Source organism: Lagenorhynchus albirostris, chromosome 12 (genome assembly GCF_949774975.1).
Source record: "Lagenorhynchus albirostris chromosome 12, mLagAlb1.1, whole genome shotgun sequence".
Taxonomy (NCBI): Eukaryota; Metazoa; Chordata; class Mammalia; order Artiodactyla; family Delphinidae; genus Lagenorhynchus; species Lagenorhynchus albirostris.
Window position 1 is genome coordinate 75777643 of NC_083106.1, and position 72089 is coordinate 75849731.

The 72089-nt window shown below is 39.2% G+C and overlaps 1 protein-coding gene and 1 pseudogene across 1 annotated transcript; one reads left to right on the plus strand and one right to left on the minus strand.

Moving 5' to 3' along the window:
- The first annotated feature begins 29912 nt into the window (after positions 1-29912).
- HTR1B (5-hydroxytryptamine receptor 1B) lies at positions 29913-31112 on the plus strand. The gene has a single exon (XM_060168002.1). The coding sequence runs from the start codon at positions 29913-29915 to the stop codon at positions 31110-31112; it is 1200 nt and encodes a 399-aa protein (XP_060023985.1).
- A 16230-nt stretch (positions 31113-47342) lies between these two features.
- Positions 47343-57413, minus strand: LOC132530505 (p53 apoptosis effector related to PMP-22-like; annotated as a pseudogene).
- Between the last annotated feature and the right edge of the window lie 14676 nt (positions 57414-72089).

Sequence of the window (72089 nt, forward strand, 5' to 3'; positions counted from 1 at the left end):
GAACTTTCTATTGGATGTCAGGAACCTTTCTGATGGATCCAAGATTATCAGCTAAGGGTAAGAAAAAGAAATCATTATTTCTTTCAAACAGTGTTGCAAAAACAATTCTCTGCTGTGTTAACTACTGTACTTAGCTGATAAAAATCAATTAATTTTTAAAACTAATCCCTTTAGGAGCAAAAACATATTTCATAATAAAAAATAATTGGTCTCTGTGACACCACAGCCCTGTTTAAATGTTTAACTTGTTAACCAAGTTCATAGATAGACTGGGAATCTTATCTAAAGTGAGATATGTTTTGAGTCATTTGTTTGATTCAGTAAATCATTGCCATGAAGCAAGTGCATTTTCATTTTAACAACAGCTTTTTATTTCCCCAGACATATTAGTATCTTGATAAGCTTGTTCTGTACCAAATATTTAATATATATAGTAGCACAGCTGCTTTAGAGCTAACCTCTGTAAATAATAAATCCAAAACTATTAAATTTTGCTTACTCTACTTGTATGAAACACATCAACTGTTGAATGTATCAATTTAAGTTCAAAGAATTCTAGGATTAATTCTTAATTACTTTGTAATTATTTATTATTTTGTACAACTGAAACTAATGTTATATGTGAATTATGCCACAATGAAAAAAAATAGAATCAAACAATAAAAAAGCTTTGTCTTAAATGATAGAAAAGTAATACACAATATTCAAAATAAAATGCTGTTTCCAAGCCTCTTAACTGCATACTTCCTGACCTTTTAATAAAAAAGTGGATTGAAAGCACATCTGATGTAAATAAATTAAAATTTCATTTGCCGAGAACTTTGTATATTACATTAATAGGATTTACCCAAAACACTATGGTTAGTTTAATAAATATTAAAGAGAAAAACAAACAACAAACACACACAACGATTTAGACATTTACAAGATCATTTTATTGGGACCCTTGCATAATTCTTTACTTAATTTTGTTTATGGCCGTGTATTTTTCTCATTTTGACAGTGACGTATTTCACAATATTTTTAAAATCATAGTTTCTTTGGATCCCTGAGTATTAAAATTTGCTGGTGGACTAAGGAGATACTAAGTTAGATGTAACTCAAAATCCCATTGAAGACAAATTATCTTGTGGAATTACTTTTGAAGCTTTTATGTTTGAGGAAAAAGACATAGTTCAATCTGAAACATTTGTGTAGAAGAGTAAAAAGATGATTGGAGACTATGGAAGGATTCTTTTATTTATTTATTTATTTATTTATTTATTTTTGGCTGTGTTGGGTCTTCATTGCTGCACGCAGGCTTTCTCTAGTTGCAGGGAGAGGGGGCTACTCTTCGTTGCAGTGCTCAGGCTTCTCATTGCGATGGTTTCTCTTGTTGTAGAGCACAGGCTCTAGGCGGGCGGGCTTTAGTTGTGGTGCTTGGGCTTAGTAGTTGTGGCTCGCGGGCTCTAGAGTGCAGGCTCAGTAGTTGTGGCACACGGGCTTAGTTGCTCTGCGGGATCTTCCTGGACCAGGGCTCGAACCCGTGTCCTCTGTATTGGCAGGCAGATTCTTAACCATTGCGCCCCCAGGGAAGTCCCCTATGGAAGGATTCTATGTTGTGTTTCGTAGAGAAGAATGATATAATATGTGGTACAAAGAAGGCAGACTTAGTTGGCTAGATTTTGAGATAAAACAATTTTTTAAAGATTTAACACCAATAAAAAGTAGCTTGGAAGTGCAGATAAACTCATTTGTTAGCAGCAGTAGGAAAAAGCCCCCAAGAAGGAGAGAACACATGCTATAGAAGAATACAAATAGTATTAATATAAAAAGTCATTATCTAGTGATTTTTCAGGAGTAGGGAAGGATATACTGGGTTGTAGTTTTATATACAAAGAACCAGATATAAATTTGGAGTTAGGTTGATATTTCTGATTTTTATCAGAAAACAACACTTTATAATTTTAGTAATTCTGTGTTAGATATATAGTATATAATACAATATATAATATTATATACTGTATATAATGTTATATCTGTAATTCATGATTGTCTATAAAAAACTGATTTTACAAAATAATTTTGACATCTTCAAAGATTTTGGAGATATTGCCTTCAGGTATTAGGAAACTTAAAATAGTATACTCTGAAAATGATGCATATTTTTTCTTGATTTTGTGAAGTATATCAAAAACCCTAATAGTTGTCAGTTTGCGTACTTTATTGATGTGTCTTGAAATGTACCAGATGAAGACGTTAGCTTAAGAAAAGGGAACAAAATCTTTTATAGGACTGTAATTATGCTAGTAAGCTTTTTGCTAAATGTAACAGTTTAGCATAGAGGAGCATGAGAAAAAGTGCAATTAAATAGGTGTAACTACAGTCTAGATTTAAGAAGTCCTTGTTTTCAGTGTTTTTCACTTAAATTGCCAATTCCTGGGAACCATAACAACTGGGAGCTTTCCATTTTTAAACTAAATTCAAAGGAAGGTTAAATATTAGATCTAGCAGAGCCTCTCCTACCCAAGTCTCAAATATTCAATCTGTACATAAAAAAGGAAATAAAAAACAAATCATGAGAGTGACTTGCATCACAGTTACTGATTCTTCTTTCTGATTAGAAGACTTGTTATCTTCTTTAGTTAGAATTATTTTGTGCATCATCCTTTATACCAAATCTTAGTTCATCCAAAGAATTGATTAAAGCTTACTTTTTTTTTTTCTTTCTTTTTTTTTGCGATACGCGGGCCTCTCACTGTTGTGTCCTCTCCCGTTGCGGAGCACAGGCTCCGGACACGCAGGCTCAGCGGCCACGGCTCATGGGCCTGGCCGCTCCGCGGCATGTGGGATCCTCCTGGACCGGGGCGCGAACCCGTGTCCCCTGCATCGGCAGGCGGACTCTCAACCACTGCGCCACCAGGGAAGCCCCAGCTTACTTCTGAAAATCTAAAATTCCCATTACCTACAATACTCTTAGTCCTTTTACTTTAGATACAAAGGCCCTCCTCTCTTCCACAGATGAAGAGGAGCTGTAATATATTTATGTGGTAGATACAAAATCCTAGCTACATGAGTACACACTTGTGAAAGTTACACTGGCTTTACATTCTGAGTAGCTCATTTGGGGACTGCCAAGGGCAAGGGTTTGGTGTTGCAGGTCTGGGTGTGGTCCACCTCTTTCCTCAGGTACCTGATAGGTGTCTCTGCTCTGTTTGGAAGTCAACATTTTGAATAATTAAATACAGAGATGTGTCCAAAGATATATCTGTTGCCTGTAAGAGAAAAGAGTAAATTTGGTTGGCATCAAAATAAAAAAATATATATTTATAGTCATGACATTTATCTTTGCCTTTAACAGTCTGTTGGTATTAAAAGAAGTTAAATTTGCTCCAGCCTACTCCTAATTGAACCCCTAATAATTGATTCAAGTTAATTTCTATTTCAATAGGGCTGGATTTTTGCTGTTTTTGATTTGTAATTGAGTCACAAATACTATTGTTGTCATTCTTGCCTCGAGCAGTTTCTCTCAGTTAAAACACTCTCCATTCTTTTTGCACTTAAGTTTTCAAAGCACTCACTTCTTCTGTGAGGCCCCCGCTGAATACATGAGCCGCCATTGACTTCTCTTCCCTCCCAGGTTTTACGGTGCACACCATGACATTTGGCTTTGGGTCACATTTACGTATCTTCTTTTAGCTTCTGGTTGTCACTGACCATGCTTTCTCCCCTATGATTCTTGGCAACCCCTCAAAAATGCTCTATAAATACAGCTGGTTAAGTGATAGAAGTGCAAAGACAGATGGCTTCCCCTCATTTATGAGCACAATAACACGGGGAATCATTATCACCTCAATGTTCCATGAAGATCAAAGAATTAAGAGGAGAACATCCTCAGATTCACTACACAAAGAACCTACCCTTATAGCTCTAGAAAATAGAGGCACAGTATTCCACAGGTTTAATTAATTTTAGGTATAATTAATGTAAATATTTAAACCTTTGAAATAAATCAACATAAATATATTTTTAAATGACATCCAGTGCTAAAGTCATTGTTTCTTCTTTGATTCTTCTTTTCATGGCTTTAGCTCCCATTTTAAAATTATGTTTAGGACTTCCCTGGTGGCGCAGTGGTTAAGAATCCACCTGCCAATGCAGGGGACACAGATTTGAGCCCTGGTCCGGGAAGATCCCACGTGGCGCAGAGCAACTAAGCCCATGTGCCACAACTACTGAGCCTGAATTCTAGACCTGTGAGCCACAACTACTGAACCCGTGTGCCACAACTACTGAAGTCCGCGTACCTAAAGCCCGTGCTCCTCAACAAGAAAAGCCACTGCAATGAGAAGCCCGTGCACTGCAACAAAGAGTAGACCACGCTCGCTGCAGCCTGCACACAGCAATGCAGACCCAATGCAGCCAAAAAACAAATTTATTTAAGGGGCTTCCCTGGTGGCGCAGTGGTTGAGAGTCCGCCTGCCAATGCGGGGGACACGGGTTCGTGCCCTGGTCCGGGAGGATCCCACATGCCGCGGAGCAGCTGGGCCTGTGGGCCACGGCCGCTGGGCCTGTGCGTCCGGAGCCTGTGCTCTGCAATGGGAGAGGCCACAACAGTGAGAGGGCCCGCGTACCGCAAAAAAAAAAATTGTATTTAAAAAAAACCAAAACTATGTTTAGCATGTCATTTTTATTAAACCTGAAGTTATTGCTTTTTCCGTTTTGTTCAATGAATAGTCAAAAGAAAACATCGGAAAATTATAAAAATCTCACTATTTATGCAACACTTTTTTTTAGGTCTTGTTGTTTGATTAATTATTAGATAACTATTACCTCCTTCCTAAGAGTCCATACTTCCTACTGTATCAGAAATTCTGAGACTTGACACAAATTTATTTGCAGAGAAAAAAGTTGTGTTTATTTTGGGAACATGTGTGCATATATTTTTTTAGGATAGAATTTGATAGATGAATTGAACTTTGGACTTGGGGAGCAGAGACTTAAAACCTATTACCTACTACTTATAATTGAACAAACTTCCTTTTTTTTTTTTTAATCCTTAGTACATTTTTTGACTCTTTTGGGTTTTGTTTCCCCTGTTTTATTTAATAGAGCCGATTAGAATCACACTTTATTTTTATAGTAGGGATATCAATTTTGAACCTTTAACTTGGGAATCCTGGTGACCCAGAATAGGCTACAGACCTTGTCACTGCACAAAGACATAAAGTAGGCTATGATGCTCACTGTCAAAAACCCCGGGATTAAAAATCTCAAACCATGAGACAAAAGAAAACGAACACTCTCATTAGCGCAGAGGTGAGGAATCTGGGTGGGTAGACAGCTTACCCTGAAGTTAGAGATGTTGATATTTCTATTGATATGTTCTGTGATGGACCACTGGCTGATGTTTCATACAGAGGAAGACATTTGGTCTTATTTTTATGTGAATCAGCCCAAAGGAAACTTGTGTAATGTAAATGAGTTGGGGCTCAGTTCTGCACTATTTCCCCATTGTAGACTCTTCCTCCCAACACTCTCACTTATACCCATAGTTTCATATAGAATCCACAAGCAGAGGTCTCATTCATTTATATTTCTAGCTCAGATTTCTTCCCTTAGCATCCATCCATTACACTGGCCCAGCTACTTAATACATATCTTCTTGAATATCTCAAAGGCATTTCAAACTCAACATGTCAAAATCAACTTAGGATCTTACAGTCTTCCTGTAGCATCCTCTCACTCAGTAAATGCCACTGTCCAGTTGCATAAGTTGCATAAGAAACCCAAGGGCTACCTCTCTTTCAACCCAATATCCAAATTTTTCATCAAACTCAGTAATTTTTATCTTATAAATATCCTGTGAAGCCATATCCTTATCTCTATCTCATCCTCACCACCCTATCCCAAACTACTATCATCCACAAACCTAAAATTATTTGTAATATTCTGTGTGGCCTTCTGGCCTCCACTTTGTATCTCTCCAACCCTTCCACTACAGAGCACGCAGAGTGGTTTATTTTGTTAGGAAAAATCTGATCATAGTACCACCCACATTTAAAAATCATTTGTAACAGGATAATATTTTCATATTCTGCATTCTACCCCTTGGTCCTTGACCTTTTGGATCATTTGGGACATTATAACTTGATGTCTCTAGGCTGGGTACACAGGTGATGATGGCACGTGTGGGTTAATGATGAAGAAAAATAGAGCAGGACTCATTTCCCTGGATGCAGTTGATGAGAGAGGACCCCTAAGAAATAGATGCAACTCTCAGGATGGGTTGTAAGAAAGTGTTATATTGACTGAGGAACCTTAAATTGATACAATTTACCGTGAATTGATAGTGATTAAGTATTTTCCATCTGGGGGATCGAGATCAAGATGGTGGAGTAGGAGGGTGCGGAACTCACCCCTGCTCCAAACACATAAAAATGCATCTACATATGGAACAATCCTCACTAACTGGAAACTGGCAGAAAGACTCTAGTACAACAACAGAGATCCACAGGGCATCAAGTAGGAAGGGGAGAGGAGTATGTATTTACTATCCAGTGGAATGGGCTTGAAATAGAAATTAAGGTGAAATGTTGAAAACTACGGTAATAACATGTTTCTTTACAACTCGGTTTTGCGCCTGAATTCCTGTTTGCTCTACCTTTTGGTGGTTCCCCATTGTTAGGGGAAAAAGAGGAAATTCCTAAGCAGGGCCAATGAAGAGCCCTTTCTCGATCTGGCTTCCCTCCAGCTTCATCTTCCCCCAGCATCCCCATTACTTCTCTGCTCCAAACACATTGGACCTCTTTTAATCACCCGGGTCCAGCTTTCACCACCGAAGGACACATGCATTTGTCTTCTCTGCCCTAAATTAATCCTTATCCTTTTGGCACGTCTTTGCTAAAGCAACCATTCCCCAGGGGTGCCTCCCCTGTCTTCTTTAACAAGATCAAATCCCCTTATGATATTATATTATAACAGAGAATGGCTCTTATGTGATGATATCCCTCTCGTTGGCAGCAGTGGTTCCAGTGGTTGCATTCTACATTTTTGTTCACTTGAATTTTTAAATAATATCTATCTCCCACAAAGATTCAGAGCTCCATGGCTGCGTGGATCGTGTCTGTTTCCCTTCCACTTTTGCCTTCAGCTCAAGCATTGGCCTGGCACATAGGGGCTCCTCACCGAATGTCTGTTGACTGGATTAGTGAAAGGGGTCATAGGAACTTATGAAAAGAAAACCATAGTCTTAAGGGCATAATGAAAGCTCTTCCACTAGTGGGGAGAGTCAGATGCTGGACTGCAATGGATCAAGCATGTAAAGGGAGGATGAACGCGACCCTGGTATGTGAGTATGCGAGATACCTTTGTTCTTCAAAGGTAGCCCAGTCATTTATACCAGTTTTCCAGAAGATTCCAACTCTGTCCTCACCTTCATGATACCTTGGCTCTTGGATTTTGCTTTCCAACTGCTCTCAGACTCTTACCCTGCTCAGATCTGGGTGACAGACATTGCGCCTGGGCTCGGGCTCTGGCCCTGGGGGCTTCCCAGGTTAAGCTTTGAAGGCCCCCTGTGCTCTGGCTCTGCCTGGCTCTGGAGTCGCCTTCCCACTTCCATCCCACTGCTGCTGCCACTTCTTTCCTGAGAGAAGTTGGGACCACAGATGTCTGTGAAGTCTTACGGCAGTTTTTCCAGGGAGAAAGTTCTGAGCAGAGGAGCTAGGTGATCTTTCCTATCTAAGAGAAAAACAGGCTACTCCGTTGGGATAAACTGTAGGGTTAGCGAAGATAGAAAAAGGTACAAGGCTAAGAGTTCATTGTAATCATCTAGTTGAGAGAAGGTAGTGGCATGGCCCAGCGTGGTGGCAACAGAGGTGGAAAGTGATAAATTCTGCATGTATTTCCAAGGTAGCATCAACAGGATACACTGGTATATTGGATGAGAGGTATGAGAGAAAGAAAGGAGTCCGTGATGGCTCCAAGTTTCCTGGGCTTAAGCGTTTAAAAGGATGAGTTGCTATCAACTGAGTTGGGGGAGGCTAACGTTTGGGGGGGCGTCATGGGCTCGGTTTTGGACAAGCTGAGATTGAGATGCTCATTAGGCATTTAGGAGAAAACATTAAGTGAGGGTTGGATATAGGAATCTGGAGGTCACGGTTGAGGTCTGTGCTGCAGGTATGAAAAATTGGGAGTCCTCAGTGTATGGATGGTGTTTACAGATAGGAGACTAGCTGAAATCACCAAGAGAGTGAGTGCAGACAGGAAAGAGAGAATGCTCTGGAACCAAGTGAGCTGAGTGTTGCAAGGAGGGAGGGATCATCAGTATGAAGTGTTGGTAGGACGAGTGAGATGATCATTGAGAATCGGCTAAAGGGTTTTGGCGACTAGGAGGCACTGGTGACTTGACAAGAGCGGTTTGGGTGGAGTTGTAGAGGTGAAAGACTTTGTCAGATGTGTTACCCCTCCCCCCACCCCTCAGAGAAAAAGAGAGGGAACCAAAGCACTGGAATCAACAAGTAGCTATAAATAATTTTCTAGAAATTTGATATCAGGGAAAGCTGAGACATAAAGCAGTAGCTAGAGGAATCTATGGTCAAAAGAGGTTCTTTTGTTTGCTTTTAAATGAGAGGAATTGAAGAATATTAGTATGCTGCTGAGAATAATTTAGAAGGGGGAAATAGGCTTCCCTGGTGACGCTGTGGTTAAGAATCTGCCTGCCGGGCTTCCCTGGTGGCGCAGTGGTTGAGAGTCCGCCTGACGATGCAGGGGACACGGGTTCGTGCCCCGGTCCGAGAAGATCCCACATGCCGCGGAGCGGCTGGGCCTGTGAGCCATGGCCGCTGAGCCTGCGCGTCCGGAGCCTGTTGCTCCGCAACGGGAGAGGCCACAACGGTGAGAGGCCCGCGTACCGCAAAAAAAAAAAAAAGAATCTGCCTGCCAATGCTAGGGCCAAAGGTTCGATCCCTGGTCCGGGAAGACCCCACATGCCGCGGAGCAGCTAAGCCCGTGCTCCACAACTACTGAGCCTGTCCTCTAGAGCCTGTGAGCCACAACTACTGAGCCCGTGTGCTACAACTACTGAAGCCTGCGTGCCTAGAGCCTGTGCTCTGCAACAAGAGAAGCTACTGCAGTGAGAAGCCTGCACACCGCAACTAGAGAAAGCCCGCACGCAGCAATGAAGACCCAACGCAGCCAAAAATTAATAAATTTATATATAAAAAAAAGAAGTGGGGTGAAAGTTTAAGATTTAGTTCTGAGAGTTCACTCTGTTAATATATATAAATCACTTAACACATAAAATACTCCATAGATACTAGGTATTAGTGTTATTCTCTATTATTATCTTCCCTAAACCGTTATAGCATAGTTGTTTATGGTGTTGTGTTGAAACCATCTTTATGGATTCCTTTGTTTCTTATTTATTATAGCCAATTTATTTTTTATTCAGTATACTTAAGATTGCTTATTAAAAATGCTTTATCTGTTGCTTAACTTACTTTGCATTTTTTCATTTAGATCCATCCCTTCCACAAAATATAATAATTCCCCGTCCCCAGCCCAGTCATTTCATGGTATATACTATAGCTATACATCTGCAGGTGAATTCTTTCAGATTGTTAAATCTCATCATTTTTTTTTTTTCGATATGCGGGCCTCTCACTCTTGTGGCCTCTCCGGTTGCGGAGCACAGGCTCCGGACGCACAGGCTCCGGACACGCAGGCTCAGCGGCCATGGCTCACGGGCCCAGCCACTCCACGGCATGTGGGATCTTCCTGGACCGGGGGCACGAACCCATGTCCCCTGCATTGTCAGGCGGACTCTCAACCACTGCGCCACCAGGGAAGCCCTAAATCTCATCATTTTGATTAGCTGATGGTCACCTTGAAACTGTGTCAGCTGCAAGCCTGGGACCCACAGATTCTGATTGAAATGCTCTATATGAGCTGGGGTGACAGGGGGAGCAAAGAAAATATAGATCATTGGAACACTGTGCTAACACTATTTGTTATAGGGTAGAACTTTCTACATTGGGGCTTGTATAAAGCAGATTCATTTTGTACTACAGGAAAGGTGTGTCAATTATTATAGTATCCAATGTACTTTCTTATGAGGAAGCTTCATCTGAAAGAATTTCACAGTATGTACCTTAGAAAATGGAATGTATTATGAATCTAATTCTGTTTGTCAGATCTAAGAATGCAGCACAGTTGAGTGTTCTCAAAGTAATAAAAACCAGTGAAGAACTAGTATTTCCAGATTCTTCCCTGATTTAGTTATTCATTGTTGCATTACAGATTTCCTCAAAACTTAGCAGTGTAAAAGAATAACAAGTATTGATTATCCCACACAGTTTCTGTGGGTCAGAATCCAGGAGTGGCTTTGCTCAGTGCTTTTGGTTTTGATCCCTCATGAATTTACAGTGGTCTGAAGGCTTGACTGGGCCTGGAGGCCTTCGTTTCCAAGCTGGCTCACTCATATTCCTGTCAAGTGAGTACTAGTTATTGGCCAGAGGCCTCAGTTCCTTGCCATGAGAATTTATCTATAGGGTTGCATGAACGTCCTCATCACATGGCATGTGACAGGCTATAGAGTGAGTAGTCTAAGAGAACGAGCAATGACTCAGCCTCTGAAGTCACCCTCTGCCATTTCTATCTGTTAAACAGATCAGCCTGCTTAGTTAGGGAGGGGAGCATTAAATACCAGGACACAAAAATCTTGGAGGCTGGCTACCAAGTTGCTCCTCAGAGGGCTGTAAGGACCATGGCGATTCAAATCAGTTGAAGTTTAGTCATGGTTGAAGTTTCTATGCTCATGAATATTTTATCTGCCTCTATTTTTATTATTACAGTTAATGCCCAGAAATTGACATAGACTTACAATCATCAGTTTTTTTGAGTATGCGGACGGCATGCATATAGATGTTGGAAGTATCAAGCAAGGGTGGATGTATTATGATTATATGTCTTCCTTTTAAAGAAGAAATAACAAATAATGTAAGAGAGAACACTGCACACGGGTTTAAGTCTTTGCTCTGCAGACTGTTAGTTGTGTTGATTTAGGGCAAGCAGTCCTAATGTCTGAAACAGGAATGATGATAATGATAATAATAAAAATACCAATGCCATAGTAGTATTGTGAGAATTAAATGTATGTGTTGGGCTGGCCAAAAAGTTCATTCCAGTTTTCCAGAAGATGTTACGGAAAAACTGAATGAACTTTTTGGCCAACCCAATATATGTAAGAAAGCACTATAAAACCATAAGGCATGGGCTTCCCTGGTGGCGCAGTGGTTGAGAGTCCGCCTGCCGATGCAGGGGACATGGGTTCGTGCCCCGGTCTGAGAAGATCCCACATGCCGCGGAGCGGCTGGGCCCGTGAGCCATGGCCGCTGAGCCTGCACGTCCGGAGCCTGTGCTCCACAACGGGAGAGGCCACAACAGTGAGAGGCCCGTGTACCGCCAAAAAAAAAAAAAAAAAAAACATAAGGCATGGTGAATATTGCCAAATCAGAGTCTTTTTTGATAAGTGGTGCTTTATATCACATCTCCTTAGCCCAAGTCTGGTTTTAGCTGCACGGACAACAATGGCAGCTATTAACTATTACTACTACAACTACTGCTACTACAAATAATATATATTTTTTTTTACAAGTGAATGATACAGTCCTTTATTACCATAAAAATGGTAGCATTTCCCAAAGTTGACCATGATTAAAAGTAGTTCCATGGTTGAAAACACTACTCCACCATACAGATATTAGAACAGAGAGACAGCAAGGGGAAAATAAAGACACATACCGAAAGGGAGGTCAGGGGAAAAGTTAGTGAAAACAGGATGCTACAGATCGGTGGGAGATAACAATGGAATTGCTTTTAGAAGCGGCTGATGTGAGTAAATGAAGGGGTGCAGTAACCTGGCAGCCTCATATTCTACAAATAATACATTTTAAAAAAAGAAGAAAAAAAAAAGGAATGCATCAGATGAAGCAGAGGGTAGGAGTGAAACAATGAGAGGAGTCTACCCAGGACACAGGCAATAATGGGCTGCAGGATCTGCAGAGACTACAGAAACAGTAATAAGTCAGACAAAAAGTCAAAGTGTTTTTCAAGACTACTACGCACCAGCAGTTCTCAGTAACGTCGATGGTAAAATGCTCTTCCCTACAGAGCAGGTTGATCTTACCACCCCTTTCCGATTGCCGATGCTACTTTTCAAATCCAATCACAGTCTGTAAGCTGGATGTGTCGTGTTGGTAGTTTGAGCATTTAGATGTGGGTGGGTATGGGGTAGGCAGCTGTGTCAGGTCTCAGTTTCAATAAGCAGGACGTAAGAGACGTAAGTGACTTGGAGAAATAAATGATCACTCTTTACATCAAGCATGCTAGAGGTTCTTTGTGTACTCCCAAACAGAGCAGCTTTGAGAGAGAGAGAAGCAAATTCTTGGGGGCCACTAAGATCCTAAATATTCCTTTAAAGTTTTTAGATATTTCAGAATCCTTGTGGTAAATAATGTACGAGTCAGTGCATTTATATCCAAGAGTGTAATTGACTTGCCCAAAAAGCAGAGCTGTAGTTGATACGAGGGAATCTCAGAGCAATTGTCTGAGGTATGGAGTTTCACTGGGCATTATCAATTTCTCATGTGAGTAAAATTAGCTGTAGCATTATATACATTCTATTGTCTTCTCTATTTTAGCCTAATTCATTGCGGTTTTGAGAGGAATCAATAGCTCTACTCACTTCTTTCACATAGCATTCTTTCCTGGATATCTAGTAGTTTGAAAATGGACATTGATTCACAGTCTTTTCAATATTCACTCTTTGATACAAATGAAAGCATTGAAGTGTTTGGCCATTTGTTCTCAAATGTAATTAATCACTGACCGCAGCATAAGTCTCCCAGGAAAGTACGGTAGTACTAATTAGTATTTTTCTCCTCTGTGCCAAGAAAAAAAGAAAGAACGTATATGAACTGATTATATAAAATGTGTTTTCACAACTCTTCCTGTCAAAGAAGGCATGACTAAATCTGGTTGATTTTTCCCCCACTCTAGTCTATGTTGAAAATGTCATTGCCAATAAATTTAGGTGTATTTATTATAATGTATTTCAAGCTCACAAAGCAGTTAATGTGCTGGATCTTTTTCCAAACATCAGTGATTTTTTTTTTGCTTTGTTACATATATATATATATATATACACACACACACACACACACACACACACACACACACACACACACACACACACATATATTTTTTTGTATGGGCTAGGCCTAATCTTATAATAATTTATTTGCTGTTGTTGAAGTCCCTTATTTTCTTTAAGATACTTTTTTTTGTATTACTATACCAAATAGGTAATTGACTTATTAAATTTGTGGTTATATATGCCATCTAAGAGAATCAGCCTCATTACCAATCGAGATAACCTTTTGCTTAATAAAATATTTGAAAATAAAGAGACTATAAAATTCATTTTAATAGAAGAATAATTTCTTCACAATAGTAATTTTCATAGTTGTGTTGTGTTGGGTTTGGATGGGTGGGTGAGAAGGATAAGGCCTAAAGAGGTCCACAGAGTGAGAAGAGTTATTCTTATAGGTTATCAGAAAACAATTTAGAGGTATAAACTTTGGGATTATATCAGAATACATGCTAGGATGACAACTTATAACCTCAAAATTAAAGTAGAATTGGAATCTGTCCTTGGGATGCAGAGACAACTATGAAAAAACATTTCACCTGAGAATCTGAGACGTGAATGTTTTTTGAGATTATCAAGTCCTTTCATACTTGTTGAATGTTTGCTGTAGGGTCGCATTTGAAGGCCATCCCCCATACAGTGTAAACAGTTCTCCACTGTAGGCCACACTTTCTAGTGACAGGCTTAGGCATAAACTCATAGACTCAGTTTAGAGTGGCATTCTTTTAGGTCCGTTTAAAGGGAAAAACTTTTCTGTGTTTCTCCTTTCCTCTCACACTATGCTAACAGCGTTATTTCACTTCTGGTCACTGAATGTGTGGGTTTTTTCCTACACCAAGTATTTCTGTGACACCAGCTCAGTGTCCCACAAGTTCATCTCAGTTCGGACACTATCCACCTGGAGAGAGCGTGGGATCCCCCAGGGGAAGGGCTCAGTGCTACAAGACTACCTCCCTCCACTCAGATGCCAATCACAGGTTCGCGTTGTTACCCGTGCTTCTGAATGAAAAGCTGCGGAGGTTCCCACGACTCCCTCCTTGGATTTAATTTACTAGAGCAGCTCATAAAGCTCAGAAAAATATTTTACTTACTAGATAACTTGTAAAATTATCATTAAAATTTACTTACTTTATCAAGGAAATGTAATGTGCCTGAATCATCCTGAAACCATCCGCAACCCTCTGGTCCGTGGAAAAATTGTCCTCCACGAAACCCATCCCTGGTGCCAAAAAGTTGGGGACCTCTGCTCTAAAGCCTCCAGAAGGAATACAGTCCTGCCCACACCTGGATTTTACTCCATGAGATCCATTTTGGACTTCTGACCTCCAACATCACAAAAGTATAAGTTTGTAATGTTTAAAGCCACTAAGTGGCAGGAATTTAGCAGAGCAGTAATAAGAAACTAACATAAGTGCCCATTTTATAGGAAATACTCAACATGAGCAAAACTCTATCTTTCTTCTTACTAATCAGTTTAATTTCTGATTCAAAGCTCCTAATCAGTCTGATAAAGAAAAGATAATCTAGTTATTTTTGTAATGATAGATGAGAAATGTTAAATTTTAGAACACCTTCATAAAGATCTCTATACTAGCAATTATAAACTTTATGCCCCTGGCTCCGTTTTGGAATAGCTATTACTGTTTCATGATACAAATATTTACTGAATTTCCTACTGCGATCCCAGCATCCTACTTGGTTCTGAATCCATGTGGACATTCATGACCCCTATCCTTACACAGCCACAGAGCATTAGAATTTCTGCTCTATTTTGTTAGTAAATAGTAACATTTGACTATTAATGAAGTTTTGCTGATGTTTAAACTACTTTATAAAAACAGTAAATTGTCAAGAACCTGTTAACTGCTCCCTGGAGGAAAAGGCTTTCTATAAAAACGATCCAAGACTGGACAGATACAAAATATTTTTATTGCGATATGGCATTCAAACACAGATAAAATGTTGTTATGATTTTGAAGACAGTATTTAGAAAATTAGAAATTCATGATAAGCTGACATCTTATTCTTGAGACTCATTCACCTTTAATGTGAGATGTAAAACATTTTTCGCAAATTTGTAATCAATATGAACATGAAATTACAGTGAAATTTTGTAATGTTTAAATCAGTCCATTCTTTCTGGAAACATTCTAGGCCGCAAATTTTCTAGGTTGTAATATATCGGTGATAAGTTACAATTACTAAATATAATTTTTAAAAGTATCACAAAGCAATAGATGCATATATGTTTACAAATCAGGTACTTGCACATAATCTATACATAAGCTCTCTTTACTTTAAAAGGGTTTTAGTTATGTTTCACATGCAGATTTTACCTTGCGTAAATTTTATTTTTAAGAGATAGCGTGTAATTTCAATACCTGTTAAAATTGAACTAATTTGTTTCACTTGTGCATAATATGCATAGTATTAAATAAATTCTGAGGGTTAGGATGGTGTAGCAATATAATTTCTACATTGCTATAAGGTGCTTAATGAATATCTTCTAAAAATAAAATTAGTTTTAGTTTTGGAAATAATAGCAATTCGTACTTAATTTCAAATGCAAATAACAATTCAAAAGAGAGTAAGGAAGTGAAAATCATTTCTAATCCTTCTACCCAAAGAATATCAATGGTTAACATTTTGGTACATAACATTCCAAAGTTTTCAGTTAAGTATAGCTTTGATTTTTTTTTAAGTATATAATTTCTTGCATATCTAAGTCTGTCTTCATGTTCCTTTTTTTTATTATTATTGGAGTATAATTGCTTTACAATGTTGTGTTAGTTGCTGCTGTACAACAAAATGAATCAGCTGTTCGTATACATATATCCCCTTCCCTCTTGCACCTCCCTCTGCACCTCCCATCCCACCCATCTAGGTCATCACAGAGCACTGAGCTGAACTCCCTGTGCTATACCACAGTTCCCACTAGCTATCTATTTTACACATGGTAGTGTATTTATGTCAAGCTTAATTTCCCAATTCATCCCACCCTCCCCTCCCCCTCTGTGTCCACACATCCATTCTCTATGTCTGCATCTGTATTCCTGCCCTGCAAATAGTTTCCTCTGTACCATTTTTCTAGATCCCACATATATGTGTTAATATATGATATTTGTTTTGCTCTTTCTGACTTACTTCACTCTGTGTGAGACTCTAGGTCCATCCACATCTCTACAAATGACCCAATTTCATTTCTTTTTATGGCTGAGTAATATTTCATTGTATATATGTACCACATCTTCTTTATCCATTCATCTGTCAGTATAGCAATATTGAAAAGCAATTTGGCTGGATATAGAAATCTGTTTTTGCAAAATTTATTCTCTCAGAACTCTAGACATTTCATCATCACCGGAAGGTGATAAAGTACTGATGAAAGAAACATCCCCTACTGATCCCCTTGTTGAAGGTAATCTGTTTTATTTTTCTCTGCATCAGTTCTTTCAGGATGTAAAAAAATAGTATATCCTGGAAATCAAACAAATAAACATGATGGGCTATATTTATATGTATGTCTTTTCTCATTATTTGGCCTACAATTTCTAAGTGCTTTCAATAAGTAGACTTTTCAGTGAGTAAACATTTTCTTCAGTGCAGTAAAGTTTTCTTCATTTGTATCATTGATTGTTGCATGTCTTCTGGTTTCTTTCTCCAGAATCCCCATAGATCTCTCTCATCTTTCTTTCCTTTTCATCTCTTGCTTCTCTTTCTCTATATTCTAAGATATTCTTAATTCTGTGCTTTCTATTACTGATTCAGTATTCTGTGGCATTACTGCTTTTTCTTAATTCTAGAATGGACTTGTGTATTGATATTTTAAGGCTTTCTTGCATTCTTGTCTCATTTAAAAGTCTCTTGGAACTCTGGCTTCACATTAAACAGTCACTTCCATCAATCTCCCTTAGTTTCATGCTCTTACACATCTTTCTGGATGTATCTAGCAATTCTCAAATTTCCTTTTCCTTTTAAAAAATCCTTCTCTGTGCTATTTTGTTAGTTTTTAGATGGACAGTATTTTTTTCTCATCATAGTTTTAAAAATTGTATTCAATTTGGATTTTTCCCAGTTTACTCATGAAAGTTTAGATTACCAAAGTTAGACTCACAACGTTAATTCAAAAATTATACCCAACTTCTCTTGATTAGTAATATTCATTCTAGCTCTTGGCAGATAAACAATGAAATTTTTAATTTTTGTCAAACTTCTGAGTTGGACATAATATCACTTATAGGTTTTAAATATTTATAATTAGAAGATGTGCTATTAATACTTGAGAAGTATTTTGATTTTCTCACACAAAACAGACTATGTAAATACCAATTGTAATGAATATATAGGAAAGGCTGATAATCATCAGACCAGTATAGTCATGCAAGCTGTTAAACATATTGAATTTACTGTATTTTATCAAGTCTAAGAAGAACATTTTTTTCCATATTTGAGCATCTCTGAAATAGGTTGTATTGTATAATTACTGGGGAGAGTCATGATGTGGTTGTCACTCACTACTTGTTTTTACACATCTTGAAAAAGAGCTAGCAGAATACTGCGTTGGAGAAAAATAGCAGAGATAACAGTGCAATACTCTCATAGAAATGTTGTATTACTTATGCTCTGGGTGACACAGATGATGATGTGTGAGAAAATATGAAAATTGATGGCATGTTGAAAGTGATTCAGAAGACTGACATTCTTAATATAAATTCATGAGTATGCCTCAACCAATTAATTTCATTTTTTTATGTATGCAAAAAAGTGACATATAAGTTAAACATCTAAATTTCCACATGTCTAGAGATCTCTTTCAATGGGGTAACATAAAATTCTAAATAATAAGGAAGCCCTGTGAATTTAATTGGTGGCATTTTTCTTTTTTTTAGTGATACATAAAATAGTGGTTCTTTTTACCATTGATGACTTCTTAGATTGGATGAAATGTAGTATACTTCCACATTGGTTGGTAGTTCTCATCTAAGCCCACTTAGCGAGGTCTTCTTTCCTACCACAGCTACTCAGACCTCTCAGCTCAGATCTTTCCACAGTGCAGCAGTGGGCCCCCAAAACCCTGCTCTAGCATGATTGCCTTTTCTGACTAGTTGAAGCCATTTGCTCCTGTGAACGAACCTGAGACTTTTGACAAGGAACATTGAAATGTCTAACATATGTGATGTTTGAAAAGTAACTACTGGATGGGGATACAAAATCAGAGCTTTCCAAAAAGCGTGCTGGGAAAGGGTTTTAGCTGTATGAAGGAGTGATTCTTCAGCCTTCAGGTCTGTGTGGCAGCAGAGACCCTGAAACTTATTCAGCACTGAAACTAGGTACAAAAATAATAGCACATTGTTCTCCCCCAAATATTTCAAATGAAATGAAAATTCATTTAGGTATTCTGTTTTAAACTCAATAGCTTAAACTTAACCTAAGCTCAATGAAACATCCCTTCAAAAAGAAGTTTGCATAAGGGATTTGAGGTACTAGGGAATTCTTAATCTGTAAGTCCTTATTCAGTGAAACCAAAAATTTAATACACACATTTGCACACAAAGGCAAATGCTACAACAACAATAACAAAAACACCCCGCAAAAACATCCAGGAAAAAAATGTCCTTCCACTGGGACACAAAGAGACCGAGACGTGATGAAAGTATAGTCTAATGAGAATAGGAAATTGAGTATAGAGCACAAATTTGACAGGAAAGTAAAATTTTCCAGCAAGAGAAATCAACACTTTAATCTAGAATTTCCCATTCAAAATTGAGAAAAAGAACATTTCAGGGGGACTGATCCAATCAAATAATGTTTACTATGTAGGAAGTACTGATAAAAACAAATTGTTTAGCTGTTTCCATAACCCTGGTGTCAGAAATCAGCCTTTATAAATCCACAGAAGGAATCTGTATGTAAGTTGTATGAAAAGCTGATAAAACCCAGCTTTATCCTCAGACTTGATGAGGAGAGCAAAGTTAATTTGGGCATTAGCAAATCCATGAAGCAAATCACGGCTGTAAGTTACCTGGTATTAAAGAAAATATGACTTAGCTTTTCTCATGACTATTGTGTTTTCCCTAAGCACATGGAGTAACTGCATAAAAAAGGAATATGTGTCCCAGTTCATTATTTGGCAGCCAAATTGATTTTAAATTCATGTAAATTGAGATATGAAGAATAATAACAAAAAATATAAAGAAACCATTGCCTGATGGATGGCATGCCATAGAGCAGCTGCCTCTTATCACAGAAGAGATACCAGGAGCACAATCACGTTAGTATCTCTGTCAACAGCTAAACCTCACTAGCAAATATGGTCAAATTTAAAAATCTGACCTTTAGGTACACAGTAGTGTGCAATTGGCATGCAATGGCACATGCAAATAAGAGAAAATATTTAATTATTCTGTACAATTAAATAATTGCAAATCTGCAGACCCAAACCCTGTACTTACAATTGGATTCTCAGTTAAACATGGAAATACAATTTTAGGGAAAAAACACATGAAAAGGTTTTTATTATCATTATGCCCCTCTAATCAGTTTCTTTCTGTTCATTACTTCATGTACTCGAAGTATATTTCAGTCTGCGGAGAGGCTGCCATAAAACCATGCTCCATCCTATTTCCTTTCTGCTGACAAAGGCCATCTGAAGTCTGTAGAGGAGAGGTAGAGAAAGGCAACACTGACTCATTCATTGAACGTTTACTAGGAGTCTGATTAAGGCAAAGCCTTTACATTTTCTCTAAATTATTGTTGGCAAAGCTGGTGATGTAATTTTGTACTTTATAAGCAGTAGTAATGGAAACTTCACTTTGATATTAAATTAGAATATGAGATCCTAAGGACTGAATACTTTCTGCAATAAACTCTACATAAATCCTTTTAATTTATTTTACTTTATTAATGATATCTATCTACCTCTTCCTTCTAATAGTGTATATTATTGCATCATATGTCACGTGAACAGCCTTGTATATACATCTTCAGACAAAATCTAAAGAGTAGCTAAGAATAAATTCCTTAAAAAAATCTTTCCTCTTATTTATATTTATTTTAAAATATTAAATTTATTTCTTAATGGTTCATACTTACACATGGTTCAAAAATCATAATTACGCGAAACGTATTCATTAAGAAGTCTCGTGCTTACCCCTGATCCATTATCCTAAATCTTTCAGCCCTCTCGTAGGTAAAAACTTTAAAAAATTTTGGAAATAATTTCATAATTTTAAAAGAGTTGTAAAAATATTACATTGAATACCTACATCCCCTCACCCAGTTTCCCTTATGTTAACATCTAACATAATCATGGAACATTTACCAAAACTGAGAAATTATGTGACATGTCTCCTTTGTCTCCTACACTCTATGACACTTATTTTATTTTATTTTTAATTTATTTATTGAAGTACCGTTGATTTACAATGTGTTAATTTCTGCTGAACAGAAAAGTAATTCAGTTATACATATATGTATATACTTTTTCATATTCTTTTCCACTATGGTTTATCACAGGATATTAACTATAGTTCCCTGTGCTATACAGTAGGACCTTGTTGTTTATCCATTCTATATATAATAGTTTGCATCTGCTAATCCCAAACTCCCAGTCCATCCCTCCCCCACCCTTCTTCCCCCCTGGCAACCACAAGTCTGTTCTCTATGTCTGTATGTCTATTTCTGTTCCGTAGATAAGTTCGTTTGTGTCATGTTTTAGATTCCACATATAAGTGATATCACATGGTTTTTTTCTTTCTCTTTCTGACTTTCTTCACTTAGTATGATAATCTCTAAGTCCATCCATGTTGCTGCAAATGGCATTATTTCGTTCTTTTTTGTGACTGAGTAGTGGTACATTGCATGTATGTACATCTTTTTTATCCATTCGTCTGTCGGTGGACATTCAAGTTGTTTCCATGTCTTGGCTATTGTAAATAGTGCTGCTATGAACATTGGGGTGCATGTGTCTTTTCGAATTGTAGTTTTGTCTGGATATATGCCCAGGAGTGGGATTGCTGGATCATATGGCAACTCTATTTTTAGTTTTTTGAGGAACCTTTATACTGTTTTCATAGTGGTTGCGCCAATTTACATTCCCACCAACAATGTAAGGGGGTTTCCTTTTCTCCACACCCTCTTATGACAGTTTAAAAAAGTCCTTTCCTGCTAACTCTAATATCTGGATTGTGTATGGATTTACTTCTGCTGTCTTGATTTTCTAGTTATTATTACTTGTCACATTTTTATTACCTCTGTGCATGTATCATTTTTAAATTGCAATCAGATATTGTATATAAATGGACTCTAGAGGCCCCAAATGGTATGATTTTGTCCAGAGAGCATTCACCCTTTCCTACGTTAGGCAGAATGCATGTAGAACTGACTACATTGACCGGTTAGACATTAAGCTGTGTCCAGGCTGATTTGCAACTAGACTCAGGCCATCTGTGATGTATCCTCTTCTCTGGGCTTTGCCATCCTGGCCTTTTGATTGAGAGCCTGGAAGGTCTCTGTCTCTCTGCATCTTCAGTCTATGTTTAATGTAGGCCTCCTTCTCCCTAGAGAGAGTTTTTCTTCTAAGCACTCCAAAACTGGGGGATTTCAATTTGCCTGTTAGAATTTTCCTACCCACTTCCTTGGTCTCCTGTTTTGCTGCAACACATAGCAAATGTCCACAAAGAAAACTGGCCATGCATTTGGGGCACTTCTAGATTCAAAATTGTCACACTGGTCCTAATGACTATCAAAAGCTTTGCTTCTCTTTTCCTGGTAGAATCCCTCTGCCTGGACCAAGTTTAATCCACAGCCTGTGTCCAGAACTAGCAAATGCCTCAAGGAAATAAAACAGGCAGCAATCATCAGCTCCTCAAGGAAATACATTTCCTTCTCTGGGATTTTAGTTTGTCTATTTCTTCTTGCTTCCACAGTTTTTCAGCCTTTCTAGTTGTTACTTTCAGAATATTGACCTGTCACGGTCTACATTTTATTCAGAAGCAGAACCCAGTTCTCAGAAGTTCTGAAGTTGGAACGGATTCAAATTAGTTTCTACAAGATGATTGAAGCTTTAAAATGTAATCCTCAAAAGGTATTAATGATTGTGTTTTCAACAATGTGGAGAAAGCCTGTCTACAGTGAAATAGATGAAAAAAGTCAACACACAGACAAGAACCAACAGAAAAAGGAGAGTCGTGATGGTGTCTGGAGTGAGGATGGTTCCTAAGGCTTGGCTGCATTCCTTCCTGGTCCAAGGTGGCTGGTGGCTCAATTCCTTTCTTGATTTTTTGGTTTTGTTTTGGTTTGGTTTTTTTGCGGTATGTGGGCCTCTCACTGTTGTGGCCTCTCCCATTGTGGAGCCCAGGCTCCGGACGCGCAGGCCCAGCGGCCATGGCCCATGGGCCCAGCCGCTCCACGGCATGTGGGATCCTCCCGGACCGGGGCACAAACCCGCGTCCCCTGCATCGGCAGGCGGACCCCCAACCACTGTGCCACCAGGGGAGCCCTCCTCTTTTGATTTTGAGGGGTCCAGCTCTCCTTGAAGCAAATTCTCTTTTGTTTTTAGGTATGATTAAATTGGTTTTCCATCACTTGTAATAAATGTCTGAGTTAATACTATACTTCATGCTATTAAATGTGTTAAGGACTTCCCTGGTGGTCCAGCGGATAAGACTTTGCCTTCGAATGCCGGGGGAGTGGGTTTTGATCTGCTGGTTGGGGAGCTAAGATCCCACATGCCTTGGGGACAAAAAAACCAAACATAAAACAGAAGCAATATTGTAACAAGTTCAATAAAGACTTTAAAAAAACAAATGTGTTAATACAAATAATAATATTATTGTCATTATTTTAGGTTTTTATTTTTTAAAGTTTACCCTGGATTCTCCCAACTATTTTGCAATAATGATAACAGCTGTGACATTGTAATGCATTCAATATGTTTACCTGACATAATTTCTCATCCGTTTCTAAGGTGATGCTTCTGATCTTCAGGGGCCTTGGAAATCACATAGCCAAACATGTTAGAGGTGTATGTAAAGCAAGAAGAAGTAAGATCTGATGTAGAAAACAAACTTATGGTTACCAGGGGGAAGGTAGGGAGGGATAATTTGGGAGATTGGGATTGACATATACACACACTTCTATATATAAAATAGATAACTAATGAGGACCTACTGTAGAGCACAGGGAACTCTACTCAATACTCTGTAATAACCTATATGGGAAGAGAATCTGGAAAAGAATGGATATATGTATAACGGATTCATTTTGCTGTACACATTGTACATTACTAGCACAACATTGTAAATCAACTATATTCCAATAAAAATTTTAAAAATAAAAAAATTTTAAAAATACAAATAAGATCTGAGTGGGGCTGGGAGGAACTCTTTCATGCATAAAGGGCAAAAATTTTAGTACATAGGAATCTAGATTCATTTTGTTTATATTCCTGGTTTTGGCAAGTTGTTAGTAGATGAACTTGCCAAACTGCTGATATCTGGTTGATAAGATGTCCTTTAAAGAACTTTGATCTGAATAATTTTCTTTCAAGGAAAAGCCCTCTTTTTTTTTTTTTGGTTAAGTCACTGACTGACCCACTGGTGGGAAAAAAGTTAATTACATTCAACAGACTTAGCAGTTCAATTTTTTTAGTTTTTTTTTTAACTGATATTTACATTAACATAGTTAAAAATGGAGAACAGGGAGTGTCACTGTATTTAACGTATTCCAAACAAACTGTAAAAGGTTTAATTTATTGTTTTGTTTTTTATTTAATGCATATGTGTGTCAGGCTTAGGGGGAAGTGATTAAGGATGAGAAGACAGAGAAGGATAATGAAGAGGAGAAAAAAAAAACGGTAGATGAGATAGAAAAGAAAAAAAAGTGAACCCTGAAGGTAACTGAATGGGACCAGGAAAGGAAGTCAAACTGTTTGGGCTGTGGACTTCAGAATATGTGATATGTGGTATGTGATCACCTAACCGTGCTACTTAGGAAGTGATGATTAACTGGCTAAACATAATCATGGTGCACAATTCTCTACCTGAATTTTACCGTTACCACCGCCCCCCCCCCGCCCCAGAAAAAAATGTATAAGCACCTAACCAAAGACTACTCTGGAGATTTAAATAGCTATCAGCATTGATGCCACTTCACAAGTGAGATGAAATAAAGCCACAGGCAGGATGGTTAAAAAGGCTGCCAGTGCTGAGTTGCCTGGCTGACTGGGTGTAGACTATTGGTAAAGAGGAGGACCTTGAAATTAGAGAGGCTAGTTCTATCATTCTCCAGCTGTTGGCAGACTTACTGAAATTCTCTAAGCTTCAGCTTCCTCATCCAGAAAATGAAGATGATCATGACACTGCTAGTGCTGTTATAGGAATTAAGTGAGAGAATGTACGTGGAACATGCAGGTTTAGTTAGCACACAGCCCTCGATAAAAGACAGTGCTTATTACTCGTTATTTACAGATGAAGAAGCAGTAAAATAGCTTGGCTTGGTTTTTTGCAAAACTGGAAAGAATCACACAGTGATGCAATTTTTCCTAGTCTGAAAATAAGGCAAAACCCAATTTCTGTTGCTTCTTTCCTTAAGCCAGTGGACAGTTTCACTATTAAATTCTTGGATTTCATTCTTTAGGAGAGACCTCATCCTGCACAGAACTGCCTGCTGGTGGCAGCAAGCTGTTCTCAACTTTGGTGGATTTGCTGGCATTGTTTTCCTATTCAGTGATTTCTTATTATTGCCAAAACCTGCTCTTTGTAAAAAAAAAAAAAAATCGGTGCTCTTCTCCCCCACGCAACCTTGCTTATGTTACTGTAAGCTTTAGGTTAGATATTATCTTCTAAAACCTAGGTCTTCAGTGAGGTAATACATGACTGAGATCTGAGTTGGGAGCTGACTCTTTTTCTAGTTGGAACTGGGCTAGCTTTGAACCAGCGGTAACCTACCTGTTGTGGGTATCTGTTGGAAGTAGCAAAGTGGCTGTTACTACAGACACAGGCATTAGAACATGTCTAAGTTATATATACGTGCTCTAATTTTTGTCTGCATTCTTCTTTAAATGCAGATATAGCTTATACAATATTTGTATTCATACACAGTCATGTAGCAGAGTTACTAATTCTCAGGCATTAATTTATGCCAGCCTGGCACTTAGAGAATAAAGCACCCATTTTTATTATTTGGCTTAAAGACCCCTTGAGGAGCACAGAACACATAAGTACAGTGACACGGATACCAAGTCAAAAGCCCAGTGTTGGGTCAATAATATGGAGAGGGATCTGAGCCTCAGAAGGTCTGGTAAACCCCAGAGGTTGTCTGCAAAAATTGTATGTATACATCTGTATGTATGTAAACGTTCATTTATCGGAACATCTCCATAGTTTCAAGCAAGACATAAGTAAGAGGTAACTTTCATTACTACCAGTATTCTTCTTAAGGAATCGTTACTGGAAGAAATATAAGAGAAACCTAAAAACAGGCTACCACCGTGCATGAGGATGTACAGAGCTCACGGTCACCTCCTGCTGCCCATTTCCTGGGTGGAGGTTAAAAAAAAAAAAAAAAAGCAAGCAAACAAAAAAGAACATGGCCATAGATAGAGGAAGCAGAATCTGCAAGAAGTAGCTTGCCAGGTCCTCACACTTTGTGGTTAGGGACTGCTTGTGGATTTTTCAACTGGTGGGAATGCAGAGTGTGAAGTTGCACTTTGCTTTATCAAAAGAGCAAAACGACGAGAGCGTGAGTGTTCCAGGTTTTTTTTTTTTTTCTTCTTTCTGCAAAGCAAAGATAAAATTCACAAGGAAGTTCTTTGCTCCTGTGTCCTGGAGTTAAAGTCTCTTTCTGGGAGATGCAGGAAAGAGTCTAGGGATGTTGCAAGCGCACAGACCAGAGGGCTGGCTGGCTTCCAGCCAAGCCAGAGCTGAGCTGCAGCACGTTCTACCGGGTGTCTGTTGGGGCTGCGTGGAGGTGGAAGGGGCTTGTCTTCACTGCGTCGGGTCTCGTTAGCGCTGCGCTGCAACCCCGGAGGACCGCGCCTCGTGGTTCGCGGCAGCAGCGGTAGCGTTTCCTTCTAGCATAGGCTCGGTCTCTTGGAGGGGCGATTCTTCTGTGGTCCCTCTGCAGCTCACCTTCTCAGGCTTCGTGTCTAATCACAGGCGTCGCTGCAGTTGCAGCGTTATCCCCCACCTCCCCAGTTTCTGCTGCAAGGCCACCCCGCTTGCTTGGAGCTGATGAGGGGAGCACATTAATTCGCAGTTTCAGTGCCCGGTAGTCAAGCAGAAGCTCAGTACCCCACCTCGGTTCCCTCTTTGCCCCTCCAGCTGAGTCTGTGTCGGCTGAATTTCCTGCAGACTTGAAGGGACGTTGCCCAGCGCGGCTGCGGACTGCAGAGCGGCCAAGGGACCCTCCTCCGCAGGGGCGACCCTGGCAGAGGCGACTTTAAAGATTTCCTGGTCTCTGGAGTGTTTCACAAACATGCACTCATGTGCAAATATCTATATTTTATATGTTTTTAAGTGCAAAAAAAAAGTGAGTGAAACAAGGGAGCCAAGTTAATGAAGGACGGTTCTCCACTAAATTCTGCCAAAATCCCATCGTGTGATGGCTGGGTGTGTTCACGCAAATTCTTAACCAAAGGAGGAAAAATCAAACTCCTCCCAGTGGTGGTAGATTGCACTCAGGGTCCGGGACTCGCGAAGCAGCGAAGGCGTGGCTGGAGAAATCCACAGGTTCCCCACTTCGCTAAAGCCAAGCCCGAGGAGGAGCAATTAAATTGCAAAAGGAAAGGCTGCTTGCAGCCTCTAGCATTCCTCTTTGCCTTCCTCTTCCCCGCATCCCTTCAGCAGTTCTCTCTAACCTTGCCCCGCTCCCCTAAGGTAGCGGGAAAACAGTTTCCTGCCCGTTCCCCTCACGCCGCCTGCCCCCAGCGCCCACACACACTTTTGCTCCGTCCTGACTAACGCCTCCACCTAGTGGTTTAGGCTCGCCTGCTTCGCTTTCCTTTGCTGCGGTTTCTAAGAGAGCTCTGCAGTTTGCAAAATAAGTTAACTCGCCAGCGGCCTGATGTAGGTGGGTGGGGTGGAAGGATGGGCAGGACCCCTTAAGATGCGGTGCAAATGACGCTTAAATTTACCGGAGCGATGCTGGGCACTAGGGAAGGCAGGAGAGGCCAGAGAGGGTGGTGCCTTTATACCCAGCTTGGCTGCTGCAGCCCAGACTGCAGCCAGAGGACGATTTTGGAGAATTTCCACCTAAAGAAGGACCCTCACTCTCAAGACATGAATGTGTTTTATTTTCTTCATAACACTTAACGCTATATGAAAGTATGCTAATTATTTACCTGTTCATGTTATTATTGCATGCCTGCCTCTTCTAGAATGTAAACTGCTTGAAAACTGGGTCTGGGTCTACCCCATTGGCCTTTACAACCCAGGTGCCTAGAAGAATTCCCAGCATAGAGCAGGCACTAGATTTTTTGCCCGTCTGGTTGGCTTAGAGACGCGGGAATCAAGGGAACTGGGGTTAGGGTTGTGTCACCTTGGGTAAAAAGCTCTTCTTTCAAAGGATCTCAATGACTCTTCTAAACTGAACGGGCAAGATAATCTCCGGCCCCAAACTGAATAATTCTCTTTAAAATGTGCTTACACTTATCCTGATAAGTGCAATTATAAGGTCGTTTTTATTGAATGCACTCTAGCTGCCAAACACGGAGCTAGACGCTTGGAACTCGCAGTTGGGATCACTTAGCTCTCACGGCTGAAAATACGGTGTCCTTTCCTGGTACTTTTCTTTAAATGTTCTCTGACTTGTACTTCTACTCTACATGTGTTTCTGTTAGGGATGGAGGAGGAACGGGTACAGAGCACCTGCTCCGGGGTCATGGGACCGAGGTACTGGTATTGCTTGGAGCCGCGTATGGGTGATACCCCGATGTATTTGTTGAAGCCGAAGGAGGCGCACGGATGGTGCTGGTGGTCGTGGTCCCAGAGCCCGTTTGTTTCTTGAATTCTGATGACCTCCTTTCTAGACGGGCTGTAGGAGCGAGCGCGCTCACTGCAAACTGTTTTCCTGAGACACTGAACTGCTGAGAGGCTGAAGTGGGAGGGTGGAGCGGACGGTTTAATTTCACAGTGTGCTTGTGTTTGTGATACTTGTACATTTTTGCAGTTTTTTTTTCTCTCTCTTCTTTCCTGTCGACTCACAGTTAAAGGGGAGGGATTAAATGGAAAGCACAGATTCCTAAAATCAGATATGAAAAATTAGTTTGTATTGTACCGAGAGTTTATGACTTGAATCCCGAAGTATAAAATGCAGTATTGGCCATTTCCTTCTAAGGCGATATTACTGGCGCCTCCTTCTAACTTGGGTGTGGCCCGCAGGGCTGGATAAAATTCCAGAGTGGAGAGGTCAGAGACTGCGGCTGGCTCCACCTAGCGCTGGCCGGGCCTACTGGGGTCGGGGAGGGTGGGGTGGGGGGGACGGTACTTAGGAGCCTAGTAAGGGACCTAGTAAGGAGCCTAGTGAGGCTGTGCACGTGCCCGCGGCTGAGGGTGCGAGTGTAACTGGAGGGGCGTGCAGCAAGCTCGGAAGAAGATAGAAGCATGGACAGGACGCCCTCAACCCCATTCCGGCCAGAACCGCGGCTCCCGGGTGTTCGGATTGGGAGAGGGGCCAGGGGATGGGACCTGGAGAAGACGGCGATAGGACCCGGCGGGAGCTTCCTTGGCGGGGAAGAGAACCGGGCGGGAGGATAGGAGGGAGGGAGAGAGAAAAAGGGAAGGTGTTGGGGAGCCGGCGTTGGCACTCGCCGCACGGCAAGAGTTGCACGGCTCCGGCGGACCGGACCTGGACTCTATAAAAGGAGCCCGACCGCTCCGCCACTCACACGCTCCTCCCGGACCGGCGTATGCCGCGTCCCTGCAGCTCCCCCAGACACCTGCCCCTTCCCCGCCCGCTGCGCCAGGTCCCCCAGACCCGTGCGCCCAGCGGCATGGCTCCGAGCGGCGCCCGTGGGACCGAGGTGGCGGCGGCGGCGCGGCGCGAGCTGCCGCAGCCCCAGCCCCCGAGTCCCACCTCTTGCGGCCCCTTCTCCGCGGGGCAGCTCGCCGGAGTGGCCAGCGCGTGAGAAGAAGGGCGGGCAGAGCTCCGGCGCGAGGCGCGGCGCAGCGCGGCTCCCAGATTTCACCCCGCCCAGCTCTGGCGACCGCGGCCGCCGCAGGAAAACTGCCCCAGCCTGGGGAGGAGGGCGGGAATGCAAGATCAGGACCCCTCGCTGGCCTGCAAGATTTGGTCTCGACAGCTAGGAAACTCGTGCGGGCCGAGTCTGCAGATCCCGGAGCGCCCGGTTTAGGAGACGCTTAGCCCCGAGCAACTGGGGTAAGACCTCCCACCTGGCCGATGCTCCCTCCTCAAACAAAACCACAGCCTCCTCCTCTAGACGCCCCGGTGGGAGCCGGAGCGCAGCGGGGCTCTGTGGACCAGCCCTTAGCAACCCGGGGCTAAGACGGGGCGTAGAGAGGAACAGCCAGAAACGCGGCGGCAGCGACGGGCGCCCCGAAGTGCAGGGGACGCGCCCGCCGGCCTCGTCTGCCTCGCCCTTGACCTCTAGGTTCACCTGGGAACCTGGGTGGAGGAGTAATTGAGGAACCCACGGATCCGACTAGCCACCAGGGGACAAGACTCTGGTCCCTTCAGCGGTCCTTTCCTCGTCCTCGTCCGCTCCATGCCCGAGAGCTGCGCTTGGAGAGACATGGAGGAAGCGGGCGCTCAGTGTGCCCCGCCGCTGTCCGTGAGCTCCCAGACGGGGCTTTCGCAAGCCAACGTCTCTGCTGCTCCCTCCCGCAACTGCAGCGCCGAGAGCTACATTTACCAGGACTCCATAGCCCTGCCCTGGAAAGTAGTACTGGTCGTGCTGCTGGCGCTCTTCACCTTGGCCACCACGCTCTCCAATGCGTTTGTGATCGCCACTGTGTACCGGACGCGGAAGCTGCATACCCCCGCCAACTACCTGATCGCCTCCCTGGCAGTCACCGACCTGCTGGTATCCATCCTGGTCATGCCCGTCAGCACCATGTACACGGTCACGGGACGCTGGACGCTGGGCCAGGTGGTGTGCGACTTCTGGCTGTCATCGGACATCACCTGTTGCACTGCTTCCATCTTGCACCTCTGTGTCATCGCCCTGGACCGCTACTGGGCGATCACGGACGCCGTGGAGTACTCGGCTAAAAGGACTCCCAAGAGGGCGGCGGTCATGATCGCGCTCGTGTGGGTCTTCTCCATCTCCATCTCGCTGCCGCCCTTCTTCTGGCGTCAGGCCAAAGCCGAGGAGGAGGTGTCGAACTGCGTGGTGAACACAGATCACATCCTCTACACTGTCTACTCCACGGTGGGCGCTTTCTACTTCCCCACCCTGCTGCTCATCGCCCTCTATGGCCGCATCTACGTGGAAGCCCGCTCCCGGATTTTGAAACAGACGCCCAACAGAACCGGCAAGCGTCTGACCCGAGCCCAGCTGGTTACTGACTCGCCCGGGTCCACGTCTTCCGTCACCTCCATTAATTCGCGGGCTGCAGACTTACCCAGCGAATCGGGGTCTCCTGTGCACGTGAACCAAGTCAAAGTGCGAGTCTCCGACGCCCTGCTGGAGAAGAAGAAACTCATGGCCGCTAGGGAGCGCAAAGCCACCAAGACCCTGGGAATCATTTTGGGAGCGTTCATCGTGTGTTGGCTGCCCTTCTTCATCATCTCCCTGGTGATGCCTATCTGCAAGGATGCCTGCTGGTTCCACCTGGCCATCTTTGACTTCTTCACGTGGCTGGGCTATGTCAACTCCCTCATCAACCCCATCATCTATACCATGTCCAACGAGGACTTCAAACAAGCGCTCCATAAACTGATACGCTTTAAGTGCACAAGCTGACTTGTCCATTGCAGTGGGGTCGCCTAAGCGGCCTTTGGGGGACCATGCTGTGTCTGGTTCCACAGGTAGGTCGACTCTTTGACTGTTACTGGGTCGGAGTGAGGCTCTCTTCTGAGCAAGGGCAATGGATCCTGAGAAGCCAGGACAGCCCTGCGAGAGCTCTAAAGGAGAACTGTTCAAACAGCTGAGGAGGGGGCTCACTTTCTCCCCTCAAACCCCAGTTTCAGCACCGACCCTGCCACAGCCCATCGCAAGGGGGGTTGCAACTTTCAGAAAATCGATGATGGAAAAGGGATCCCTGCCCTGCTTTGGTATCACGGATGATGCCCCCTAGAACCAGAAGTACTTGTCGTTCTTGTCTGGAGCCTGTCTGAGACATGATCTACATACAGCCTGGTAGTACTTGAACTAGACACTAATACCCTGTGTTTGGGGGAGAACTTTGTGTTACAGCTTCGTTTAACAACAGTTGCTTTGGCATCCTTCCGTCTTCATTCCGTTTTTGTTCATTTAAACTTGATTGGAGAAACTTGTGGATTTGGTGCTTCAAACCCTACGTGTGGCTTGAAGAGTTAACAGCAAAATTCTGATGTTAAGATCTCTATTTTTATTATAATTGAAACTATATGGGGTGGGGGGTGGATGGGGGCATTAAGCTGAAAACCAATGCCTATGATTGTTTGTTGTCTGCAAATCTCTAATTTTGTAATTCCTGTGTAGTGATTGTCAAACCTCATTCCTTAACAACTCAAACAAAATGTTACGTGTGCTAGTGCCAAAGTCTGCAGATTGCTTTTTCCTCCTAATTTCATGTACCTGTCATTTTACACAATTAAATCCCCAGAAATGGGGGATATGATGGGTGACTCAACCCAAGCTGCTGCTATATTTCTTATTAACGCCACTGATGAAACTGATGGGTATAAGATATATAAGTTCCTTTGCAAGAGAAGTATTTTTAATCCCAATTGAGTGAGCTATGAAGGAGACAGATGAGATGGGAATGGTTCTATACAATTAAGGAATGGGTGGCAACAGGAGGATGTATATTTTGACTTGTAAAAAAATCTTAAATGCATGAGACTTTTTTCTGATAGTCATTTGCACTCTCCTTCCCATCTGTAATTCCTTTGTGTGCTAACATATAAAGTAACCAATAGAACTAGCTCCTTTCTCCAAAAATCTTCAAAATTGTAAAACCTCTAAAAACCATGTTAAAGATAAAAACCTGTTTCTTTTCCCTTGCTATTGAAGTTTGAGTAGGAACAAAGATTATTAGAAAATGACATGCAAGGACTTTCAAAAAGCTGAGAGAAGCTAACATTGAGCCTGTTTTCCTGTAACTCACGGAACCAAACCTCAGACTTACTGGGCAACCAGGGAACTAACAAGCTTTTGAACCTTGGAAATTTGTCATTGACCTGACACTTCAATGAAAATACATACTATCAGTAATACTTTAAATTTATCTCTTTTTTTTTTCAAATTCTAAAAATACTTAGTTGTTATCTCAAATTCACTCTGAGGACTCCCCGACACAGGGCAAGCTCACACACTAATAGATGAAATATGCATGATCTGAATAAAATGGAGTAGCCCCTAAGGATTACCTGCATGAAAAATGAATGTCTGTGGAACATTTATTATGCCAAAGAAGATTCACACTCCGTTCTTTAGAGAGCAATCTGCAGGTGATACCTTTTGTCTGCAGAAACAAGTTGTCTTTGTAAAATGGATTCAGTCCCTGCTTGAAGCTCCCCAGTCCAGACTGTCAGACAATAGATGTATTGAGCTGAAGTACACTGCTTCCCTGCTGTGCAGCCCTTTACTCTGGCATAATGACTCTTGAAAATATCCTATTCAAAGATACACACGTAAACTAAGTACAAAAGAAAATTTTGATCAACATTGACACCTGTCACTGGAGTAAGAGAAAATTGTAGGCATTAGCTAATCCTAAATTTCTGCTGTATCCCCACGTCTGTCTGTTCATTTTTTGTGACATTTCTCCCATGGAGAAATCTAGCTTACTACCGAGAAGACTGTGCACAGAGCGTGATATTTATTTTTATGTTATTAATATGTTTGTCTTTTTGTTAAGGCTTTTTCTTGGGCCTAAGAAGCAATTAAGCCAACTTCTAGGAGCCTAAGAGGGCAAAATTAATTGAAACCAATAGCCATTTACAGGTAATTTCTTTATAGAGCACCTGCAATGATTGTGTCCTCCTATTAACAAAACATGGTCAATTTAGTCAAACGGGTTGTTTGCCACTTATAGATGACCTACCTAAATTTTTGCTTGACTATTTGGCTGAATTGACTGGATTGGGGTCATACTGTATGAAGTAGAAGCTTGTAAACCCTTGTAGTTATAAGAGATCCAGACTTCTCATCCACCATCGCACATGATTATGCAAAGTGTATTTTTCATCCTAGGGGTATGTAGTTAAGACTGTTAAGCGCCTTTTCAGTTACTGCTGCCTATAGCATAGTATGGCTTTTTTGCAGAACATTATATGGGAGATGGAAATATTTAACCGTCATAGAAATGAAAGTATATTTTCATTGGCTGTGGTAACAAATAACATTTTCCATACTGTTGAACTGCACAAAATTTCACACAAATATATGAATGTGGGTTCATCCCCAAATACCAATATTGTCTTGTGTTTCTAGGAATTTTAGAGTTTCCTTTCTGAGAATGGACACTGCACCTATGAATGAACAGTTATTGACTTCAACACATTTTCTACAGACCAGTCTTCTTCATTCTTCCTCTCTATTATCTTAGTATTATCTTCTTGCGTCAGGAAACACTGAGTGGACTGTAATTCACTGAAGCAGCAAAAACTCAGATTATGTGTATTTGATGGAGTTAATGTGACTGCAGATTGCCTTTTCCACCTTTCAAAACATGTGTAATTCAAAATGAAGTTTAGGAAAATAATGAAATAAAAGTCCTTTTTTGTGTCCTAAAAAGCATTGGGTGGTAATTCTATTATTATGGAAAGACTGATTCACTGGATTCTGGGTTGCAATTAGGAGTTTGAACCTTCAAGAGAGAAAAGCTGATGATAAATGATACTCTGGTACACGTACTGCCACAATTTGAGGGATTTAGTTTATATCCGGAGGAAGAATTTAAAAGGAATTAGACACAGTCTGCAAAGAGGGCAAGTCAGTTCCACTATCCCAGGGGTTTTCCAGATCAGCATTCTTAGAAGGAATGTTTAGTCTCTAGGCTGGGGAATTAGATTCCAAGGCACTAACTACATGGTGCTTGAAATACAGAAAAAGGAAAGGGAGGACCTGAGTTAGAAGCAGGCCTGGGGGAGACCTAAGAGGAGGAGACCAACCTATCTGAGCACTGGAGAAGTAGACAGAAAACATAGCTTTTGGAATCGGAAAGTTCTAGGTTTGAGCTTCACATAGAGCTTGTTATCGCTGTGTGGTTTGCGATTTGTTGCAAAGGCTTAGAGCCTGTACACGTAAAGCGCTTATCAAGATTTCTAAGCTCTCAGCAGATGATACTTCCTCTTTAGCCATGATTTTGTCACGGCCTTCTTTGTGGGTGCAGGGCACCTGTAGCTGAGAAAACCTTGAGGGCTCTTTGAGAAAGCTTGCACTGGGGAAGACCAAACTAGCCCAAATGGGAGAAACATGGCTAAGCTAGAAGCAACTGAGGCTTGGAGCCTTTCAGACTTACCCCCTGGGCTGGCGACACAGCCAAGAGGCCGAAAGGGAGCAGAAGAGACGGTTTGCTGTGGTTCTGGTGGCCCAGAGGAAACTGCAGAATATTTCATTTCCTGGAGCACCCTGTCATTTTTTTTTTTTTAAAGGGCTTCAAATGCTTGGCTTATTTATTTATTTATTTATTTTTGGCTGTGTTGGGTCTTCGTTTCTGTGCGAGGGCTTTCTCTAGTTGCGGCGAGCGGGGGCCACGCTTCATTGCGGTGCGCGGCCCTCTCACTATCGCGGCCTCTGTTGTTGCGGAGCACAGGCTCCAGACGTGCAGGCTCAGTAGTTGTGGCGCGTGGGCCTAGTTGCTCCGCGGCATGTGGGATCTTCCCAGACCAGAGCTCGAACCCGTGTCCCTTGCATTAGCAGGCGGATTCTCAACTACTGCGCCACCAGGGAAGCCCCTCTCATTTTAAAACTCTCTTTTCTCTTTATTGTCCAGAGATTTCCAGTTGTTTCCCAGACTCCAAAGGCCCTCACCGCTTCCACGTCTCTCCCCAGTGTCTCATTTTCCACTTCTCTGCTTTTTTCTTACCTATGGAAAGCCATGATAACCAACGATAACGCGTTGATCTCATATGGTTCTTATTTTAGCCGTGCAGGGCTGATTAGGTAGCCGAGGGTTTTTATATTATATCAAAGGAAATTTTTGACCGAAACGAATGGGCAAAAGCTTTCAACTTGGGGCTTCTACTGGAGTTTTCAGATGAGAAGAGGCCAGTAGGAGAAGGGGGCGGGAAATGAGGCTTCCAAACCCTTTCTCAAAGCCTATGCTTGAACAGTCCACCAGGGGGCAGAGCGCCTCTGAATTGCGCAGAGGACGCAGGTGCTCACTGCTCATAATCTGATTCCCTCTTCCTGGACCCTGCAAATGGTATCAACTTCTGTAGACTCAGTGAACATGAAGCTCCATGAGCCAAGAGATAAGGGGTTTATCATTTATTTAAAATAGCAGCTTTTTCAGAACTGCACATTCAGGCAGAGGATCCCTAAAATAAAACTAAAGTTTTTCTTCATATTTGCAAACTTAGTTATTTTCTTATTCTTCTCTTATCCTGAAGTAATGCTAAAATCTTAGTGCTTTAAAACATTGTGACCTTTGATTAATGTGACATTGGGTGAAGTCAGACATTAGAATACACAGAATTTATATGCAAAATAGAACAAATTATTAAACTCATCATTATGATGTTTCTCATCACTGTGTTTTCTTTTCAGAATTTCATTGGCTTGAAGTTAATATATCCATAGTTCAAAGGTAGAACACTGCCACCTACCATTTAAAGAGAGGGTTGCTTCTCCCCCCCCCCCCCCCGCCGCCAGAAGTAATGTGTGTTATATGTCAGTTTTTCCCAGAAGGCAGACTTTCCAGTCTGTGTAATTTTGACATTCACTTTAAAAACAGGTGTTTATAAATGTGAGTACAATCTTATGTATCACAAAAATAAATTTCTGTGTTAGAAAAGGATCATATATAATGAGAAAATAAGTGAGGTTATATCATTGCCATTCTCCTTAACTGTTACTCCCTAGCATTTTTACTGTCCCCAATGGGGAGTTTTCTATGTGCCATTTCACACACCTGTCAGTTAAATTAGACTTTCAAAGTCAACATCCACATTTTAGGATTATACTAGGATTTTCAGTGCTCCCTGAGAGAGACTCAGTCCCTGGAGTTGGGCCAGCTGACAGAGAGATTGTCTTAACACCATTGCAAGTATAGTTTGTAAAAGAAAATGCCCATTTCTTCTTACTTATTTGCACATTTTTCAAAAGATAGGAGAAACGCTTTTCAAAACTGCAAACTGGAAATCTATGTAACAAGAATGATCTTATAATATTTCTTGTACCTAAAGTGAACAGATGGTGATATAAGGAGCCATTTATGGCAAATGCTTAAAAGAATCTACACATGGCTTGTTTAAATGATGCGTGAAGTCATGACTCACATCCTCCCTGACTCTGTAGGAACATTCCACACATTAGCCTCTGACTGGTCATCCCATGTTGGTATAATCAGTTGAAATTTCAGGCTATCTTTTGCTCGCAAGTGTGTTGATGGGACTGCAGTGATAGAGCAGCCCACAAAGGGTAGGTTACTTGGTCCAGAGGCTGTGCCCAGGGTACTTTTTTTTTTAAACATCTTTATTGGAGTATAATTGCTTTACAATGGTGTGTTAGTTTCTGCTTTATAACAAAGTGAATCAGCTATACATATATCCCCATATCTCCTCCCTCTTGCGCCTCCCTCCCTCCCACCCTCCCTATCCCACCCCTCTAGGTGGTCACAAAGCACCGAGCTGATCTCCCTGTGCTATGTGGCTTCTTCCTACTAGCTAGCTGTTTTACATTTGATAGTGTATATATGTCCATGCCACTCTCTCACTTTGTCCCAGCTTATCCTTCCCCCTCCACGTGTCCTCAAGTCCATTATCTAGTAGGTCTGCGTCTTTATTCCTTTATAAAATAAGGTTCTTCATGACCTTTTTTTTTTTTTAGATTCCATATATATGTGTTAGTATACTGTATTTGTTTTTCTCTTTCTGACTTACTTCACTCTTTATGACAGACTCTAGGTCCATCCACCTCACTACAAATAACTCAATTTTGTTTCTTTTTACGGCTGAGTAATATTCCATTGTATATATGTGCCACATCTTCTTTATCCATTCATCTGTTGATGGACGCTTAGGTTGCTTCCATGTCCTGGCTATTGTAAATAGAGCTGCAATGAACATTGTGGTACGTGACTCTTTTCGAATTATGGTTTTCTCAGGGTATATACCCAGTAGTGGGATTGCTGGGTCATATGGTAATTCTATTTTTAGTTTTTTAAGGAACCTCCATACTGCTCTCCACAGTGGCTGTATCAATTTACATTCCCACCAACAGTGCAAGAGGGTTCCCTTTTCCCCACACCCTCTCCAGCGTTTATGTTTGTAGATTTTTTGCTGATGGCCGTTCTGACTGGTGTGAGATGATATCTCATTGTAGTTTTGATTTGCATTTCTCTAATGATTAGTGATGTTGAGCATCCTTTCATGTGTTTGCCAGGGTACTTTTGTAAACACACCTGGTTGTCTCTTGTAAACTCATGTGCTAATCGAATTTGGGATCGTGTGTGTAGATCCACACCTCCCCCCTGTGACTCACCAGCCCATTCTTGGTCTGTTGAATACTCTCAATGGGTTCAGCACCGGGCCGGGCTGTTTTTGTGGAGAAGCAGTTGTATGGTTCTTCATCTTTCTATCCTAGCCTTGCCCAACCTTAAGGTCCCAGAGTCCACTCTCTTTTCTCCTCTCTCTCAGAGACTTTCCAACAGAGTATAGCATGTTGGGATAATCACACATGGGGAGCTTGCAATCGGATGGCATGAAGGTCCCCAACACTTTGGTAGATTTAAACGGCAAGTGTGAGCGTTCGAAATCAGAAAGACGAGTTTAAATGCATGTTTTGCAACCATGAGCAAGCTCCTCTGCAAATGTAATCATACGCACCTTTATGTTTGCAGGTAAAAATTAAATGGGATAATGCAATTGGTTCCAACCTTGACTGCATATTTGATCTATCAGGAGAGCTTAAAAAGACCTTTGCTCAGACCCTGTCTCAGACTAATTAAATTATGTTATCTGGAGTAGGGCCTGATAATCTTGTTTAAAAAATTCTCTCTGGGTAATTCTAATATGTGACCAGGGTGAGATACACTGAGAATAATTATATGAAACTCTTAGAACAATGCTTGGCACGTGCAGGATCCTTGGGTGTGAAAGGGGTCCCTGAATGCTACAGAAAGTCAAGCGCAATTGTTTTTTCACAGTTGTGCTTCTTGAAATTTAATAAGCCTGAGTCACCTGGGTTAAAATGCAGATTCTGATTCAGTAGGTCTAGGGTGGGGCCTGAGATTATGCATTTCTGACAGGCTCTCAGGAAACACCAATGATGCTCACCCATGGACCACACTCTGAGTATAACAGCTTAGTTATAGAGCATCTGTCATTTCCTAAGGAGATGTATATATCTATACCTCCAAAACAAAAGCAACATAAAACTTGCAGATGAGAAAATGTGCTTTTTAATGTACAATACATTGTTTTCCTGACTTGTTTACATGGTATTCATGGCTCAGCTTCAGAAGATGTTGAATGCTTCCCCTTACATGCTTTTACCCAGATGCTTCAAATCCTGTCTACCCTAAAACAAACAGCTTACTTCTGGACCTCGGTCAGCAAAGCGTGACTCTCAGATTCAGTCCTTTGTTTTTACATCACTTCCAAATAAGGGCTTTGTCTTCTGTTTAAAAAAAAAAAAAAGAATTAATTAAAAATACAAAACAAATGATAAAACAACAAATAAAAGAAATAACAATTGTGAGTATATGGCAAATGGCATGCTTTCCTTGTAATCTATTTCACTTAGTAAGCCCGGTTGGATTCCGTCTGTTAACAGACACGTACACACTTACATATCATGTAGAGTTCATCTTTTGTAAACACAAGTAACTATATAATCAAAGGTGAAAGCTCTGCGCTTTCCATCTATTATATTTTATTCTTATTACAGTTTAGAGACTTAATATCCTAGAGCAGTGATCTAGCAGCCTTTTGATTCCAGAGAAAACCCTTCCCCATGTTTTATTCCCAAAATACTTTGTGAATTTTTTTGTTTTCAGTGGCAGTAATTTAAACTATTTGTGAGAAATGTTTGTCAATTTCTTGGTACCCACCCATTCAACTGGAGACACTGTTGAGTTTCCTAAGCCTAGGTTGGGAACAAGAATCAAAGGATACTCCACAAAGGAGCCTGTCTTTTGTTTATTTATTTATTTATTTATTTATTTCTTGAGTGTTTAAAATGAAACGAATAGTGTCAGTATCCAACTAGGTTTTCATTCTACATTACAGAACATAGTTCACAGTCTTTCATCTCTTCCATGTGTAATCCTGATGCTTAGAGTTGGATTCCAGACATGTTGCTGGGAATTTAACTGCTTCACTTTAAAAGAGATTGGGGAGGAAGTAGCATTATTGAGGACTTACTCTGTGCCACATACTTTAAATAACCGCCCTCCCCCATTAGACCTTATGACACTATCGTGAATTGGGTATTATTTTTTTATGTTATCATCATCACAGTCATTATCATGAACAAGGTATTACAACAATTTCATCCAGTTCTGTGATTTAGAGAATTATGGCAGCAGCCCCAGTTGAATAATTTGTATCATTATACTTGGAAAGGAGATGTATTATCAGGTCTGTTTCAGTTAGTCTTTGAGAAGAGCATTTTCTAAATGCTAATCTGAAACAGTAAAGTAGAATAGAACTTTAAGGGTTTATCTATAAGTTCAGTGTTGTGTCTAGGGAACACAGGTTTCCTTCTTGGTCTCCTCCCAAACTCTTGTCCCTCTCTGTCTGACTACAACCTTGACCATCCAGGGAACACATCATGGCCCCTGACCTCTTCCAAGGGAGTTGGTATGGATAAAAAGGTACATTTAAACTGCTGGATTTGGCAGTATTAAATATAAATGCTTTGGCTGTGATGAGTAATGCATGGCAGGAGGTATTTCCCTTTTATGGAAAGTTACTGAGCGATATACATATGTCAAAAACTTGGGTACTTGAGACATATGCCTATTTTTACATGGAGTCAAATTTCTGAGTGAAAAGTAAATTCAGGCAAGTAACAGGATATTTTCAGGTATTAGGGTTGTTTTCTCATTATATAGATAAAAACTTTTAAATTAATGCTCTTTTTTCTCTGTTTTTAAATTGTGTGTATTATTATCACAGCCCCTCTTTGCCAAGAGCTTTCCCTTTCATTATTTTCCTCTCCCCTCTGTATCTTCCCCCAGAACTCTAAAACACTACCACTAACAACAAAAGCAGTAAATCTTGGAGACAAAAACTTATCAGTATTCACTAAACTGACATAAAACCAAAACACTTAGACTAGACATAAAAGAAAAAATTTGCTTCCATCAAGGAGCAAACATTACAATAGTGAGTATGGGCTGTGGAATCTCCTCTGTTTTGGATAAAAGAGATATATAAATTGGAGAAAATTCTGCCCCCAATACTTTTTGCCCTATGTCTTTGAGTATCATCACCCATTTTTAGTTGAAACAAAAAATACACAGCATAGAAACTTTGGTAAATTTGGAATTAGAATCTAGACCTAGGCTGACCTTGGCTCCAATTCCAGATTTACCACTTGCCAGTTCTGTGACCTTTACCACACTGAGCATCCGTTTCTTCACGTGTTAATGTGGACCAAATAGTGTCTTATCCACAGATTTGTGATGAGGATTAAGCAAGCTGCCATGTGGCAGTGCTCAGTCCAGAGAGTGCTTAAAACATGGTAGCTGTTGATTGGATTCCCTCTGTTCAGACAGAATAAGCCAGGTGTCTATCCAGAGACCATGGAATTTTGAGTCAGAAAAACTGTTTAAACTTCTGTTTTTTCTCCTTATTAGTATGCAATTTGGAACATGCTATTTAATCCCTGTAAATGTCAGTTTTCCTGCACCTAAAATAGGGCTAATATGTCCCTCCTGAAAAGACTTTAAGATTGCATTATATTATAAGTGCAGACACCTGAGGCAGTTCTTGGAGCAATGCGATTGCTCAGTAGACCTTAGTGTTCTATTCTGTCAGCTTCCTTTCCTGTCTTTAGGAGCAAGGGTCTGATATTATATGCTATGCTTCCATGTTAGTAACATCCCTTTTATTGTTTTTCTTTTTCCTGAAGAGGAAAAAATATTTTATTACAAGTTCTTCAAATGGAAGACTCTTTAAGCCTGATGCAATCAATCTCATAGACACTAGACGTACGACAGCATATATAAGTTACATGTAAGATCTCGGGTCACTCAGACATCCAAGGAAGGAAGTTGCCAACATCTGTAGTTCTGCTGGAAACAGTGAATGTTTTGGAACATTCATCACTGTGATCCCTTTTATTGTTGAGAGTGAGAACTGTACAGACGTATGATTTGGAACCAGTTTTATTGATGCTATTGCAAATCAATTATATGCTGGGATTTAAGAGATTCTAGAAAACTTACCCTGTTTCCTGCCTGATGTTTATTAATTAAGGATTCATTTCCTTTGTTTTAAAATATAAATACTTCTTGAAGTTTTATTACATCCCATTAGCCATCAGTCCTTTACACCTTAATGTAAATGAGTTTCTGAGTGCTGTAGATTGTCGGAGCCCAGAACATTAAAATAATCTGATTTTTTTTTTTTGCAGTAAAGTAAAACTTACAGGATAACATGGCAACAGAGTAGCAGAAAATAATATCGGTAAAAATACACTGCAACTTATTAAGCTTTTATGTTGCATTATGCACAGTGCTTAGTGTCTATATATTATATCATTTAATCCTCAAAACAATCCTAGGAGGAGGTGTCATCTCAATCTAAATAATAGGAATTCGGTTGAGAGAGAGTAATCTGTTCAAGGTTAGATCAAATACACATTAGAATCAGAATTCTCTTGTGCTCTTAACCATTGCATACCTAAAGCTATCATATCCCAATCTCTCATGGAGGCATAATTAATCCGAAAGCCTCCAAGAGCATTCATGGAGAATGTTCAACCACTTGCCATATTTTTTTTTTTTTTTTTTTTTTTGGTACGCGGGTCTCTCACTGTTGTGGCCTCTCCCGTTGCAGAGCACAGGCTCCGGATGCGCAGGCTCAGCGGCCATGGCTCACGGGCCCAGCCGCTCCGCGGCATGTGGGATCTTCCCGGACCGGGGCACGAACCCGTGTCCCCTGCATCGGCAGGTGGACTCTCAACCACTGCACCACCAGGGGAGCCCTAAAATAATCTGATTTTTGAATATTAGGGGATAAGAAAGGACTAGTTTTGCGCTATAACTCAAATACTTCTAGATAGACGAGAAAGAGTAGCAGCATGTCACAAGCAGTCATGTGAGGGCCCCAGGGGAAGAGTGAAATTTAAGAGATTATTGAAAACAAAACTTACCTTCTTTATAGTTTTAGTTAACAGTATGGTTGCATTTTGTACTGTATATTTCTGTAAGATTTTTGATTATTTTAGATACCATGAGCATTCAAGTTTGCCAGAAGAAAAGATAATTTGGAATGGTAAATATATCACTGTATTCAGCTAGAAAAACAGAACTGAGCACATATAAGCTGTCTTGCTGTGCTTCTTAATGTTCACTGTGGGTTTCTCCATATTAAAGGTTGCTGACTGGTGTGTGTTTCTAAGGGGAAAGACTCTGGCAGACACATGGAGGGGGCTTTCCTGGCCTCATGTAGATGCAGCCCCAAGTACCACAAGTATCTACTGAGTAGCTATTTGTCCACAATAACCCCAACCACTGTCCAGAAGCAATGAAATAATTTTAAAGGTCACTTAGTCCGCATTTAATCAAGTGTGTTTTCATCTTTGACTCCTAGTGTTACTTGGTGATGTTCATAAAATACAGATATTTGCTATAGCAACTGCCGCAGTCTAACACAGCAGGGCGGATGGACTGGCCAGATTATTTTCATTCACGAAGGAGTTCCCTCCCCTACCTTTAAGAAATGATACCTATGACCTATTTTAGATCAAAAGGAGGAACCAAAACAAGACAGGTAGGAGGGGCAAAGACAAGGTATAACCAAGATTCACACTGCCACAAACAAGAGGATAATCACAATTACAGAGATTCTCCCCAAAGAGTGAGGGGTATGAGCCCCACATCAGGGTCTCCAGCCCAGGGGTCCTGTACCAGGAGGACAAAACCCCAGAATGTCTGGCTTTGAAAGCCAGCAGGGCTTGCATATGGGAGATCCAGAAGTCTGTAGGACACAGAGACTCCACTTTAAAGGGCAAACACAAAATCTCACATGTTCTGAGTTCCAGTGCAGAGGCAGCAATTTGAAAGAAGCCTGGGTCAGATACATCTGTTGATCTTGGACAGGAAGGAAGCCACTGGGATACCCCCTGGAGACATAGATGCTGACAGCAGCAATTTTTAGGGTACTCATTCTACCACATTCTACCACATTCTACCACAAGGACACTCCATTTCAGCTGGTTAGCACCAGGGGGTTACCTTCCTACCAGCAAGCCAACAAGAGTCCTGGGAAACCTGGGCCAAGCAGCCAATCATGCCAGAACCTGGACCCATCCTCCGGCAGGCTGGCATCAGCTCCAGGACCCACCAGTCCCCCAGGAAGCTGCCTCAGGACACAATCCTGCCTGCCAGTGGGCTGACGGCAGCCCCAGCCCTCGCCCTCCACCCCCAGGCCCTTTACCAGCCATGCCAGGACACAGGCCCACCTACTAGTGGGTCAGCAGCCACTGAATGAGGCGGGGCCTGGCAGCCAACTAGCCAAGGGCCAGCCCCACCTACCAGCACATGCATAGTGGTTGGCTCTGCCACTATAGAAAGGTGCATACAGTCCACATAGGGGGAACCCCTAGAGCATATAACTCTAGTGGCCAGAGGGAAGTGAGCTGCTGGGCCCATAGGACATCTCCTACATAAGGTCACTTCTCCAAGATTAGGAAATGTAACCTATCTACCAAATACATAGAAATAAACACAGAGAATTACAGAAAATGAGGTGGGAGAAGAATATGTTCCAGACAAAAGAACAAGACAAAACTTCAGAAGAACTAAGCAAAGTGGAGATAAGCAATCCATCCAATAAAGAGTTCAAGGTAGTGATCATAAAGATGCACCATGAACTCAGGGAAGAATCGATGAACACAGTGAAAAGTTTAACAGAGATTTAGAAACTATAGAGAAGAACCACACAGAGCTGAGGAATACCTTAACTGAAATAAAAAATACACTAGAAGGCATCAACAGTAAATTAGATGATGCAGAGGAATGGGTCAGTAAGCTAGAAGACAGAGTAGTGGAAACCACCCAAGCAGAAAAGAAAAAAGACCTTTTAAAAAATGAAGATAATTTTAGAGACTTTGGGGACAATATCAAGTGTACTAACATTCACATTCTAGATGTCCCAGTAGAAGTGAGAGAGAAAGAGGTGGAGAACTTATTGGAAGAAATAATAGTTGAAAACATCCATAATCTGAGAAAAGAAACAGACATCCAGGCCTGAGAAGAACAGAGAGTCCCAAGCAAGATGAACCCAAAGAGTCCACACCAAGATACATTATAAATAAAACGGCAAAAATTAAAGGCAAAGGGAGAATTCTCAAAGGATTGAGAGAAAAGCAGCTAGGTAAGTACAAGGGAATTCCCATAAGACAGTCAGCAAACTCTTAAGGAGAAATTCTGCATGCCAGAATGGTGTGGCACAAAATATTGAAAGTGGTAAAAGACAAAAACCCCTACAAACAAGAATATTCTATCCAGCGAGGCTGTCATTCAGATTGGAAATACAGATAAATAATTTTACACACAAGCAAAATATACAAGAGTTCAGCACCACTAAGCTGGCATTATAAGAAATGTTCAAAGAATTTCTCTAAGCTGAAAAGAAAAGACCATAACTAGAAATACAAAAATTACAAAAAAAAGATCTCATAGGTAAAGGCAAAGATGCAGTAAATGTAGTAGATCAACAACTCATAAAGCTAATATGGAGGTTATAAGACAAAAATAGTAAAATCATCTATATATCCACAATAAGTAAAGGGATACACCAAACAAAAAATGTAAAATATGATGTTGAAAACATTGAACATGGGGAGAGTAAGTATGAAGGGTAGTTAGAATGTTTTTGAACTTAAGGGACCATTAACTTAATTATATATATACACAGGTTATTATATATGAACCTCATGGTAACCACCAACCAAAGCTATATAACAAAACTGTGTAACAACAACACAACAAAAAGAAAGGAATCCAAACGTAAGACTAACTATAGTCATCAAATCACAAGGGGAGCGAGCAGGGGAGAGAGCAGCAGAGGAAGAAAGGAACAAAGAATAACTCCAAAATCAAGCAGAAAACAATGAACAAAATGGCAATAAGTACATACCTATCAATAATTACCTTAAATGTAAATGAACTAATGCTCCAATCAAAAGACATGGAGTGGCTGAGTGGATAAAAAATCAAGACTGATATATATGCTGCCTACAAGAGGCTCACTGCAGATCTAAAGACACACACAGACTGAAAGTGAGAGTATGGAAAATGTATTCCATGCAAATAGAAATGAAAAGAAATCTGGGGTAGTGATCCTTATATCAGATAAAATAGACTTTATTTATTTATTTTCAAGATTAGAACACTTGTTTTATTGGGAAAAGTTCATATTGAAAACTACAATTGCTCACTCTTACAACCTATAAAATAATAATTTGATATATAAAATGAATTGTTTTCATTATGTAAGTACAAAGGGTAAAAAAACATCCATATGGTGTATCATATATTTGCCATTCAGATAAATCTCACATCCCTGAATTCTCCTGTTATATGTTTTGCATCAGATTTTAAAAATCTCTTTGTCAAGGAAAACCAGGTTTTTAACTAGATTAAGTTTTTGCTTATAGTTGCAATCTATTAGAAGCTGTGTCTATATGATTAGAGCCCAGTCAAAACTAAGATAAAAAACTCAAGCCATTTCTTCTCTTTAGCCTTCTTTAATGTTACTTTTGTTATAGGAACCAACCGCTGATGCTTTACTGAACAGCCTAATCCTATCCATCAGTCATGACCATCTTTCAGTCTTATCTATTCTGGTACTAAATACACACATACACACACACACACACACACACACACAAAACAGTACAGATTTATTAGTATAGCATTTTCCCACACTCCAACCCTATAAACCACTTTAAATGAGAAAATTTTATCTTAAAATTTTACTACTTAAGGAGGCCTTGCTACTGCAACAGGCTATGGCCATGAAAAAATACTTTCCTCAATGCCATATCAAGTTAACATGAAGCTTAGAAAGAAGTCACTTGTTAAGGTTATTAATTAGAAATTCTCACAAATAATACATATTTAAGAAATATTTTTGCTTCTTTAAATAGCTGGAGGCTTGAAAAATATTTATTTATTGTACTTCTTTTAGAATATTGGGTCAGTAACAATTTTTACTAATATCTCCCTCTTTTCCTTAGTGCTTAATAGACCTAGTCCATTCCATCCGGAAAAAACAAAAACTTGATTAGGTTACTCAAATTGCTGAAGCCTTCTTATTTTTACCTTATAAAGTGGTATGTCTAATATTCACATTCTTTTACAAATGCAGTATAAATGGTATAGATAGTTATAAGAAAATATTGGCATCTTATAGATAATTAGTTAAAAGAGTAAGTCTTGTTTAACTCTACAAGACACATGTAAAATATGAATATAAAACTATAACACCATTTAAGAAACATTTTCTCCCAAATTATTTTAGCACTTTGCCTAGTTTAACTCTATGAACATTGCCATAAAAATAAGTTCAAATTATTCTGAGGAAAACAGTTTCTTTGTAGTCCATCTCAGTAGCAGTGATTTTCTTCTGCTCATTTCCCAACTTAGGTGGATGTGTACAAATACCTGGGCTCGGCATTTCCCTGAAGGCCATCTTCATAGTTGGGAAATTATCCATCAGGATGATTGTGGCTGCCCATCTGAAGACTTAGGCCCAGTTATAGATGTAGTGACAGGAGGGTTGGTATGAAGTTGAAAGTCTAGGTGTACTTCACATGGTAAATTACAAGGGAGATGATCTGGAACACAGTAGCCAGGGCCAGGAAGCCACCATTCAGTCTCAGAAGGACAAGCATTTGGGATCCACAGAAGGCAAAGAAGGAGAGGATGAAACAGATCACCAGGATGATAAAGCTGCAGAAGGGGTTGGTGGCAGCTCCCCTTCCCCACACGTACATCATGACGATCTGGCAGCCATCCTTGTAAGACCTGCTATAGCCACCCTTGTGAAAATATCACCATCACAGTGAGAACGTGTGGATATTGTCACTCGACTTAAGCCAGCTGTGGCTGGCCATCACGATGATGTCAAAGGTGATGGTGCTTAGCAGAAGCAGGTGCTGGCTAGGCTGCAGGACAGCATCATGTCAGTGCCAGTGTGGAGGAGAGGAGTACATGGGGATCAGACAGCACTGGAGAGTGGCCCATGAGTGTGGGCAGCACAACAAAAACGCCAGAATAGACTTTAAAACAAAGTCTGTAACAAGAGACAAAGAAGGACATCACATAATGATAAAGGGATCAATCCAACAAGAAAATATAACAATTGTAAATATATATGTACCCAACATAGAAGCACATAAATACATAAAGAAAATATTAACAAACATAAAGGGAGAAATTGAAAGTAACAGAATAATTGTAAGAGACTTTAACTCTCACATACATCAATGGACAGATCATCCAGATAAAAATACAATAAGGATATATTGGCCTTAAATGACACATTAGATCAGATGGAATATATATAGAGTATATATATATATATATATATATATAAAACATTCCATTCCAAAGCAGCAGAATACACATTCTTTTCAAATGCACATAGGGCATTCTCTGGGATAGATAACATGATAGGCAAAACATATCTCAGTAAATTTAAGAAGACTGAAATCATAGCAAGCATCCTATCTGACTGCAAATGCATAAGACCAGATATCAACTACAAAAAAAAGTGGAAAAAACAAACATGTGGAATCAAAAAATTTGCTACTAAGCAACCAGTGGGGTCATTGAAAAGTCAAAGAGAAAATAAATACCTTGAGTTAAATAAAAATGGAAACACAACATTCCAAAATGTATGGGATTTAGCAAAAGCAGTTCAAAGAGGAAAATTAGAGCGAAACAAGCCTACCTCAGGAAATAAGAAAAATCTTAAATAAGTGACTTAACCTTACACCTAAAAAAACAAGAAAAGGAAGAACAAAAAATCCCCAAAGTTAGCAGAAGGAAGGAAATTATATTGGTCAGAGTAGAAATAAAGAGACTAAATAAACAGGAGAAAGGATCAATGAAACTAAGAGGTGGTTCTTTGAAAAGATGAACAAAGTTAATAAAGCTTTAGACCAACTAATTAAAAAAAGAGGACCCAAATAAATAAAGTCAGAAATGAGAGAGAAGTTACAACTGACACCACAGAAATGCAAAGGATCAAAGATACTACTATGAACAATTCTATGCCTACAAATTGGAGCAACTAGAAAAATGGATGAATTCCTGGAAACATACAATCTCCCAAGACTGAATTAAGAAGAAATAAAGAATATGAATAGAATGATTACCAGTAGTGACATTGAATCAGTAATCAAAAAACTCCTAACAAACAAAAGTCCAGGAACAGAGGGCTTCACAGGTAAATTCTATCAAACATTTAAAGAAGAGTTAACACTTATCCTTATCAAACTTTTCCAGAAAATTGAAGAGGAAGAATCACCTCCAAACTCTTTCTATAAGGCCAGCATCACCCTGATAATGAAACCAGATAAAGACACCACACACACACAAAAAAATACAGGCCAATATCACTGATGAATATAAATGCAAAAATCCTCAACAAAATATTAGCAAACCAAATTTAACAACACATGAAAAAGCTCATACACCATGATCAATTGGGATTTATCTCAGAGATCCAAGGATAATTCAATATCCACAAATCAATCAATTCAGTACACCACATTAACAAAAGGAAGGATAAAAATCTCATGATCATCTCAATAGATGCAGAAAAAGCTTTTGGCAGAATTCAACATCCATTTATAATAAAAATCTCAAAAAAGTGGGTAGTAAGGGAACATACCTCAATATAGTAAAGGCCACATATGACTAACCTACAGCCCAATCATGCTCAATGGTGAAAAGCTGAAAGCATTTTCTCTAAGATCAGGAATAAGAAAAGGCTGCCCATTCTCACCACTTGTTTTCAACATAGTACTGGATATTCTAGCTACAGTAATCAAACAAGAAAAAAAAATGTAAGAAATCCGAATTGGAAAGGAATACATAAAATGTCACTGTTTGCAGATGACATGATACTATATATAGAAATCTTAAAGACACCAACAAAAAACTATTAGAAACAATATTTCAGTAAAGTTTCAGGATACAAAATTAATATACAGAAATTGATTTTATATATATATAGAGAGAGAGAGAAAGAGAAATTAAGAAAACAATCCCATTTATAATTGCATCAAAAGAATAAAATACCTAAGAGTAAATTTAACCAAGGAGGTGAGAGACCTGTGCTTTGAAAACCATAAGATGTCAAAACAAATTGAAATTGACACAAACATATGGAAACATATACCATGCTCATGAATTGGAAGAATTAATATTATTAAAAAGGGGCATTGGCAATCTACAGATTCAATACAATCCCTATCATAATACCAATGACTTTTTTCAAAGAACTAGAACAAATAATTCTAAAATTTGTATGGGAACACAAAAGATCCTGAATGGCCAAAACAATCTTGAGAAAGAAGAACAAAACTAGAGGTACCCTGCTCCCTGATTTCAAACTATACTCCAAAGCTACAGTAATTAAAACAGTATGGTGTTGGCACAAAACAAACACATAAATTAATGGAACATATTAAAGAGACCAGAAATAAACCCACACATATATGGGCAATTAATCTATGGCAAAGAATGCAAGAATACACAATGGGGAAAAGACAGGCTCTTATATAAACAGTGTTGGGAAAACTAGGCAGCTACATGCAAATGAATCAAACTGGAATACTTTCTCACACTATACGCAAAAATAAACTATAAATGGACTAACAACTAAAATGTAAGACCTAAATCCATAAAACTCCTAGAAGAAAACATTGGCAGTATGCTCTTTGATATTTATCTTAGCAATAGTTTTTTGGATATGTCTCTTCTGGTAAGGGAAACAAAAACAAAAATACATAAATAGTTTTCACCAAACTAAAAAACATTTGCACAGCAAAGGAAATTATCAACAAAACAACAAGGCCACTGACTGAATGGAAGAAGATATTAACAGGTGATATATCTGATAAGGGATTAATATCCAAAATATACAAAGAACACTTACAACTCAATATCAAAAAATCAGGGGCTTCCCTGGTGGCGCAGTGGTTGAGAGTCCACCTGCCGATGCAGGGGACACAGGTTCGTGCCCTGGTCCGAGAAGATCCCACATGCCGCGGAGTGGCTGGGCCCGTGAGCCATGGCCGCTGAGCCTGCGCGTCCGGAGCCTGTGCTCCACAATGGGAGAGGCCACAACAGTGAGAGGCCCGCGTACCGAAAAAAAAAAAAATCAAACAACCCCATTAAAAAACAGGCTGAGATGCAAGAGGGAAGAGATAGGGGAACATATGTATATGTATAACTGATTCACTTTGTTATAAAGCAGAAACTAACACACCATTGTAAAGCAATTGTACTCCAATAAAGATGAAAAAAAAAAAAAAAGGCTGAGGACCCGAAGAGACATTCTTACTAAGAAGACATACAGATGGCCAACAGGCACATGAAAAGATGCTCAACATTACTTATCATCAGGGAAATGCAAATCAAAGTCACAATGAACTACAACCTCACAAAAAGACATCAGATGATTAACAACAAAAAGATAAGAAATAACAAGTATTGGTAAAGGTGTGGAGAAAAGAGCACCCTTGTGCACCGTTAATCAAAATGTAAATTGGTACAGACACAATGGAAAACAGTATGGAGGTTACTGAAAAAAGTAAAAGTAAAACTTCCATACAATCCAGCAATTCCACTTTTGGGTATCTTTCTGAAGAAAACAAAAACACTAATTTGAGAAGATATATTCACCATTATGTTCATTGCAGCATTATTTACAACAGTCAAGATATGGACGCAACCTGTGTCCATTGATAAAGAAGAGGTTGTGCGTGTGCGTGTGTGTGTGCATGTATAGGTATATGGATATACAAATATATTAACATTTTTTATTAGATTCTTTATGGGGATCCCCAGAAAGTTAAGAATAATTGTTAACAGAGCAAGAAAATGTAGGGTTATTGAAAAATGTGGTTGAAATGCTAAACCCTTCCTCTTCCTCATTCTTTAAGTCCCGGTCACCTTTGAGAATCTTTTCGGATTCTTCCAGATGGAGGTATTTGTCTTGCATTTATGCTGTGTTTGCAGTCTTTCTACCACATGCTGTGTGGATGGTAATGCTGCAGGTGTACAGATGGGTTTTTGGGAGTGTTCAACAGTATCTTAAGAGAATATAAGGTGAACTTGGCCCGCACATTCTTCCTTTCTTAGAGGTTTTAGTGTTCTTCACTATTGCATTCCAGAGCCTGGCACAGTGCTTTGCACTTTGTAGGAACTACTTAAGTGCTCAGTAAATGAATGCATGAAGAATGAATGAATGAATGAATGTTTCACCTTGCAAGATAATGCTTAGTAAAATATTTTTCAACCACATAGTTTTGTAAAAGTCTTTTAGTTAAAAGCGTACAAGTGAAAGAAAAATGTGTTACCTTAAAAGAGAAACTGCCTATCTGTTCTTAACAAACTACTGCAAGATGCTGAATCATCAGAAAAGGCTAAGTGATATTACTTACTCAGGATGAAAAGTGCACTAATACATTCTAAGAAGATTTTCAACAGGAAAGTTCACAATTTAAGGTCATGGTACTTTAAGAGCCAAATACCTCTCAGCACCAGAAAGCAAAGTTAAATGGGCAACCTCATTTTCTATGCTTTCTGCACAATTGTACTTCCACTGTCATTAATGTTTTAAATACAAATTTCCATACACTGGTCCTTCATGGGATCACATTTTCCTTCTAGAAATGCCTACTGTACTTTTGCACAGGATGGTGAAGGAAGAGTTTTCTGAAGGGATGAGGTTATGATGAACTAAATGAGTCTCATGGAGGGAAGCCTAAAGCAGGAGGGAAGCTTGGCAGGAGCTAGGGTGGGAAGGCCATGCCCCCCAGAAGGAAGGCATTGTTCTGGCTCTTGTGTCCTTCCCACTGAGTCCCTGCTATTCAGTGGGAATTGTGGTGAGGAAGAGCCTGGTGGGAGTCCTGGCTGCAGCCATGTGGGTTGGCAGTTCATAGGTCCAGAGGTAGAGACAGTAGACTTTTATGGGCATAAGACCTCAGTCTGGCCCAAAAGATAAAGGTTTCTGATCCCTGTTCTATGTAATAAAGCCCTTACATCCTTTCAGACAAACATGACTAGCCCAAGTATCTCCCTTTACTCATTTGCAAAATAAACAATTCTTCAATTAGAATACAAAATCATTTTTTTTTTGTTAGGCACATTTATGTCCACAAAGGCCAAGCTTTCATGTAAGGTTAGGATAATTTTTTTCAAATAATTTAGGCATTAATACAATAACAATAACAACAACAGATTTTGATAGCCTGAATAACTAAATTTGCAGTTTGCATTGATTGAATTCACTGGATAAGTGCACATTTCTCTTCTTTCTCCTCTCGTGGACCCGCAGCAGAGTCTTTGAACAAATGTTAAATGATGGAAAACTTTTGTTTATTGTGTAATTCAATAGCCCAGCATTAGAGCTGCTCATTAGGAGGTTGTAAGATGCAGTGACAAGGAAAATTACAACTTTCTTGTGCTGACTGGCACAAACAGTGGAATTAATTCCTGTTGTCCCTCAGTCATACAGAAGTATGAAGTTGCCATGCAAGGATCAAACTGAAGATTTTTTTAGGGGGAAACAATAGAAAAGGGGAAAAAGAGAAAGATTGTGACAGAAGATTACGTTTATTGCGACAAGCTTTATCGCTCCAATATCAAGTTCGCTCCTTGGGGCTGAGTGAAGAGAAGAAAGAAGTACAGAGGCAAGAACCAATAAGAAAAGCCGTGTGATGGGAGCAGCAATATTTCCAATCATTTATCATTGACACTCCCAAATGAGTGTTTGGGAATTAAATTATCTTGTCATTTCCCTAAGGATTGAAGTCATGAGTAATGAAAAAAGAAATCAAACTCACACCCTCTTCTCTGTAAAATCAGCCTGTTATTCAAGCAAGTGAAGTCCATATCACGGCTCGTTCTAAATACAGGATTGCTTCATTACTTCTTAAACTCCCTGTCACGTATATCGGTTCTTGCTGAAAACATCAGATAAGAATGCTATCTGGATTCCCTGGTTTTGAATACTGCTCTGTGTAAATAATATGCCTGCCATTTCTAAACACATGGGGACCCCAATAAAGAATTTTATTTGATAAACAGTGGATTTATTTTTATACCAAGAGACATTTTTTCTTTTGGAATTGTGGATATATAAAAATCTCGATTCCTCCATTCCATTCCAAGTGCCAGCAATTATTCAGTACACAGTGAGGCACTATGCTGATGGTTTTACATGCATCATCTCACTGAATCTTCTTAAGGATATTTAGGTGGTATTGCTATGCTCTTTGACAGTCCCATCTCCAGCTGTACCTTCTCAATGTACCTGACGCCCAGACATATTAAATGTCCTAGTCCTTGAAATACACATATCATTTCCCAGCTTCATATATTTGCTACTCCCTCTTGCTATTGGACCTGGGAATGTCTACTTATCTTTCAAGATGCAGCTCAAACTGCAGTTCTTCTGTTTGATGCTCCTAGGCAGAACTGGTTACTGATTCCCTTTGCTCTCCTAACAACTTACAAAAGCCTCTGATTCCATTATATTGTATTTTTACTTATATGTCTATATCTTGAAGTGGATTTAACACTTTTAAGGACATGGATTATTATTTATTTATCTTTATAACTCCATGGCCTTAGCAGAGGTTCTGACCTATAAAAGATACTCTATAAATGTTTAGTAAATTGTTAAATAGTTGCAGTTAGTTTCATTGATAAATGTTCTTGCATTAGCATCTAAATTTATCTTGAAAAGTGACACTTTTTTTTTGTTTCCATATTATTCTTAATTATAAGTATACTTGAATATTTTTCTGTGTTTCTGGAAAAAAGTTTTTGCTTGTGCACATGAAGGAGGAATTATATAACAAACTAATTTAAAAAGTACGTGCTCTTTTTAGGTGGACACTTACTCTTCACAATGCCCCATTTCCACAAAGACTTGATGAGAATTTCCAGATTTAAAGTAATTCACAGGATCAAAATGAGAAGCTGTGTGATATGCTGGAAAAAACATAGAATTTAGAACTCAGAGATATGACTCTGAGTCATAAAATTTCCCCCTGATCAAATGGGTAACTTTGGGGAACCCAGTTATTTTTAGCATCCGTTTACTTACAGAATCATTGTGAGGTTTAAGTAGAAGGACTTACTGAGTTATTGCTTTTCCAGATACTGGGTACATAGAATTGAATCAAACTGTCCAATCCCTGTCCTTATGGAGCTGACATTCCTGAGGGGGACTGAGACAATAACCAAGTAAATATAAAATAGGCAGTGGTGATAGTGCTGGGAAGAAAACTGTGAGTGATACACAGTGGTGTGCTCTTTTAGTGAGGAGTACCAAGGGAGGCCTCTTTAATAAGGGGACATTTGAGCAGAAAGGGTAGAGGAGTGAGAGCGTGGGCCAAACTGGTGTGGGTGAAAATTGACCAGGCCAGAGGGGTCAGCTGTTATCATTCTTTGAATACTTGCTTTGAATGTCCCCAAACTTGGAAGACATGCTAGTGATGACAGTGGTCTCAATGGAAGAAAGTGTGTACAGAGGGAGACTCTGTTCCCAGACATGTTCCCTCTTCAGAGCACCCTTCCTGTAGACCCTCTGGCCTCACTGGGTTGCTGCCATTGAAATTCAAGACCTTTGCCTTTCCCCAATAATGATAGATTGTCCAATTGCTAACACATTTGTGTGTTCCCATGTGTACTTAAAAAAAACAGCAACATGAATTTAGAGCTCTTAAATTTGCTTTCATAGTTTCTTAAAGTCTGTTCCTTTCTCCTGTAAATATTGGCTAAACTGATCACTGCTTTGTACATATATTGAAAGAAGCAATGAGAAAAGTAAATGCATAGACAGCTAATATTAAAATTAGCTTTGGGAACTCCCTGGCGGTCCAGTGGTTAAGACGCTGCGCTTTCACTGTGGAGGGCGTGGGTTCAATCCCTCGTCAGGGAGCTAAGACCCCACAAGCCCTGTGGTGTGGCTAAATAAATAAAATTAGCTTTGATACATAAAGCTTCGATACCTAGAAAAATGGCCCTTTAACATAGCAGGTAATTGCAGTTTTGAATGTGAATAACCTCAGAGTATCTTTAATATTTTATTGGCCTAAGTTACCAACTTTCACTTTTCTCTGCTGTAGCAGATAAATAAAAAAGCAGAGATTTCCATCATAGCAGCACTATGCACATTGACATTTATTGATTTCCATTAGTATCTGAGGTGGCTGGCGTTTTACTTTTATATGCTGCATTAATAAATTGTGCTTAGAGGCTGCCTGTGCATTTTTTATTGAGGCCCCTCATTTGCTCTTGACTGTTTCCAAAAATTCTTTTGAGTTTTGAAATTTGCTTTTCTCTTGTTCTTTGTTTTCTTTTTTGGGAAATGTACAACTAGTACCACATAAGTCTATTTCCCAAGGAACACTAAAGCACAGAGAGGCATATTCTATTTCAATTTGTGGAGGTTATTTAAAGGATCTCTTTGTTTTTCCTGTTTCTAAAGTCCAAAAGAACAATGCTTTGCATATGCTGAAAGCACAGTACTGCAAATCAAAAAGAGATTCATTTTGGCACCTGGGTAACATTGGTGTGGATGAATGCAGTGTTTTCTGAGTGTTATTTTCAAGACCAGCCCTGACCAGTGGTCAAGTTTCCTTAAATCCACAGAAATAAGAGTAATAATAATGAAGTAAAATTTTAATAAAGTAATAGTAATTAAATTTGAATACCTGACCTAAATCCAAGGTTATGTCATTCAAATATTTTGGTGTTGTGTTCTTTTATGAATGATGGTCATTATAATTATTTTTATGCCTAGAATAATAATTATTTACTTTTTAAAATAAGAAGTATGGCTTCCCTGGTGGCACAGTCGTTGAGAGTCCGCCTACCGATGCAGGGGACACGGGTTCGTGCCCCAGTCCGGGAAGATCCCACATGCTGCGGAGCGGCTGGGCCCGTGAGCCATGGCCGCTGAGCCTGTGCGTCTGGAGGCTGTGCTCCGCAACGGCAGAGGCCACAACAGTGAGAGGCCCGCGTACCACAAAAAAAAAAAAAAAAAAAAAGAAAAGAAATAGATTAACATGGTTCAAAATGTAAAAAAAAAAATATATATATATATATATATATATATGTGTCTTTCTACATCTGTCTCCTATTTGATACAGTTCCCCCAACCTACAAACACTCAGGTAATCACTGTCATTAGTATACTTTTGGAGTTCCTTTATGGATACGTAAGCAGAAACAAATATATGTTATTTCCCCTCTACCCTTTTCCACAAAACAATAGCATATTATACACATAATTCTTCACATTGCCATTTTGAAACGATTTTGATAAATATATATAAAATAATATATGAAATGTATTTGTATTCATATAAAAATATATAAATGATTACCGATGCACTGAAAGTAGCAAAAAATGTATAGGATGGTCCCTTGTACCATTCATCCAGTTTACCCAGTGGTAACATGTTGCACAGCTTTAACACAATATTGAAGCCAGGAAATTGACATTGGTACAATCTCCAGGGCATATTTAGATTTCACCAGTTTTACATGTATTTGTGTAAAATTAGTGAAATCTGGCAATCATTAATCTGTTCTCCATCTTTAAAATTTCATTTTGAAAATGTTATATACGTAGAAACTTACATATATACCTTTTGAGACAGGCTTTTTCACTCAGCATTATCACCTTCAGATTCATCCAAGTGGCTGCATGTATCAACAGTTAGTTCCTTCTGACTGCTCTAGTTTTCACCATAAAGATGTCCCTTGGTTTGTTTAACCATTCTTCTATTGAAGGACATTGGGTTGTTTCTAACTTCTGGCTATTACAAATGTAAAGCTGCTATGAACATTTATGAACATTATGAACATTTATGTTAACGTAAGTTTTCATTTCTCTGGGATAATACCCAAGAGTAAAAGTGCTAGGGGAAGTGACATAGGCATGTTTAGGTTTATGAGGAACTGCCAAACTATTTTCCAGAGTGGATGTACCATTTCACATCCCCACCACAGCATACGAGTGCGAGCATTTGGTGTTACCACTGTGTCTTTTAGCTACTCTGATAGATGTGTAGTAATATCTCATTGTGGTTTTAATTTGAATTTTCTTTATGGCTAGTGATGTTAGCATGTAATTATTTGCCATGTGTATGTTATTTCCAAAGACATGTCTGTTCATGTCTTTGCCCATTTAATATTTGGACTTGGGGAGTTTACTATCGAATATTAAGAATTTTTTACATGTTCTAGATATAAGACATCTGTCTGATATATATAGCTTGCAAATATTTTCTCCCAATCTGCAGTGGGTCTTTTGACGCTCTTCACATGGGCTTTCAAAAAGTTTTAAATTCTGATTAGATCTAATTTATCAATTTTTTCTTTCATGGATTGGGTTTTTGTGTCAAGGCTAAAATCCCTTTTATTGCTAGATCTTAAATATTTTCTTCTGATCATTTTTTTCCTAAAAGTTTTATATTGTTTCATATTTAATCCCACATCCCCAACTGAGTTAATTTTTGCTTAAAGTGTGAGTTTTAGGTTGAGATTCTTTTTTTTTTTTGTCTAAGGGTGCCTAATTGTTCAAACACCATTAGTTGAAAATACTATCTTTCCTCCATTGAATCACTGTGTACCTTTTTTTTTTTAACATCTTTATTGGGGTATAATTGCTTTACAATGGTGTGTTAGTTTCTGCTTTATAACAAAGTGAATCAGTTATACATATACATATGTTCCCATATCTCTTCCCTCTTGCGTCTCCCTCCCTCCCACCTCCCTATCCCACCCCTCCAGGTGGTCACAAAGCACCGAGCTGATCTCCCTGTGCTATGCGGCTGCTTCCCACTAGCTATCTACCTTACGTTTGGTAGTGTATATATGTCCATGCCGCTCTCTCGCTTTGTCACAGCTCACCCTTCCCCCTCCCCATATCCTCAAGTCCATTCTCTGGTAGGTCTGTGTCTTTATTCCTGTCTTACCCCTAGGTTCTTCATAACATTTTTTTTCTTAAATTCCATATATATGTGTTAGCATACGGTATTTGGTTTTCTCTTTCTGACTTACTTCACTCTGTATGACAGACTCTAGGTCTATCCACCTCATTACAAATAGCTCAATTTCGTTTCTTTTTATGGCTGAGTAATATTCCATTGTATATATGTGCCACATCTTCTTTATCCATTCATCTGATAATGGGCACTTAGGTTGTTTCCATCTCCGGGCTATTGTAAATAGAGCTGCAGTGAACATTTTGGTACATGACTCTTTTTGAATTTTGGTTTTCTCAGGGTATATGCCCAGTAGTGGGATTGCTGGGTCATATGGTAGTTCTATTTGTAGTTTTTTAAGGAACCTCCATACTGTTCTCCATAGTGGCTGAACCAATTCACATTCCCACCAGCAGTGCAAGAGTGTTCCCTTTTCTCCACACCCTCTCCAGCATTTATTGTTTCTAGATTTTTTGATGATGGCCATTCTGACTGGTGTGAGATGATATCTCATTGTAGTTTTAATTTGCATTTCTCTAATGATTAATGATGTTGAGCATTCTTCCATGTGTTTGTTGGCAGTCTGTATATCTTCTTTGGAGAAATGTCTATTTAGGTCTTCTGCCCATTTTTGGATTGGGTTGTTTGTTTTTTTGTTATTGAGCTGCATGAGCTGCTTGTAAATTTTGGAGATAAATCCTTTGTCAGTTGCTTCATTTGCAAATATTTTCTCCCATTCTGAGGGTTGTCTTTTGGTCTTGTTTATGGTTTCCTTTGCTGTGCACTGTGTACCTTTATTAAAAATCAGTTGACTGTATTTCTATCTGGGTTCTCTAGTCTGTTTGTTGATATATGTATTAACACCTTTGCCAATACTGTAGCTGGAATACTGTAGCTTTATAGTTCTGTACCTTTATAGTAAGCCTTGAATACTGAATACTTTATAGTAAAAATTGAATACTGTAGCTTTATAGTAAGACTTAACTTTAGGTATAGTAATTTCTCCCACTTTATTCTGCTTTATCAAAATAGTCTTAGCTTGTTTAGGTTCCTTGCTTTTCCACATAAATTTTAGAATAAGCTTGTGTATGTCTATGAAATACCTTCCAATTTTGATAGCAATTGCGTTAAATCTACAGATCAATGTGGGGAGAATTGTATGTTAACTATGTAGAATCTCCAAACCATAAACATGGTATGTCTCTTAATTTATTTAGATCCTCTTTCTCTCACCAGCATTTTGTAAGTTATAACATATAAATTCTGTATGTTTTGTTAGCTTTATACCTAAGTATTTCATTTTCTTTCGAGTATTGCACATACTTTTTTTCTTTTATCTTAGTAAGATATCATTAAAAATGTCACAGTTTATCGAGAGATTCCGCATTTCTTTTTACAGTTTCATTATATGGCATTATGAAGTACCATGCTTTAATTAAGTAATGGTCTACAGATGGATACTTGGATCATTTCTAATTTATGGCTATATTAAAAATAATTATACATATTTGTGGTAAATTTATGTGTATCTGCATGACACATCCCCAGGAGTGAGATGATCAAATCAGAGAGTATGTGATTTGTAATTTTGGTATTTGACCATTGCCTTCCACAGAAACTCTGCCTGTTTGTACTCCTACCAACAATGTATGAGAGCAACTGTTTCCACACAGCCTCCTCAACAGAGTTTGAGGGCAAACTTTCTGACACTTTTACACAGTAAGTTTTAATTTAATTTTATCTTACATGTGAGTCAGTTTAAGCAAGCTTTCATTTGCTTAGGGGCTGTTTGTGTTTATTTGTTTGCTTTTGGTTGGTGTGGAGATGGGCTGCCATTTCATGTTTTTATCCATTTTCCTATTGTGTTATGGGGATTTTTCTTGACAATTTACAGAAATCTCACTATATGTAAGGGAGGTCAACCCTTTCTCCGTGCCAGGAGTCAACACTTTTCCCGTTGTGTCATTTGCCTTTTGACTTTGATTATGATGTGTTCGGCATGGTATAACAAACAATGTCACAATGAATAGTCATGTACTTAAAGCATTTCATACATGTGCACCACATCTGTAGGATAAATTCTTAGCAGTTCAAAGTTTATATACATTTGCAACAATATTCTGAAGACAGAGCTTTCAGAATATGTTGTTTTTTCTAAGTTATTTCGTAACTTAACACAATGGCTATAAAATCCCCACGAAGCATGTTTTTTAAGTGAACAAACTGAAGTTAATATGGAAAAATAAACAAATGAATTTTTGGAAAATTCTCCAAAATATAAAGAGTCTGAGAAGACTAGTTCTACCAGACATGAAAACATAGTCAATGTCCTGTGTAATTATAATAAGATGATGTTGGCAAATGAATAGACAAAACAATTAAATGAAATAGGAAGTTCAATAATAGATACAGCAACATGTAGAAATTTGGTATATGATATACCTTGTATCTTAAATTACTGAAGAGAAAATGGGGTCAGCTACATTAGGATACCATTTTTTACTTTTCAGCTCAGCAAATTTCAAAAGTTTTATAATTCTGTAAGGCTGTGGGAAAATAGGTCCTAATATATTGCCGGTAGGTGTCTAGGTGGCTACAACACCTGTGAAAGACCATTTGGCCATACTTTTTCTTGCTTGGCAGTGTGTATTTCTGATCTTTGACAAGGATTTTGCTCTTGTTTTAGTGATTATAAGTTTACAGAATTGTCCTCACCTTGTACTGTGTACTTTGTACACAGATCTATAAATTTGCTATTCTGTACCATGATCTATCTCATGTGTCTTATTCTTCCTCTTCCCTCACCCTTGCTTTTCCTCTATACCCCAGTGTTATTCACCGTAAGTATTTTTTGAGTATGTCTTTGTACCTCTGCATCATAGCTTTTCCTTGACCTCCCCATACATACTTTCCATCTAATTCCACCCTGATCTATGTCCCAGAGGCTACTGACAGGTACGGACCAACAGGTAGGTCCTTTGCCACGTGGTCTCCAGTTAGGTTCAGGAGACCCGAAGGAGGGAGGAGAACGAAGTCAGGGACCTTCTGAGAGGTTACCTCAGACTGCTGTGCTCTTTGATCTTTCAAGGTAGCCTTCTTTATAGAACTTTCTCCTTCAGGTTCTAACACCTGCTCCTTATGGTCATATTTTTGCGTCCTAGGGTGGTAACAGCTCTGCTGTTAATATCGTCACAGTGCCCACACCTTTGAAAATATTCTCTTTATAAGCCTTCCTTGAAAGACCCTAATTTGAGTGTGAAGCTTGTTTCATGCCGAGTACCTGAATAATTCAACTGTTACATATGTGTATTTAGATCCACCATGTCTTATCTGCAATTCTGATATATAAAAAGTTCTAAAAAGTAAATTTTGGGGGGTGGGGTAAATTTGTTACAAATTTTCTTCTTGGCAAAATCTGAGCAAAACTCCTTACAGTCTTTTTTTCTATGATGTAGAATGAATAGTCATGTGTTCCATTGCAGACATATTTTTTAAAGCTGGTTTAGCTGTCTTCTTACTATGGAGAATTCTGTATATACACAAAAGTAGGAGAATATAATAACCCCCCATGCATCTATTTAACCAGTCCCAGCAACTATCTATTCATGACCAATCTGGTCCCATTTATACCAACATTCATTCTTTCCCAGGGCCCAATCAGGCAACAGAAACCACACAGTAATTAAAACAGCAGAATTTTAGTATAAAGAATTACTATAATAAGACACTGGAATAATCAGAGATTGGATAGTAAAAAGTAAACATTTTGTAGTATTAAAGGGAAGGGGAGGGTTAGAGCACGTTTTAAGATTTTACACTCTAGAGAATACATTTTTTGTTATAATAGAGACAACAAACATGGCCCTGAAAATATGGCTCTGGCCAAACTATGCAATTTTTATGCATCTCCCCAATTTTTGTTTCTCTGAATTAATTAGTGTGGAGAAAGGTTTCTGCAAACAGTTCTGGTAACCCCAATTCCTATATCTGCTGTTAAGTAGGCAATGTAATTATTTCAGGGTGAGCCTCTCACCTACAGGAAGTGAATTTTTGCTGGTGTTTCTGAGTTTTCTTGGTACTTCATCCTCATGTGTTTCTATTCTTCTTTTCACTTTCTGCTTAACATCAGCATTTATATTTAATTTGGCATTTGCAGATTATAGATTACACTTATCTCTTTATTTTGCAGAAAATGAAGTTTGGGTTTTTGTACTTTTTCCTCCCTGCTGCTTTTCTATAATTTTTCGGCATAAGCAGAGAAGAAAATTGCTCATTTGATTTTTAATGTCCACACTCAGTAAAGGAAAAATTTGGCAATCTTATATTTCTAATTCTCTCTCTCTCTCTCTTTTGAAACTTGAGTAATAGAAATGTAAAGACTGGAGAACCAGTAACACTGTGAATAAATACAAATTTTGGAGATACAGAAATCTGAATTACAATCTTGCTTTCCTACTTACTGTTTGTGCAACTTACTGTGTTGAGCAATTTATTATTACTGAGCCACAGCTTCCTCAGATATAAAATATGGATAATAATAACCATTTTATAGGATAGTTATAAAGACTACATGAGGAAAGCTATGCCCAACATTTGCCCTCTTAGATGTTCAACATTTATTAGTGTTCCCCTGCTTTCAAGGACCCTACTGAACTTTTTAGCAGGTGCTTAAGTAGTATAAAAAACCTTTTTTTTTAAAACGATGTATTTATTTGTTTGTTTATTGGCTGCGCAGCATGTGGGATCTTAGTTCCCTGACCAGGGATCGAACCTGCATTCCCTACATTGGAAGCGTGGAGTCTTAACCACTGGACTGCCAGGGAAGTCCATAAAAAATCTTTAAAAAAAAAAAAAACTAAATTCATCTAAGTAATTCACTTTAATATCTTAAACAGTTGTGCCTCTTGGTAAGGGGGGAGATCAATACATGATCAGTATGTAAATGGATGTAAATTGTTATAATCTTTGGAAAAGTAGAAAGACTGATTTTTAAGGGAAACATAGGCATGAAACGGAAGTTTATTCTTGTGTCAAAAATCACACCAAAATGCAAATTTATGATTAAGAAAATAGATTGCCTAGGTGCCTTCAAAAACATGATTGGGATTGCACTGCCTTCACTTAAGAGTTCTATAAACATGAGATCAGGTAAAAAAAATATATCACTATCTTCTTCCCTTCTTTTATTTGTGAAAAATACAAGTCATCTCCACAGATTGCTGCGAAAATTTTCTGATGCTTCTAGATGATTCTAACTTTATGTATTCTATTTATGTAGTGCTCAATGGCTTCTGAGAATGTAAAGTATAATATAGAAAATTTTGTGACAGTTTATTTTATGAAACTGTAGTTTTCATATTTCAAGGAAGGAATGAAAGGAAATGAATGAGACAAGAAACAAGAATGTTTAAAGGAAGGATGGTTGATAATAAGGTCAGCAGTTTCCTGGAAGCTTGCACAGAATATATTTCTGTCTCATTTCCCTTTTCACCACACGCATATACACATACATTCGATACTGTACACTAACAAAGATGCGAGAAAGGACAATAGAGGTGCATTTTCCCATTTTTGAAATATTAAATTCATATACATACAAAGAGTACTGTTCTTGTTTTCCTTGTGCTCTAAATACATACATTGCCTGTCTACTGATAATCCAGTGCAGCGTGAAGCAAACATTTTTATTTACTTTTAGGACACACAAGTCTCTTCTACATGTCTCATTTATATTTTAATTATAAAAAGGCATTTGAAAGATAATGTGGTTTTTCTGAAGGAACTCTGTGTAGTTTCTCACAAATAACTGGAAAAAACGTCCAGCTACAATACTTTATTAACTTCAGAGAACAACCTTCTTTCATGTCAAATGGTGTGTATTTTCACTTTGCTATGACTTAAAAAAATTCACAGATCACATTATTTCTCTTCAAAATTAAAATATATCTCTACTTAGAACCCATAAGTAAGTATCAAAACATGAAAACATGAGAACCTTAATTCTATGTATAGATTTGAGCTATGAATCATTATGACAATGATGCTTGGTTTTTGTAAGAGTATATTTTCGAAAGTGTTTTATGAAAGTGTCACTTTTCTTCTGTAAAAATCTCATTTATCATGTAGAAAGAAAACATGGTAATTAAAATGAAAATGTCTTGCTTATAAAGACTCATTAAACGATAATTCCAGAAAAGGAATTTTGAAAATAATTCTAATTCAAAGTGGAATTTAGTAATTTACACATATAAGTTAAATTCAAATTATATACTTATTTTTGAAAATTAACTTTTGAAGTCTAGTGATACATTTTACATTATATATCTTTAAAGTATCCTTTGTGGGCTTCCCTGCTGGTACAGTGGTTAAGAATCCACCTGCCAATGCAGGGGACACGGGTTCGAGCCCTAGTCTGGGAAGATCCCACATGCCATGGAGCAACTAAGCCCGTGAGCCACAACTACTGAGCCCGTGTGCCGCAACTACTGAAGCCTGCGTGCCTAGAGCCTGTGCTCCACAACAAGAGAAGCCACCGCAATGAGAAGCTTGCGCACAGCAATGAAGAGTAGCCCCCACTGGCCACAACTAGAGAAAAACCTGCCTGCAGCAACGAAGACCCAACACAGACAAAAATAAAATAAAGTATCCCTTGCTTTCCTGAAAGAAAACACTTGGGGTTTTTTTTGGAACAACAATGAATATTCAAATAGAAAATTTTGTTTTTGTTTTTGTTTTTTTTTTTTTGCAGTACACGGGCCTCTCACTGTTGTGGCCTATCCCACCGCGGAGCAACAGGCTCTGGACGCGCAGGCTCAGCGGTCATGGCTTACGGGCCCAACCGCTCCGCGGCACACGGGATCCTCCCGGACTGGGGCTCGAACCCATGTCCCCTGCATCGGCAGGCGGACTCTCAACCACTGCGCCACCAGGGAAGCCCAGAAAATTTTATCCCAACTCTGATGTTAAATCACTTTAAACTTCAGTTGTCTACTATGCACACTACAGATGTTACTGCCACAGTATAGATGTTGATTTCCTGCTTTTACTTTGTTGACTGAAAAAAAAATGCACAACGTGAGAGCTGTGAGTTAAGTTTTATGTGGGGCAAAATGAGGACTATAGCCCAGGAGACAGCATCTCAGAGAGCTCTGAGGAACTGTTCTGAAGAGGTAGCAGGGGAGTCAGTGTATATGTGACTGGTGAAGGGGGATACATGCAATCAAGCACATATATTTTGCAGAAGGTTTCTGCTAGTGACGAGGAGCAGATGTTTCCATTAATCATTTTAGTGCTTTTCTAGGTATGAGAAGATGCAAAAATTTGGGCTCATAAAAATTCCTGAAAGTATTGAGCTATCCAAAGACCTGTTCTGTCAGTTTTTCCCAGAACACAGAGTATGTCATTCCTGATCTCCACCCTGAACTCCCTTCTAAGTGTGTTGAAAGTCAGCGGCTGCAGTGGCTAGTGACTAAATAAGACCCCAGGAGAATAGTGACTGCCCTGAATTCTCCAGCTATTAGTACTGTGATTTCTCTATGGGATAACTCATAATAAAACTTCAGAAAAATAGAACTAGTAGTTTCCCCACTGATCGAGACTCTCATTCTTGTTAAGTCAAATGGGAAGGAAGCTGATGAGTTGGCATAATTTTATTTCAACCCTTTGGTCTTCTTAAAGCAATTTTGGCCTTTTTTCATATTTCTTACATTGAGTGAAAAGAAAGGAGAAGTTATATTTATTCTTGAAATCCCATTTATTACCCAGAAGAAAGTTTTGCACTGCATACATTCTAAGACTAGAATTCTTTGTCCTTTTCTTCTGTAGTACACTTCCCAAACTTTTGAAGCTTTTCCTGCCATGTTGTATTTCACTTTAGGGACCTGCTGCCTCTTGAAAATATTTGAATACCACTTGACCATATACAATGTTCTTTCACAGTCGTCTTACTTGATATCTGAAACAACGCTGTGAAATAGATACTACTGAACTGTAGAGAAACCCGACTTACCCGATTATAAAATTAATAGAACTTAATTACAAATCCTTTGGACTTCAGACATTACACTCAATTCCAACACACTCTACAGACTCTTAGAGAAAAATCCCTGTGTAACTTATGCCAAAGAAACCACCTACTGTTTCTTAGTTGGAGATGAGAAAGGGAGGAAAAGGACATAAGGGACAATAAATGTTAGATTTGTTTAAGGAATTAAGAGCTCTTTCCTTAATTGACAAACTTACACAAAGAATAAAAAAATGGAAGGCTGCTAAGATAATTTGAAGCCACTAAAAATCGCTAAGCAGAGAATGAAGAAAACCAGTATTTGCTGTATACTTTCATGTGTTGGTCTCTTTGAAAAGTGCTTGTAAATACTAATGCATCGAAGATCTATTGCTTTCTGTGTCTGAACTTTCTCCTTTGGAAATGATCCTTCCCTTCCTTTCAGATAATCTGTCCCCCACTCCTTTCTCCCTCTGGCAAAAACTTTATACATATTATTGCAGATGTTGCAACCATATTATCAACTGACCCAACTTCTGGTCACTCTTCATTCATTCAGGAGGTGGGCACCAATTGGGACAATGAATCTCTTCTTATTTTGAACTTGAAAGTAAGAGTCAAGTAGTAAAGCAACAACACTCAAGAAATGTACAAAACCATGTTTTCTGCCATGGGGACCAGGAAAAGTGTGTAAGATTCATATGAAGAGAAAATATGTTAATCAAGTAAAGACGGAAAGTAGAATAAATTAATATAGTTATGATATAATCACACATCTCTCTCTCTATAGTACAAGTCTCTTAGATCAGGTTGCTATAACAGAATACCATAGACTGGGTGGCTTAAACAACAGAAATTTATTTCTCACATAAAAAATTATGGGGGTTGGAGAGTCCAAAATCAGGGTATCAGCAGACCAAGACATACAATTAAAATGGCAAGAGTTAAAGACAAGAAGAGACTTCTGAAGGCAGCAAGAGAAAAAGAGAAAGTCATATCCAAAGAAATCCCATAAAGTTATCAGGTGATTTTTCTGCAGAAACTTTGCAGGCCTGAAGGGGGTGGCATTATATAATTAAAGTGATGAAACAGAAAAACCTGCATCCCAGGATACTCTACCCAACAAAATTATCATTTAGAATTGAAGGAGAGATAACAAGCTTCTCAGACAAGCAAAAACTAAGAGTTCATCAATACTAAACCTACCATAAAAGAGATGTTAAAGGCTCTTCTCTAAATGGAAAAGAAAAAGCTATAAAAAGAAGTAAAAATCTATAGGAAAGGAAAAATCCCTCTAGGGAAGACAAATATGTACTGAAGGCTGAGGAACAAACAGTTAAATAAGCTAGTACAAAGATTAAAAGGCAAAAAATTGTAAAATCAATTATAACTACAATAAACAGTGAAGGGATAAATATGAAGGTACAAAATATGACATCAAAACACAAAATGTGGGGGACGAGAGTTAAAAAAATATAGATCTTTTAGAATGTGCTTGAAGTTAAATGACTACCAGTTTAAAACAAGTAGATATAGTTATAGGTCAACATATATGAATTCCATGCTAACCACAAATCAAAAATCTGCAGCAGGTACACAAGACCTAGAGAGAAAGGAACACAAGCATACCACAAAAGAAAATCATCAAACCACAAAGAAGAAACTAAAAGAAGAAAGAACAGAGAACAATTACAAAAACAACCAGAAAACAAGTAATAATATGGCAATAAGTAAATACCTATTAATAATCACTTTAAATGTCAATGGACTAAGTGCTCAAATCAAAAGACACAGGGTGGCTGGGACTTCCCTGGTGGTACAGTGGTTAAGAATCCGCCTGCCAGTGCAGGGAACACGGGTTCAAGCCCTGGCCCAGGAAGATCCCACATGCCTCAGAGCAACTAAGCCTGTGTGCCACAACTACTGAAGCCCACACACCTAGAGCCTGTGCTCTGCGACAAGAGAAGCCACCACCACAATGAGAAGCCTGTGCACTGCAATCGCAATGAAGAGTAGCCCTCACTCGTTGCAACTAGAGGATGCTCATGCACAGCAACGAAGACCCAACGCAGCCAAAAAAAAAAAAAAGAAAAGACACATGGTGGCTGATTGGATTAAAAAGAAAATCTATATGCTGCTTATAAGAAGACTCACTTTGGAGCTAAAGACACACAACGACTGAAAGTGGGAGGATGGAAAAAGATACTTTATGAAAATGGAAATGACAGGAAGGATCAGCTCCTTGTGTGTACTCCTGAGAGTAGCAGTGGGAGTGAGCTCAAGTAGACAGGGAACGTGTACAGAAAACAGTCCAAGGTCTGTGGGCAAGGGAGGAACTTGCCCACAATCTTGAGCTGTAGTGCCACCTTTGGGAAAACAAAATAGAAGTTTCCAGCAGCCAGCCAGCCAGCCTGGTGCATTGTAAGATCAAGAGGAAACATACAAGTTTAAGATTTATGCCACAAGAGGGAGAAAGAGGCATGGAGCAGGTACATCTGGAGGTACATGGAGCAGGTACATGGAGCAGTATACAAGGCTGAAGAAGAAAGTCACAGCTTATATAGCAGGACTAATGAAAAGTAACTCTTACCTGAAGGTAGCTGGTAAAGATTGGAGGAGGTGACTGCTACTTCAAATGTGACAACATCAATGCAAGACTCCAAGGAACATGAAAAATCAAGGAAATATGACATCACCAAAAGATCATAATATTCCTCTTAAACAAACCCAATGACATGGAGATCTGTAATTTACCCAATAAAGAATTAAAAATAGCTGTTTTGTGGAAACTCAATTATACAAGAAAACACAGAAAGACAACTCAGCAAAATCAGGAAAACAGTACAAGAACAAAATGAGAAATTTAATAAAGAGATAGAAAAGATAAAAAATAACCAAATAGAAATTCTGGAGCTGAAGACTTCAGTGAATGAAATAAAGAATACAGCAGAGAGCATCAACAGCAGAATGTTTAAGTTCATGAAGGTAATGGATTATCTCATTATTTCAAACCAAAATAATCTTCTCCAAGACACATTGTAATGAAAGTGTCAAAATTCAAAGACCAAATGAGAATCCTTGGGCTTCCCTGGTGGCGCCGTGGTTGAGAGTCCACCTGCCGATGCAGGGGACATGGCTTCGTGCCCCGGTCTGGGAAGATCCCACATGCCGCGGAGCAGCCGGGCCCGTGAGCCATGGCCGCTGAGCCTGCGCGTCCGGAGCCTGTGCTCCGTAACAGGAGAGGCCACAACAGTGAGAGGCCCATGTACCACAAAAAAAAAAAAAGAATCCTAAAAGCAGCAAAAGAATAACAGTTTGTAAGCCACAGAGGAACCCCCATTAAGGTATCAGCAGATTTCTCGGCAGAAACCATACTGGTTGAGAGAATGGGATGGTATATTCAAATCTCAGGAAAAAGAAAAAACAAAAAGCCAGCCAAGGATACTCTATCTGGCAAAATTATCCTTCAGATATAAAGGAGAAATAAAGACTTTCCTAAACAAATAAAAGCCGAGGGAATTCTTTATCACTAGACCTGTCTTATGAGGAATTGTAAAAGAAGTTCTTCGAGCTGATATAAAAAGATACTAATCAGTAACATTAAAACATATGAAAGTATACAATACACTGGTAAAGGTAAATATACAGTATGACATAGAAAACTCTAATCTATAATATGATGATGTGTTAACCTCTTAACTATAGCATAAAGATTAAAGGAAAAGAGTACTAAAGTTAACTATAGCTCTTATAATTTGCTAATAAATACACAATATAAAAAGAGGTAAACTGTGTCATTAAAAATATGAAAGCGGTTGTAATAGGGCTGAGTTTTTGTATATGATGAAAGTTAAGATTCTATAAGCATAAAATAGATATAGATATAAATAAATAAAATATGTATCTATATATAGATATAACAGTATCTAAAAAAAAATTTATGTATGCCTTATGGTAACCATAAGGCAAAAACCTATAATACATTCACAAAAGATAAAGGAAGCAGAGTATACTACCACAGAAAATCACCCCTCCACAAATGTAGGCAGCAGGAGAGAAAAAAAGGAGCAATGGAACTATAAAACAACCAGAAAGCAATTAATAGTTGACATTATTAAGTTTTTACATATCAATATAATCAATGTAAATGGATTGAAGTCTTCAATCAAAAGACATAGAATGGCTGGGTGGAATAAAAAAGCAAGACCCAAATATATTCTACTTACAAGAGACTCACTCCAGCTTTAAGGACACACATAGGTTCAAAGTGAAGTGATGGAAAAACATATTCCAAGCAATTGGAGCTACACTTATATCAAACAAAGTAGACTTTAAGATGAAAAAGGTAACAAGTGACAAGAAGGTCATTATATAACGAAAAAGGGATCAACTCATTAAGAAGATATAACAATTCCAAATACATAAGCACCTAACGTCAGATCATCTAAATATATTAAGCAAATACTAACATATCTGAAAGGAGATATAAACAAAAACACAGTAACATTGGACTTGAACCACACTTCAGGGCAAATGGACCTAACAGACATATATAGAACATTCCATGCAATAGCAGCAGAATACATATCTCCTCAAGTCCACAAAGAACATTCTCTAGGATAGATCATATTATGGGCCCCAAAACAAGTCTTAGTAAATTTAATAAGATTAAACTTACACTAAGTATTTTTTCTGACCACAATGGTATGAAACTAGAAATCAACAAGAGAAAAGCTGGAAAACTTACAAATATGTGGGGATTAAACAACATGCTCCTGAACCATAAACTGGTCAAAGAAGAAATAAAAAAGGAAATAATATCTGGAAATAAATGAAGATGCAAACACAACATATAAAAACCTATGAGATTCTACAAAAGTAGTTCTTAGATGAAAGTTTACAAGTGATAAATGCATATATTAAGAAAATAGAAAGATCTTAAAAAAACAACCACAATTTACTATGCGAGGAACCAGAAAAAGAAGAACAATCTAAGCTCAAAGTTAAGAGAAGCAAAACAATAACAAAGATAAGAGAGGAAATAAAAATATATATGACAAGAAAACAGTAGAAAAGATCAATGAAACAAAGAGCAAGATTTTGTGAAAAGATATACAAAATTGACAATCATTTAGCTAGCCTAA

Bases quoted from the DNA above. Each gene is read 5' to 3' on its own strand.
- HTR1B (XM_060168002.1), top strand. From the start codon at position 29,913: ATGCCCGAGAGCTGCGCTTGGAGAGACATGGAGGAAGCGGGCGCTCAG.